The 72,089-nt window shown below is 35.5% G+C and overlaps 1 protein-coding gene across 1 annotated transcript; it reads left to right on the forward strand.

Moving 5' to 3' along the window:
- Positions 1-4,010: 4,010 nt before the first annotated feature.
- Positions 4,011-32,530, forward strand: LOC129263152 (sodium/myo-inositol cotransporter 2-like). Its single transcript, XM_064100472.1, has 14 exons — positions 4,011-4,020; positions 6,218-6,375; positions 7,999-8,058; positions 9,116-9,220; positions 10,695-10,800; positions 12,999-13,079; positions 14,559-14,776; positions 15,733-15,868; positions 19,477-19,584; positions 20,372-20,537; positions 25,942-26,110; positions 27,011-27,223; positions 28,743-28,887; positions 30,878-32,530. The coding sequence occupies exons 1-14, from the start codon at positions 4,011-4,013 to the stop codon at positions 31,120-31,122; spliced, it is 1,920 nt and encodes a 639-aa protein (XP_063956542.1). The 3' UTR covers positions 31,123-32,530.
- The last annotated feature ends 39,559 nt before the right edge of the window (positions 32,531-72,089 follow it).

Consider the following 72,089-nt stretch of genomic DNA (forward strand, 5'->3'; position numbering starts at 1 on the left):
TTTATATGTACTTTTCATTTTCATAATTTTTATCACATTATCATCATGGCCTTACACAGAATTTTTACCAGGGGGGGGGGGGGGGAGCAGCTAGGACGCGCGTAAAGTTTCTCAAAAAAATCTTGAAAGCGAGACAGCGACGCGACCAAGCTCAAATGACAAGCTTGGTCGCTTCGCTTTTTCAAGATTTTTATGAGAAAGTTTACGCGCGTCCTGCTCCCCCCCCCCGGAAAAAATTATGCGTAAGGCCATGATGATAATGAGATAAAAATAATGAAAATGAAGTACACATAAATCAATGTGCCAGGCTCTTTAGAGCATGGCCGTATACAGAATTTCTTTCGGAGGAGGGGGGGGGGGGGGAAGCAGACGCGTAAACTTTCTCAAGTTGAAAGCGACACAGCGAAGCGACCATGCAAGCTTGTCATTTGGGCACTTTTTGGAGTTTTAAAAGTGAAATACGAAGGCTTTCGTGCACACTTTTGGTGAATTTTGTGATAATTTTCAATAGAAAAATAAGTTTTTAAAAATTTAGGGGTCATCATGCCCCCGTATTGTCGTTGCGAGCATTTTGGGGCCAGGGTGAAATCGCCCCAAACGCCTCAAACAGACACTCCAAAATGTATTTGAAGTGCATTATTAGAACTGAAACTTATCTCTACACCAGGAAAAATTAACTTAACAAAAAAAGCAACAAGAAATATTTATAAAAAGTAGAAGGGCCTGTATAATGGTTATTTGTATATAAATAATGATTATTTGTATATAATGGCAAACTGTAAAAATTGTTTATAAATAATGATTATTTATAAATAATGGGATATTGAAACAAAATTATTATTTATAAATAATGAAGTAGATATTTCATTATTTAACAAATAATCTTTATTTATAAATATTGGAAAACTCGAACATTAAATAATGATTATTTATAAATAATGAGAATAATGGTGCACTCGAAAAAATTATTTATAAATAATGAAGTAGACGTTTTCATTATTTAACAAATAATCATTATTTATAAATAATGGAAAACTCAACAAATTATTTATAAATAATGGAAAACAAATAATCATTATTTATAAATAATGAAAAACAAATAATCATTATTTGTAAATAATGAAAAACAAATAATCATTATTTATAAATAATGAAAAACAAATAATCATTATTTATAAATAATGAAAAACAAATAATCATTATTTATAAATAATGAAAAACAAATAATCATTATTTGTAAATAATGAAAAACAAATAATCATTATTTATAAATAATGAAAAACAAATAATCATTATTTATAAATAATGAAAAACAAATAATCATTATTTGTAAATAATGAAAAACAAATAATCATTATTTATAAATAATGAAAAACAAAAAATCATTATTTATAAATAATGAAAAATAAATAATCATTATTTATAAATAATGGAATGTCGAACTATTATTATTTACAAATAATGAAGTATTACTTGGAATTATATATAAATAATTAGAAATGATATTTTATATAATAGTAGTTATTTACAAATAAAATGTAAATTATATATAAACAATAGTTATTATTTAATAAATAATGATTATATAACAAATAATTGTTCTATATAATATTGGTACATTCGGCGCCTCATACCTATAGGCAGATAGGTGTTATTGCAACACCTTTGGTTGTTACATGTACACTCTTTGGTGTTATATTCAATCTCTAGGGTGTAATTTTAACACCAGAGGGTGTGGTCCTCTATTAACACCCACTGGTGTCAGTTTTAACACTACAGTTTTTACAGTGTATATATATATATATATATGGATGTTATCACGCACTCAGAAAGATTACATTAGTTTATATTGTATACTATTAAGTTTTAATATAGGTATATTTTTGTTATCGGCGCGTGTATATTTACATTAATTTTGAAGATAGCATTTTTATTTGTTCCTTATCCACGATAGTTTGGGATCTGAAGATTGATAGATAAACAAAAGATAGACAAGGTGTTTTCTTTTATTTGCACACGTCTGAAGCATACCGACATATGTTTTTATACCCACCGAGAACATAAAATATATTTCCCTTGGGTATACTGGCGTATACATTACATTGGAACGTTGCAGTCTGATCCCAAAATAGAAATAACCAAGAAAATTAATGTTTAAATAATAACAACACAGGTAGGTAGAAGAGCGTTTTTTAATTTGTTCCTGAATGGTCTTTGTGATAAAAGGAGATTGGATAAATAATTTAGTATTTATAAAATAACTAATTTGCTGAAGCAGGATGGTGATTTTTTTTCATTTTGTTAGTAAGTTTAATATTCAATATAACTCTCTTGACTATTATTCTGTCAAATGGATAAATATTTGCAAGGATCCTCCTAAAAAGGGTGTTTATTACCACTGGAAAATTGTATAGCATTAACAAGGTAACGAAAGTATGTGAATTTATTCATAGATGTGTGTCGAGAAAATGTTTTAAACCCATATTTCCCCTTAAAGGGATGGTCCGGGCTGAAGATACTCATATCTAAATAAATAGAGTAAAATTCACAAAGCTAAATGTTGAAAATTACATCAAAATCTGATAACAAATAACGAGTTATTGATTTTTTTAAGAATTGCATTATTCTGGTGAAACAGTTCTAGGCATGTCTTCATGAATATTCATTAGGTGGGCCGATGATGTCACATCCCTATTTTTCTTTTTTTCTTATGTTATTACATGAAACCATAATTGTTTCAGTTTTTCATACATGTGTAAATTATGTGTCTCCATTATGATGATATAAGTTGCGGCAATAAATAATCATTTGTTAATCCAATTGTTTTAGTAAGAAAAAAAATCGGTAGATTTTTTTTGAATAAACCTAATTTATATAGAAAGATACAAAGAAACAAGTGGGGATATGACATCATCAGCCCACCTTATGAATACTCATGGAGACATGATAAGAAATGTATTAACGGAATAATGCAAATCTTTATAATTCAATAACTTCGTGATTTGTTATCCGATTTTGATAAATTTTTCAGTGTTTTGCTCTGAGGATTTTCCTGTATCTAATTGGAATATAAAAAAATTCAGCCTGGACCATCCCTTTAACAATGAAGGAGTATTATTTCAGAACCAATTTCATATGTTTTATGTGATTCCTTTTTAATGTTCCTTATCCACAAAGCTTACAGATTTGAAGAAACAGCAATTATATATCATTAATGTCGACATATATTTGAAAACTGTTGGGATATTACGATCTGAGTTGTGTTACAGTTGTTTAGAAGACAATGAAACTAAAACTTATTTATTTTTGGAATGCCTCTTGACTTGTCGATTTTTTGAAAAATACTCGTATAAAACTGCAATTTATTATCTTTAAGGGGATGGTCCGGGCTAAAAATATTTATATCTAAATAAATTGAGTAAAATTCACAAAGCAAAATGCTGAGAATTTCATCAAATTCGGAAAACAAACAACGAAGTTATTGAATTTCAAAGTTTATCAATATTTTGTGAAAACGGTTATTTGCACATCGTCATGAATATTCATTAGGTGGGGTGATGATATCATATCACCGCTTTCCTTTTTCTTATGTTATTACATGAAATCATATTATCGTTTCATGCTTTCATTGTATAAGTGATGTGTCTCCATTACGATGAAATAAGCTGCGGAAATAAATAATTAATGCACTTAATCAGTTGTCAATCCAATTGTTTTATTCAAATTCAAATTCAATTCGGTTTTATTAAACAATACTCATCAAAAGTCCGAAAACTAACAATGTGAGTTTACATTTTTTTTAATACATAACAAAGAAATAAATACATACATAACATGCAGTGACCATTAAAGAAGAAAAAATATATACATTAGGTTTAAAATGCAATAATAGTATAAAAAGAAATAGAATTAGCAGATGCATGTAATAAGACAGATTAAATGTATACATATATATTAAAAAAAAAGCAGGTGAGGAGCAAGAAAGGGGAGCAAGAATGGCAAGAGTAAGAATGTGGAAAGGTGAGAATAGAGAGGGGGATGTAGCAAAAAATAAAGGAAAGAGGGGAAAAAGGAATGAAGGAGGATATAATTTTTTTATCAAACTAATTTCATATAATAAAAGACAAAAAACAAGTGGGGGAAATTACATCATCAGCCCAAATAATGAATATTCATGAAGACATGCCTAGAACTATTTCACCGGAATAATGCAAATCTTTAAAATTCAATAACTTCGTTATTTTGTTATCCGATTTTTAACAAATTTTCAGCATTTTGCCCTGTGAATTTTACTTTATTTATTGAGATATAAATATTTCCAGCCTGGACCATTCCTTTAATGATTTTTTCATTTGGCAAATTACTATTCTTTTAATTTTTGATATTTTATATGCTAAATGTTATGTTTTCTACTCGATGTTTAAAAGGTTATTCATCGTTTTCCTTTTTCGTTTTTTAAAATTAATCAAAATATCAACACGAGTTTAAAAAAGCATTGTGAGTATTCACCTATTTATAAACATTGAATGTCGTGATGAATCCAGGCACATCGAACTTATTTTATTTTTTCAATACATTTTTAAAGTTTTCTATACATGTATGATATGATTTATGTATCACATGTCTTTTGTATTTAATTTTATGATTTATGGAGAAATATTGAATACAGTTCTTCTTTGAAAAAAAAAGGTTGCGGACATTTGCTGTCAGTAGTCAATACAAATGAACCTTTTATTGCCATTTATCAAGTTTGCTCTCGTTAATTGGAGATTCCGGCAGTTATTCAATTCGGTATAAGCGATATACTGGACGTTTAGCAAACTTATTGATAGCGGTCAACAAACATGAAGGGTCAACGAAGTGTCAACTAAAGGCCATCACGCGCCTTACGATTGGTCTGCGACCCGATTAGGAATGAAATGTAGGAACATTTGTTGAGAATGTTGAGAAATGGACCGTCCTACTTTTTTAAAGTTCCAAATCACCATACGAATAGTTATGTTCAATTGTGTGAATATGCTACCTTCCTTATTAAAATATAAGCGAATTGAATATCTAATGACGTCATAGCAATCGTACGATTTGAAACCAATTTGTCCTTTACACGAAAATAAAAATGCATCCACTCAAAATTGTTATATTAGTATTCTTTCATCTTTATTCTTTACTACTACTAATACTACTACTACTACTACTACTACTACTACTTCTAATACTACTACTTCTACTTCTGATGCTACTACTACTACTACTACTGCTGCAGCTGCTGCTGTACTACAACAACAACAACTACTACTACTACTACTACTACTACTACTACTACTACTACTACTACTACTACTACTACTACTTCTACTACTACTGCTACTACAACTACTACTGCTAGTACTACTACTACTAATGCAGCTACCACTGCTGCTACTACTACTTATAATACTACTACTACTGATAATAATACTAATAATAATAATACTAATACTACTACTACTGCTGCTACTACTACTACTACTACTACTACTACTATTACTACTACTACTCCTGCGGCGATTACTGTACAGCTGTTACTATTACTAGTGTTTATACTTTTATGCTCCTGAACTATATGATATTTAAAGGAGAATGAAACTCTTGGAACAAGTTAGCTTTTGAGAAAGCAGAAAAATCAAAGAATAAGATCAACAAAAGTTTGAGTAAAATAGGATTAGCAATAGAAGAGTTATGAGCATTTGAATGTCGAGATCACTAATGCTATGGAGATCCTCCTATTGGCAATGCGACCAAGATCTATGATGTCACAGATGAACAACTCTCCCCTTTTGGGCACTGAAAATATACCCCAAAACATCTCTTTTTGCTCATTCTAATCATATGACAAACGATTCATCAATGATATAATGTTGTGAAACCTCTGTACTTGTCCTCTCATAAAGAGAACACCTCACCTTGTGATAGACTCTATAAAAGTGAGAATATAAGTGAAATAAGTACTAAAGTAATGAGAGAGTTGTACGTGTGTGACATCACAGATCTTGGTCGCATTGCCAATGGGAGGATCTACATGGCATTAGTGATCTCAATATTCAAATGCTCATAACTTTCTTATTATTCATTCAATCTTCCTCAAACTTTCAACAATATTTTTCTTTGATTTTTCTCTTTGATATGGATTCAGCTGGTTTCAAGGGTTTCATTCTCCTTTAATATCCCTACTCTTCAGGCCTTCAGGGTATATCTGTCATTATTTTGATGATTTATCATGCTTTTATTCAGGTTGGTGCATCGATATGGGCTAGTAATATTGGGAGTGAACACTTCGTTGGGCTTGCTGGCGATGCAGCCGTGGCGGGGATTTCGCCGGCGGCTTTCGACCTCAACGTAAGTAAAATCTTTTATAGATGAAGATTAGGTTCTTAAGATCACTAAACGGGGCAGATGAATTTAATGAAAATATAACTGATCAACCAACATTTGATTGTCAAGCATGCATCAACAATACATCTCTGTGATAAGAACTTTCCTGGGATGAGGTCAATGAAGTAAAAAACGTCGATTTACCTTCTGCGCATGCGCAACGATACATGTACGTCTGACCCTCCGTCCTATGCAATTCCACGACGCTATTTTAGCCAAACTAGCCTTGCTAGCGTCGGTACTGTTCAGATAACAATCCTGGGGCATTACGACATGATAGTCTAATATACCTATAGCGTGCGAGAAAATTGTGGACTTTTAACTGTTAAGAGTTGTTCCACAGAATACAGTATTTAGCGATCCCGGGAACTTACCCATCCTGTATTAGTAGCCTAATGTTTCGCTACACGAAACACGACAGATTCTAGAACATGAACAATGTATTGTCAAATACACTTTATCATGTTTATGATAATGAACAGCCAAGATGTCATTGTCGAAAGTTCATTAATCAAATTAACATCAGTTCCATCCTGGACTCTGGACAAACGACCTATTTGCAAATATTCGTCAGCTCCGAAACACAGGAAGAAACTTCTCTTCCTGTTGACCAATTTTCAGTTTTTAATAACCTCATGTGTTCTTGTACGGTTGAATCCGTTCTCAGTCGCAGTGCGAAAATTTCCTCTTTATAGATCGCTATATTACTGAACGTCACAAATTTCTGACACAATGAGGGAGGCGTTTCACAGAGATTTCAATCTAACTTATATATATATATAAAAAAATGTCGCTCTAAATTTCCAGTCGCGGGAGGTATGGTGCGAATAATACCGTATTTTCATTTGTGATTGCTGCATGCTCTTTACAAAAAGTAAGTGGCACAATTAAAACATCTCCCCCAAAAGGGGGATTTTTTGGTTGAATCAGTGTATTTTATGTCTCGACATCATAATATCAATCAAACTTCTGTTAACAGGCTCCTGTTGGGATTATCATTTCAACGTCATTTTTTAAAAACAAAACTTAAGGAGTGTCAATATCTATCTGTATTAACGAAAAGAAATATTGATCGTTTCTAGCTTGCTTCGCTCGCTTACCGTTGTGCGCTCGTAGACTGTAAAAACGCTGTTTAAAATTCGAGGCATATTTTAAGCCCGTCATTCAAACAACTTTTGTTTAAAGTTTTGAACAAGATTTTAAAAGAAACGAGCTTTAGAACTTGCTTGAAATTCTAATTAGCGATCTTACAGTTTATCAATCGAGAACGTTATCTGCTCAAATCGTGAAGTTTATTTCGCCAGCGATGTAGATAGTAATGACATCGAATCTAAATAATAGTTTCAGATTTATATGATTTCTCAAACGTGATGAAATTGACATCAAATCGCTGACCGTTCGATTGCAATTAGCCTACCGATTGTCTAATTTTATTAAGGTATAAATACATGAACATTATGACGTTGCAGTTTGCATTGTATAAATATGTTATCATTCACTACTTTCAGCCTATTATACATAAAACAAATAATGACCCTAAATTATACCCAAGGCAGTGATTGAATCGTTTTATCTTTTCTTTTACAGGGATTGTCGCTGCTGCCATTAATGGCGTACATGTTTGTCCCTGTTTACATCGCAGCTGGGGTAAGGACCAAGTCACACCTATCAAACCGATTCCAGACCGATTAGAGCAATATACCAGGGGTCTTTTGCAGAAAGAGTTGCGTTTAAACGCAAGTAATAAAATCGATCGCAAGTCCCAAATGCGCGCTGTTGATTTGTTAGAAATCAAGTTGCAAAAGATTTTTAGAGTTGTAATTGATTGCATATCTTTATGAAACAGACCCCAGTTAGTAGTTACCTCATGAGCAATTTTGGTCAAATGACCTTTCGTTCCGTTCATTATGATAGGCAGATTTCAAAGCAAGATATTGCGTAAGCTTGCCTTACATAGCAGGATGAAGAAATTGAATAGACCAGGGGCCCGTTTCATAAAGGATTTGCAACTGTTGTAACTTTGCCATTATGGCAGCTACCATGGAAACCTTGATTCTGATTGGCTGCTGAGCCCCGTTGTCATGGTATTGCCATTATGGCAAAGTTACAACAGTTGCAAGTCCTTTATGAAACGGGCCCCTGATGACTGAAATAGCATACCAATGAACACTATGAAGGTATTTGATGCATTTGTACTTTTAAATCATTAGCGTGTACCTGGCTAGCTGTGAAATACCAGTCGCTAGTGGATGCATTTTTGTTGTTTTTTTTTTTTTTTTTTGGGGGGGGGTTATGAAAAACACAATTCAGAAGAATATATAACCCATCAAGACATCAAAGTTGGTGCTTATCTCATTAAGTCTTAAACCCTCATGCCACTTAAGTTCAAATGACCTTCTTCTGATCATGCGCAGAATGGAACTCCGAACTGGCCTATTTGTTTTGAATAACATCATTATCATCGATCGATTTCAGTCGTTATCGTCAATGTGAGCTCAGCAGTATATCAAAAAAGTAATCTTAGATAATGACACTGTCATTCTTACACAACCGATTCTATATCAATTAGAGCTATCATTCAATTTCGAATTGCTTACTAACGGTCGGTCTGATTATATTTCTTTGGTTTTATTGTGATGTCTCTCTCTCCCCCCCCCCCCCTCCCCCTCTCTATATATCTATATATCTCTACTGACGTAACTAGGTATGCACTCTACCGGAATATATGATGAAGAGATTTGGGAGTCATCGAATCCGTATTTACCTCGCCTGTATGTCTATCTTCCTTTACATCGTTTCCAGGATTTCAGTGAGTAAACCTGATGTTAAGAACAGTGTGTTTCACAGTGAAGAATGCAGTGTGTTCACAAAACATTTTCCCACAGTGAGAAATACAATAGTGGTTCCACAGTGTGTTTCCACAGTGTGGAATACAGTGTGTTTCCAAATTGTGTACCCAAAGTGAGGAACAGTGTGTTCTCACAGTGAGGAATACAGTGTGCACCTACAGTATGTTTCCACTGAGTGTTCCCACAGTGAGGAATACAGTGTGTTCTCACAGTGAGGAACACAGTGTGTACCTACAGTGTGTTTCCACAGTGAAGAATACAGTGTGTTTCCACAGTGAGGAATACAGTGTGTACCAGCAGTGAGGAATACAGTGTGTTTACACAGTGTGTTCTCAGTGGGGAACGCAATAAATATCTGGCCAAAAGTTTAACTGCGAAAAGAAAACTGTGACACAATCTGTAATAGTAACAGTATACACGATAGATTTAGAAGCTCATCTTTTACTCAGATCATTCATAATAGGCTTGGAATAATAACTGCATCAGTTTTCTTCGCCATTGTAGCATGATGAAACAACATAATGAAAATAAGAAAAATACAATGTAAAATTTTATAAATTTTGGCTTCCCATAATTCTAGCACAGAGTTAGACAATAGCCTTATATAAACTTGACTACGGAATTCTGGTAGTGGTATGCTAAATAGCGAAAATGTAACCAAAATCAAATTTTTATGTGAAATTTTACTTTGGGGGTTTGTCAATGTAGGAAACAACCCCCCTTTAAATTTGTCAAATTTAAGCCTCCCCCTTAAAAAATCGTTCTCAGGGCCCTGGGTACGTTAGCATGCTCCACCAATACAATTTACACTAGGGATACAAACCTAAACTAAGTCGCCGTGATTTGTCAAGAGGGAGTTTTCGCTTGAATAGCATAAAAAAAGTGTATTGACAATACCCTCCATGACAATGAACAGCCAAGAAGTCTTTGTCGAAAATTGGTGAATCAGGTTTCGTCCTGTGCTCTGGTCGAACGACATATTTTTTCAATTTTTCGTCAGATCTGAAACTTAGGGGGAAAAACTGCTGTTCCGGCTCCAGTGTTTCGACAATGACCTTCCAAGCTGTTCATTGTCATTTGCCCTGAAGTTTTAATTTATTTACTGTGTTCTTGAATCTGCGGTGCGTCATGAAGTGAAAACTCTCTTATAATATCACTTTCAAGTAGTATTAATATGATACAATTTTCATAATGTAATCGTATGCAGGGTTCCGCAACACAAAGGTTTGCGATGAATCGCATATATGAAAGACTCGCACCGATTGGCTCCCGGTCAGTATTTTAAACAGAGTGCACATGCAACGATGATCTTGATTGGTCATTGGTATTTTAATAGCGATTGATTGCAGACATTTGTGTAACGGAGCCCAGAACATAGTGCAAGGATTCATTTGATGCGATCCTGTTATAATTTTTTTTTTTTTTAAACTAAAGGTTGATTTGTATTCCGGGGCGCTATTCATTACGCAAGCTTTAGGATGGAACCAGTACGTTGCAATCGGGATCCTTCTCTTGTTTGTAGCGATTTTCACTGTCACAGGTAATGTCCTTCTAATCTTCATTTATTTTACTTCTGGGCCCCGTTGTACAGAAGCGGATCTAGAGGGGGGGTTGGGGGGGTTGCAACCCCCCCCAAAAAAAAAATCCGGGGACCATTTTTTTAAATCTTATCTTTTTTTTTAAACTTGTAATTTTATTTTATTCTATTTCTATGTATTTATTTCATTTATTATTATTATTAGGCTAACAGTGCTTATTCCAAGGTCCCCAATTCTTTGTATCTGTGTTGTTAACTGGCCTTACATTGCAGGAAAATGCAACTTAATTTTACAAATTTTCATGGGGGTTAATTTGGCAACGACCTCTATACCAAAAAGAGTGGTGTTTTAGATGCAAGAAAACGCCATTTTCACACACAGATTTTCAAAAATTTACTGTGGGAGGGGGGACACCCCCCTCCCACACCCTCCCCCCTCGCTCGCTCCGCTCGCTTGGACTCGGTCGCTACGCTCCCTCGCATACCACCCCAAACCCCCCTTTATAAAAAGCTGGATCCGCCCCTGTTGTATATGATATAGTTACTATCATTGTCACTCTACCATCCATTGGTAACTACCATGGTAGCAATGCCCATCAGCCAATCAAAATCAAGGATTCCATGAAAGTTGCCTTGGATGGCAAAATTACCATTATAATAGTAGCTCTTTTGTAACAGGGCCAAGGGGCCTGTTTTTTATTAAAAAAAAATTGTTGCAATAATAAATGTTCATTAAGAGTTAAAAGCTACTGAAATCCGTCTATTTGATTGGCTGATGTTGAATTTGTTATAATAACTGGTTATGATAGTAAAACCAGTCCTTATAAAACGGGACGCTGAATTTATTCTGAAAGGGCCTATATAATAATAGCCTCTTGTCGAGGCCCTGTCGGCTGCTTTCCGAGCGAACCTGGCAAAGCAAGGGAGAGAGCGAAGCAGAGCGCCGCGAGACAGGGCCTCTGGACATCTGACCCGAATTTCACCGACTTTCTTTTGTTTTTTATTGTTTTTACCAATTCACCGACCAAAAACTGGTCGGTGAAAATCATCCAATGAGAGCGCGGGCTGCTATGACGTCATATTGAATATTCATGAGCTAATCTTGAATGGCGACCTGTGGATTCTTGGCGAAGAATGACGACGAAATATCAAAGAGCATTGAATATGCCTCTAAAATGCTGAATATTGACCGATTTAAGGATTTGCAAGTCGATAAAATTAACTCTGCACTGAAAGGACGAGATGAGTTTGCAAATCACTGAAAGGACGAGATGATTTTGCAAATCTACCCACAGGATATGGAAAAAATGTTATCTTTCATGCGATTCCACCGGTCGAACCGGGGCGTCGATTATCGATCTCCGCTGTGCAGTGCAGTGAGGGAAGCTGGGGTGGAGTTGCTGGGAGTTGACTCGAGTCTGACCAGCGGCTGAGCAGTATCTCCCGGGAAGTTTCGGGGCGGTGATGGGTCTGTTACGGCCAGTAGTAGTAGTAGTAGTAGTACCACTACTTGTAGCATTTTGCAGGTTATATCCCCTTTAGTGTCCCGCAATTAAATGAATCCCCTGCAGAATAATGGACTATATAGTATTCCGAACCCAAAACGAAACAGCTCTGACATTTCATTGGTTTACTCGGTGACCAGTAATATCATGACCGGGATCATGACTCATGTATATTCATTAGGAAGACGTTCCTCATGAATATATAATTCAGTTCAGATGTCAAGAGGCCCTGGCTCGCGCCAGGCCTAATTCGCTTCGCGAATTAGGGAATCCCTCGCTTCGCTCGGGAAGCAGCCGCCAGGGCCTCGACAAGAGGCTAATATAATAATGACCCCCACTCCCCCCCCCCCCCCATATACAGGGGCTGCGTACGTGGGAGGGGTTTTTCAGTACCCACTTGTTATAGCAAAAATAAGGGTGTAAAAAAATACCGTCCGATTGTGATTTTAACATGGCCTCCCCCACGCAAGTTAGGCAAAGATCTTCCATTTCCTCACCCCCCCCCCATTTCCTTCAAAACCCTTCCGTACCTCCCGATGAAGCATGGATTGTTATAGTGATGAAATGATTTGGTAATCTCGTATTATTCAAAAGTTGTGAAGCAAAACGTTTCCCAAATTAACGTTAAGTGTTACATGTGAATAATATATGATAACAGATAAACATAATGGCTCTCTTGTCCATTTTCAATTGAAGGGGGATTGGCTGCCGTCATATACACGGATACCGTACAAATCTTCATCATAATCGTCGGTGGAATTATCCTTATGGTATTGAGTAAGTTTATGTTTTAGAAGTGTTTACTTTGTATATGTTTAAGTTTTCTTACACAGTGTTACGAAGTGACTTTTCTAATAAAGTAAGTGTTAGTCGCTTTGATATAAGGAGGCATATTTGTTATTGTATCGCCTGCATAGCAGAGCAAGACTAAAGGCGCCGTTTTTCCGTCGCGACGGCGGCACGGCGGCGTCGTCAACATGAAATCTTATCCAAGATTAAGATTTTGAAATGTCAACATTATTGGAAAGTATATGGATCTAGTTTATGAAACTTACGCATAAGAGTGATGAAGTATTACTAAATATCCTGTGCGAATTTGACATCACATGACCAAGGTCAAAGGTCAAAAAAAGAGTAAACGAATTTAGACCATGTTGGGAGTATTTATTTAATTGCTATCATAACCTTGTAAAGTTTATGGATCTAGTTCATAAACTTAGGCATAGGACTAGGAGTAATTAAAGTATCATCGAACATCCTGCGTGAGTTTCAAGTCACATGACCGAGGTCAAATGACATTTAAGGTCGATGAACTTCGGACATGTAAGGGGAATTGTTGAATTACCATCATAACTTTGAAATTGTATGGATCTAGTTAATGAAACAACGACGAACGGGTAATCAAGTATCGCTTATTGTTTTGCACGAGTCGTATGTCACATGATCAAGGTCAAAAGTCATTTAGGGTAAAAGAATATAGTGTTTTCTTTTCATATGAATGGCGACTTGCCATATTGAATCGCATAATGCAGGCGAGACTGCTAGAGGCGCTTCACTTGTTCGTATTATCAAGCAATATCACCGAAATAGTAACAATTTGTGTTCAGAGGCTTGTGCAATATTTCATTTGATATAATTATTAACAAAGTGGACCAGTGTAAGATTCGTGTTTTTTTGTTTTTTTTTAGCAGTTCATCAGTTTAAAGTGTCACACTGTGTTTCAAACGGGATACACTGAAGGGATTGTTCCTGCCATCATGTTTAGGAACTTTCACGGAATCCACACATGTTGTGAAATTCTGTTTTCTCCATACAGCCAGGGTTACACCAAAACCGAATTCTCCCGATTAAATTCGGACCGTTTCTGCCCGAATATGGCCTGATTCGGATGAATTCGATGGGTTCGGAAACTAATCGTCTCTGATTCGGGGAGCTCCCAGAATCAGAGACGAGTATCTCAGGCTGATTCGGTACCGATGTTACCCTGGCTTTAAGGCCGGGTTACACCGGAACCGAATCAGCTGCGAACCCATCCGAATACACGTATTCGGGTGGCTCCAGGAGTATTATGTTCTCCGTCCACGAAAGCGAGAAAATTCAGGAAAGGTTTGGAAACAAACATACGAATTCACCGAAACCATCCAAATTCGGCTAGATTCGTCCGAACTTATTCGGGAGAATTCGGTTTTGGTGTCACCCTGGATTTAACCAGGCTTAAGTGAAGACAGGTTATTAATCACCTCTCTTTTATCATAGGTTATGGTCAGATTGGTAGCTTCGAGGAACTGAAAATCAAATATTTCCAGGCGATTCCGAACGCCACGCTCCAAAACCCTAACTACACCTGCGGCATCCCTGCAGAAGATTCATTCCAAATGCTGAGAGATATCAGTCCTTTCACGTCTAGCTTCCCTTGGTTAGGATTCCTGATAGGACAGACTCTGTCATCCCTCACATACTTTTGCGCAGAACAGGTAGGCATTAGGGCGCCGTCATATTTCCCTACGGTCGCCGTACGGCGAGTCGAAAACAGCCGTTTTAACGTCTTTTGCACCAGCGACAGAATGGACGGTTTGAATGAAAATAGATAGAACGGCTGTTATCGATTCGCCGTATGATGGGCGTAGGGGGAATGTGACTGAGGTATTAGAGATTCCTGCGTTTCTCTGTCGGGACAATATTTTTTTTCCTACAACTCGGGCGGCTCCAGGATTGAAAAAAGGGGTGGGGGCTTTCATGCGCCAGATATTTGAAAAGCAAAAATAAAAAATAAAATAAAAATAAAAAATGTCTTCACTTGCGAATGCACCACATTTTCCTCTAGTCTAATATCATTAATGGCTCTCACAGGGGGGGGGGGGGGGGCGACGGGGCCAAATGTGCCTTTTTATGCCTTTTTATCTTTCCATACCACAGATAAACCGTATTGTAGTTGTAAAATTAGTCTTATGAATTAGCAGTATTAATATTACTCTTCGGCTGGTTTTGAAATTGTCAAGCTTTTTACTTACTTACTGCCCGTCATGCCTCCTGACATGTAGGGCAGCGAAAAATGTTCTCCACTCCCGTCTGTTTTTGGGCCATTCTCTGAAATGATCCACATGTCTGCTGGATTGCTTCACTGTCCAAGGTCCGTCGTCGGGTGTTTCTTATTCCGTCTTGGGCTCACTGCAGTGCTGTCCTCGTTACATATATTATTATCGTTTTCTTTTTTTCTTAAGGCATGCCCAATCCAATTCCACCTCCTTATGAAAGATGCGCCTTCCATACTTTCTTGTCGGCACCTTTCATGTAATTCTTCATTTATTATTTCTTCGGCCAGATTATGCGAATCATATGTTTTAAGCTTTGGGTATGAAATCCTGGCATATCTAGTTCAGAACTTTCAAACTTCCTAATCATATATTATGTCTGATATCTAATACCTTAGGTGATGGTCCAGAGAGCCTTGGCAGCGAAGAGTCTCTCACATGCCCAGGGTGGATGCCTCTTCGCTGGTTTCTGTAAGATATTACCCCTCTTCATGACAGTCATACCAGGGATGATTGCAAGGGTTCTTTACACAGGTAAGAAGGTGATGTGAAACATGTGAATTCCAGATACCAGTTCTAATTAGTAATCGTTAAAAAAAGGGCAAATTGAAAGAAAATCTCATCAAGGAAATTTGAGACAACTGAAGATCCTTCCATTAACTCCACAAGACCATCCTTATGACAACCCGAGTTTCCTTTTAACTAATGTTCGTTCAATAACTAATAAGTTTGATGAATTATCTATAATCGTTAAAAATTATGATGTCGATGTTTTAGCGATCACAGAAACTTGGTGGGACGAATCTACACCACTTGAATCTTTTCCAATTCAAGGCTGTACAGCTTTTTACAAATCTCGTGTTGGAAAACAGGGTGGTGGCATAGCAATTTATGTTTAACACAGACTTGAACCACGTGATCTGCAAATAAAAGTACCAAATGGTATCGAAACTCGGTGGATAATCATGCGACCGCCACGGCTACCACGGAATGTTTAGTGTCTCATCGTATGTGTGATTTATTTCCCTCCAAGATATTCCATGGCAAATGATTACATTGATCATTTGTCTACAACGATAGATAGTTTGTTAATTAAGTACCCAGAGGCGGCGATTTCAATTTTAGGAGATTTTAATGATTTAGATGATGGTCGATTACTTTTAAATGATTGATTTAGACAAGTAGTCAACCAACCAACTCGAGGATCAAACATCTTAGATAAAATCATTAGTAATCATCATCATTCATATTGTGATGTACAAATTCTGCCTCCGACAGGCATGAGCGATCATAATTGTGTTTTCTGGAAACCCTCGCGATTCGAACGAAGTGCAGCATCGCAAAATAAGACCAGGAAACGATATGTGCTCCCTCTACGTGAAAGTGGGATTCGAAGTCTTGGCACTTGGTTAATAAACCAGTCATGGAACGATGTCTACTTAAATGACAACCCTTCTACAAAATGTGACTTATTCTTTAGCTCTTTGAAAACTTATATTGACAAACACTTACCTGTGAAAAAAATTACTTTGCACCAGAATGATAAGCCCTGGATGAACTGCAATGTTAAATCTTTAATAATACAAAGACAGCGAGCGTGGAATGCAAATGATCAAACCCGCTGGCGTTACTTAAGGAATAAAGTCATAATTGCAATACGAAATGCTAAAAAGGATTTTACAATAAAAGAGTTCGTAAATTGAAAACTCAGAACCCGGCGAACTGGTATCGTCAGAAAAAACTGCTAACTAATGGCCCTCAAGACCAGCCAACCATCAGTATCCCAGGCCTTCCAACTGATAATGGTGATAATTTGAAAGAAGCTGCTAACTATATTAATGATAATTTTTTGCAGATAGCTTCAGATATACCTTATCTCAATAAAGATTTGTTACCTGCATATTTGCCATCTCCTTCTCAATGCCCTATTATTCAACCTTATGAATTATACAAGTTATTATCAAAAATAGAATTACAAAAAGCAAGCGTCTCTAACGATTTGCCAGTTCGAATAATTCGTGAGTTTTCTGTGGAGTTAAGCACACCGTTGGCACATATAATAAATTTTAGCTTTGAATTGGGCATTTTCCCCCAAATGTGGAAATATGCGGAAATTATACCTGTACCAAAGTCTTACCCACCTAGGATTGATGAACTAAGACCTATTGCATTGACATCGTATTTTGCAATGATTGCAGAATCATATATTGCAAAGTGGTTATGGGAGGATATTGCTGACAAAATAGATCAAAATCAATTTGGTAATAGAAAAAATTTGTCAACATGTCATTACCTTATCGGATTACTACATGCTTTATACGGTAACGCTGAAAAGCCTCTCTCTGTATCTACAATACTTTTGACTGATTTCTCAAAAGCTTTTGATAGAATTAATCACAATTTGCTCGTTAATAAATTATTAAATCTTCATGTTCGACCATGTGAAATCTCTTTGGTAATATATTTCCTCGATAGTCGTCAGCAGGTTGTAAACTATAAAGGCAAATTATCTGATCTTAAACATAATGGTGTAGGTGTGCCACAAGGGACTAAACTTGGCCCGATTCTATTTCTAGTTATGATAAACGATGCCTGTAGAGATTCTAGTATGTCATATTTCAAATATGTTAACGATTTGACACTAGTAGAATGTAGATTAAGATCACAAACTCCACAGTTGCAAGTTCAGTTACAATGTCTTTATTCGTGGACCTTGGCAAATAGTATGAAATTGAACCCACTGAAATGTTGTTCAATATCATTTTCTTTCTCTAAGCAACCTTTACAACCACATGTTTTTCATATTGAAGGCATCCCATTACTTTATGTTAATGTAGTCAAGATACTTGGCGTCATGATCCAAGCAGACCTAAAATGGAATGCTCATGTTAAAGAAATTATCAAAAAATGTAACAAAAATTATTCATGCTACGTAGATTAAAAACCTACAATATTCCTGTTTGTGATCTAGTCACCGTTTATACTGGCTACGTAAGACCCATTTTGGAGTACTTTGTACCTCTTTTTTACGTCGGGTCTTACTAACAGACAGATTAATGATTTGGAATCTATACAAAAAAGAGCTTGTCGAATTATTCTTGGATCATCTAAATACAGTTCATATGATGATGCATTGGGTGAGCTAAGATTACCAACTCTATTGTCCCGAAGAGAAAAACTTACTCAAGATTTTGCTATTTGTTTTGAAAAAAATAACTTATGTCAGTCTTGGTTACCTCCTCAAAGAGATAATAATTTTCTTCGAAATGCAAACAAATATACAGAATTCAAATACAAGACAAACAGATTTAAAAACAGTGCCCTCCCTATCTTGTACGTGTGCTAAACAAATATTACAAATCATAACTGAAATAATTTGAAAATTCTTTAAACGTTTGATATACATACATGCTTAGAAATTGTGAAATCTCTTTAATCACCATTGACTTATTGTCCTTTTAACAGTTTTATTATGAATGATTTTATCTATCTATCATATGCATTCTCCTTTTATTCATTCATCTTTATCAATAACTTACTGTGCAAATATATGTGAATAATTTTAATTGTCTCTGTATTTTTTACCATATATTTTTAATTGATACCCTGTAAAGCATATGTAATTCAGTTTTTACTGCGATACATGTCTACTGAATAAACCATTAATGAATGAATGAATGAATGAATGATGATAATGAGGATGGTGATGACGGAGATGTTGATGATGTTGGTGACGAAGATGATGATGATGGTGGTGATGATTGTGGTCGCGGTGGTAATGATGATGGTGGTGATGATGAGGAGGATGATGGTGATGGTGATAAGGATTGTGGTATTGGTAGTGGTGGTGATGATTTTGATGATGATAATGATGATGAGGTTGAGGATGATAATGATGGTGATAATGGTGGTGGTGATGCTGATGATTATGGTGGTGACGGTTGTGGCGATGATAATGAGTTTGATGATCGTGATGGTGGTCGATGATGGTGATAATTTATGCTAATGGTGATGATGATGACGCTGATAAGAGATGATGATGGTGATGATGGCCATGGTGGTGGTGGTTGCGGTGTTGTTGGTGATACTTTTGTCCACATCGGTCGAATTTTAATGTCGTTGTCAAATTAACTTGCTTACAGATATTGTAGCCTGTGCCTCACCGGAGACGTGCATGGAAGCCTGCGGGAACCCTAAGGGGTGTAGTAACACTGCCTACCCTACCCTCGTCCTCGGCATTATGCCTGCTGGTAAACTCAATATTCAAGACACATAGGCTTCAGCTTTCATGGAGAGCGGAATGTTATTTGCTGACCCCAGACGCTCTTAAAAAACATGGGGGAAACCCTGTATGCGAGACAAAAGTGGAGGAGGGGGGAGAACTTGGAGTACTATATCCTTCGGCTATAAGCGACCTTAGCCTTTAAGCAACGGTCATGCCAGGAAAAATTTAGATGATAACTATTATAATGGAATTTTAGTGGTATTATTTTATGTCTTCTGGTCTTGTACTCTGGGTGATATCCAAATGGTATCGAATTCCCATGAACAGATTCAGGCCATTACCTTGTGATGAAAGATACATATAAACAAGTGGTAATGGGGAAAATTGCACTGGGGGATAAGGGGATCGGTCGGGGGAGGAAAATTAGGTGAAATGAGAAAAAAAATATCTATATGAAAGAAACTTTCAATGACGTAATATGTTTGATATCTCGGCGCTCCTTTTATAAATACGTCACTACAACGGCGGAAGCTCCGCGTCAACTCACCAAGATTATCATAATAATTGATAATGATGATTATAATGATAATAATAATGATATAATAAAATTACTGATAACAACAACAATAATACTAATGATAATAATAATAATAATAATAAAGTAATAATAATAATGATGATAATAAAAGTAATGATTAGTATTGGCTCACTTAACACACATGACGTACTGGAGAATTCTACTACTCATAATCATGATAATTCGTATTACATATCGCTGAATTCCTTGCTTTATCTACTTCTTTTTTTGTCAGGTCTTCGAGGGGTTATGCTTGCCGTAATGCTTTCCGCCATAGTCAGTAGTATGACATCACTACTGAATAGCATCAGTACTCTCTTCACAGTGGATATATGGATGTTTATCAGAGAGAAATATTACAACACCAAGCCAAGCAATAGAGAGATGATGATAGTCGGAAGGTGAGATAAAACTTTGATTTGTTTCTTCTGTTTCTGTTGTTTATCCGTGCATGGTACTTTCTTGGTGCGCAATAATGGCGCAGATACGTTTCTGTTACGGCTGTCGTACGGCGAGTCGAAAACAGCCGTTTTAAAATTGTGTTGAACCAGCTACATAGGTCGTTTTGAATGAAAATGAATAAAACTGTTATTTTCGACTCGCCGTACGGCCGCCGTATGGGAAACGTAACTGCGCTGTAAGCAGCAATGTACTATGTGTGTTAAAGTACAGGGGCGGTATTCTGAAAACGTTCTTATCTTAATTTTGTTCTTATCTACGTCACGTTCTCAAATTGGTATTCTGAAAACGTTCTTATCTCTTTCTTATCTTTTGTTCTTATCTTTTTCTTATCTTGCTTTCCATCGATGCTGAGCGCGTAAATTTATAATTCGCGCATATGATACAAAAGCGCGCTAAAAGATAAGGGGGGGTATTCTGAAAAGTCTCGTAAGTTTCCACTTAAGTTTCCTCATAAGTTACCCATTTAATGGAGCGCTAATGTACCTCCAAATTCGTATTCTGAAAACTCTATTAGCGCTCAATTAACTCCCTTTAGGCCACGCCCCTACTGAGCCGAATTAGCCAATCAAATGCGCTCTTACAACGTAAAATTTTCTCCCAGCGCGTAGTGTCTCTTCATTTTGCTGGCTTGCAGCGCAGCGCCCGGCTGCTGCAGGTGGACTGCACCACGATATTGATACAAAAAAAATTTTGCTGAAAAATAATGCTAAAAGCATTTGCATCGGAGATTAACAGGAGGGTCATTATGTTGTTGAAGCTAACTGTTGTCTTTTCCCTTTCTCTCATTTATTGTACCATTGTGATTTTCTCTTTTTTTTTCGAACGCGTTCTGATTTCACATCCACCTATTGTAGCTTTCTTTGTTTTGTTTTTTTTACAATATTTTATTTGCCTCTGTCTCGGGGTCATGATGGGGGGGGGGGGGTTCTTCTTTAACTTAATTCCTACTTATTTTAAAAATAACATACTTTTCATTTTTATGAGAAATCTTCTTCAACAAAATGCTGATTTGAATAAAATGATTTTAAAAATCAAACTAGCATAATCGTTAAAAAAGCCAAAATTTTATTGAAATTGGATGTACAAATGTTATGATATTTAAGATTTTATAGGTGGGGAAAACGATGGCATCCCTCACTATTTTTTATCTTTTGTACCAAAGGGGTCAATGCTTATTTTTTCATTGTCGGAAACAAGGTTTGATTCCCCCCTGAACATTGCTGCATCTATTGTTACTTGGCAATCTCATTATTGTCAAAATAATGTGCAAAAATACTTTATGATGCTTATAATAAAAAAAAATATAGAAAAATAATAGTCATATTTCCCCTATAAGTACACAATTTCTGTTTTCTTTTTCCTTCTTTTCTAATTTCTTTATTACCAAATATAGCCCCCATTCCTTATTTCACTTGTATAAATTGTGAATATTTTTTTAACAAATTTAAGCCTGAAACATATTGTTTAAAAGTCCGCCAAGTTTGGACACCCATACCACCTTCTTTCCCTTTATTCCCTTTTTATACCTTTCTCCTTTATTCTCTTGCTTCCTCCTAAATTTGGTCGCAGTATTAAACCGATTTGATGATATTTATACGAAATGAAAGCCACATTTAGCAAGAGAAAATGAGACTTAATGGACCTCTTATCACCATTATCTTTCCCCACTGGAAAGTCCGCTAATTGAGCGCTAAGAGACTTTTCAGAATACCAAAAGTCTCGTAACTACTAAGTCTTCGCGCGGTCATAACGCGTACTGTTGCAAGTGCGCGCAACGCAACCCTGCCAAATAAGGAAAGGGGCACTTAAGTGACTTTTCAGAATACCAAAATGCTAATTGAGCGCTAATTGACCGCTAATTGAGCTTTCAGAATACCGCCCCTAAACAAAATAAAGATAAGTGGTATTCTGAAAACGTTCTTATCTTTTTTCTTTCTTATCTTTCACGATATTTAAGATAATATTTAAGATAGCTAGAGGGTTATCACATCTCACGATGTCCGCGTTTTTTCTTGCTCAAAATCGATGGCCACTAGTAGTAACAAGTACCCACAAGTATTCCTCCCACCCTTTCTTTAATTCACCCTTTATTTTGCCCGTCTCTTCTTTTCTATCCCTTCTTTCTTTCTTTCTTTCTTTTCTTTTATTTATTTTCTCTTTTTCTTCCTTTCTATCTGTCTGTCTTTCTTCTTTTCTTTCATTCTTCAATTATATCTTTTGTTTTATTCTGTTTGAATCTTTTTTTTGCTTTGTTTCATTTATACTTCATCTTTCTTCCTTTTTATTTTCCCTTTTCGTTTAATCTCTTTCTTTTTTCTTTACTGAGTCTTTATTACTGCTTTCCCCCTTTTCTCTTCCTTTCCTTTCCTTTTCTTTCTTTTTCATTTTCTTTCTTCCTCCATTTATTTGTAATCTTTTTATTTTTCTTCCTTATTTTTTCTTTAATTCGGCTTTCGTTTTATATATGCCTTACCTTTTTTTATCAATGATTTTCTTTTTCTCCCTTTTTCTTTTTCTTCCTTCCCTTAATTCTTAATTTTTCTTTCTTATTTTTTTTTATTTCTGCTTTCTGACACTTTTGTGTCTTTTTTTCTTTATTTCGCTCATTTTTTTGGTCGTTCTTCATTTACTATTTGTCTTTACTTTCTTTCTTCTCTCTGTCTTTCTTTTATCAAATTTTTCTTTATTCTTTCCATTTATGTTTTTTTTTCTTTCTTTTCCTAACTTTTTATTTCCCCTTTTCGTTTTTTGTTCTTTCTTTCTTTGAATTTAGCTTTCTTTCCTTTATCTTTTTGCAGTCTTCATGTTTGCGTTAATTTTCCTTTCATTTTTTCTCTCTCATCTTTATTTCTTTGTTTCATTTTCCTTTTTTTTTCTTTCTTCACTTTTTACATTTTTATTCCCTTTTTTCTCTCTTTCTTTTTTTTTAATCTTTCTAACTTTCTTTCATTTGTTTTTTCAAACGTTTTTCCTTTTCGGTTCCTTGTTACTTTTTTTTATTTTCAGTCTGACCTCTTTCTTTTTTCTGTTCCTTTTAGATTCTTTCTTTTCTTTCTTTTTTCTCTATTTTTTTCCTTCACTTTATCATTGATAATTGTTCTTTCTTCTTTTTCGTTCTTTTATTCATTCTTTTTTCTTTTTAAGTTATTTCGCTTGCTTTTTTTTCATTTTTCTGCTTTGTTCCTTTCATCTTTTTTCTGCTTCATTCTGACCCTTTTCTGTCTTCTTACTTCAATACCTACCTACTTTCTTTCTTCATATTTTATTCTTTATTCGTACCTGCTTTATTTGCTTTTCTTTCTTTATTTTGTGCACGTGGACGTCTCGAAATAATAAAATCAGTCATTGCGTACAAAATGCCTATTTCGCGCAATGCGCCAGAAACAGTGTACGCGCAGCGCCCATGATATTCTCTTCACATAAGGAACGCTTCTATTGGTTAAACTGCCAATATAAAGCGCATTTTGATTGGTAATATCCTTAAAATGGGCGTGTTGAAGATAAGAAGGAGGCAGTCCTTACAGAGATAAGAAAGCGTTAAGAAGATTTTCAGAATACCGATTTGCAATGATTTTAGCGTCTTCTTATCTCAGTGAGATAAGATAAAAGATAAGAACAAAGATAAGAACGTTTTCAGAATACCACCCCAGGGCTATATTTCATTACAAATACAGTGCGTATAAAAAAAAAATACACTTTTAAAAAAGTCCTACAAAAGATAAATTTGTAATATTCTTGGGCTCTTTCCACATGATATAATGGTACATATCTCTTTAAGCTAATGACGATAATTATGACTGTTGGCAAATATTTCCGCTTGATTCGGCACATGTCTCTTTTAAGTAGAAAATTGATTTGCAAAAAAATGGAAATAGCTATCATGGCTATTAGGGGTAAAAGACGTTAATCATGAAAAGCGCATAGACTCTATAGCTAAGAAGATTGATTTGAAGATATCTTTTTCCTTGCCAACTTGTTTCCTTGGCCAACTTGTTTCCTTGGCCAAAATACCCCCTTTGAGCACCAACGACCCCTCTCCCACTCCCATGCACGCACCAACGACCCCTCTCCCACTCCCATGCACGCACCAACGACCCCTCTCCCACTCCCATGCACGCACCAACGACCCCTCTCCCACTCCCATGCACGCACCAACGACCCCTCTCCCACTCCCATGCACGCACCAACGACCCCTCTCCCACTCCCATGCACGCACCAACGACCCCTCTCCCACTCCCATGCACGCACCAACGACCCCTCTCCCACTCCCATGCACGCACCAACGACCCCTCCCCCACTCCCATGCACGCACCAACGACCCCTCCCCCACTCCCATGCACGCACCAACGACCCCTCCCCCACTCCCATGCACGCACCAACGACCCCTCCCCCACTCCCATGCACGCACCACTGACCCTCTCCCACTCCCATGCACGCACCAACGACCCCTCTCCCACTCCCATGCACGCACCAACGGCCATCGCCTTGGTATCTAATAGCCAAAGATTGATCTTTCATTTTTCATTTTATTATTCCTCATGCGAAAGGAAAGTGTGGAGAAACGTGTATGACCATGATGACCGAACTATATAAATGATATACTGGAAAAGTCTGGAATTGTCTGAAATGAACGTTTGTTTACATTGATTTGCGTCATTTCGTGTCCTCATATCTAGCTTGTACAAACAACCTAAACGTTATTTTACCTCGGGTAAATATTTTCATTTGGGTTAATAAAGTTGGTTTATTAGTTACAATGTATCTTTTAAGTTCATTGACCCAAATACCAAATACATATGATAGATCTGCAGCAAGGTCAGCTCAGTTTTTGTTTACCTCTGTTCATCGGCACAGCGTGAAAATCAAAGTACCCAGACTTCTGCGAGCTTACCAAAATGGACAGTGCTCCCTAAAGTGTATAGAGCGAACCAGTACGGTGAAACGACATTTGCTCCTGCGACAATTTCCCCGGGCTTAATTTCGTCTTAGATATGGGGTTAGGGTTGCAATAGGGTTTATGTTAGGTTTTGGATAGGGTATGGTTTTAAATCCAGGGTTTAATGAAGTTGGTCATTCCATTAATGTGTGGAATTTGCAGCGGAGCAATGGTCGCCGGGGCAAATGCCATGGAACCGTCGAAGATATACTCTTAATATTTTTTTTTCAGACAAGATATACTCTTATATCATAGATGAGATCGAGACCTAATAATACATGTAACCAAAAAAAAGCATCCAAATGTCGTATTCTTTTCAATTTACAAGACTTTTTCAAAGTGCAAACTTTTTTTTAATACGTAAATACGGTATACATTTTTTTTTATTTCATGATGTATTTCAAAAGGGTGATTGTACTTCTGATGACTGCTCTGAGCGTTCTGTGGATCCCGGTCATTGATCTATTACAAGGAGACAACCTACTCAAGTATTTTACTCGTATCCAGGGCCGAGTCACGCCCACCATAGCAGCCGTCTACATCCTCGCTGTCCTCTGGCCGAGAGCCAATGAAAAGGTTTGTAATAAACACTCTGCGCCCCGTCCGCCAGTTAGATTCGCGCTCTCATATCGCTTGATTCCCTGGAAACTGAGGTGCAGGAGAGCCAATCAAAATGGATCGTGACATATTTTATGCACCCCGTCAACCAATCACAATATTCCTGTCAAAACCCTATGAGCTATGAATCCCGTAGTGTAGGATGGTCATGCAATAACGAATACGGAATAATTCTGATTCCTTGCGGATGAAAGGATGACCCATTGCAACTGTAGCAATATAATTATGTAGCGTATACATGTATACGAAGTCTCGCGCGATGGGGGATTCATTGTTTATCTTTTCCGAAGTTAGGTTTACTTCCACCAAGTCGACAAAAAGATCGACGTTTCACGAACGCTGATAAGTGTTAACTCCAAAACTGGTTTTTAATTTTTCTTATGGGGGGGGGGGGGGTATTTCCTTCAATATCCAATGATCTAATTGAGGGGATGGGGGGGGGGGGTCGCCACTCCCCGCAAAGTCTAAATGGTATACGATCCTTCCAAATATATACGTTTTTTATTTCGAAGAGGTAGAAAAGTATACTTGCACCACCTTCCCTTTTAATTTTCTTTTTCATTTTGTTTACAGAAAAGTATGATATAGCGTGTTATTTTACAATATGGGAAATTAACGGAATTATTTTAAGAAATCCATCGAGGTATGCTCTTTAGAAGAACTTCATTGGTAACAGTACATTAATTTCGGCAATCAATGTATTTTATCATTTTGTTTTCGTAACATGGCAAGCAGGAACAAAACCCTGTAAAATGATAATGTTTATGATATCAAATTTAGAAGTTTATAAGGTATAAGAGACAAATGGTTGACTAATGCTGTTATCTTTTTTTAATGTTCTGTTTCTTCTCATCGCAGGGAACATTTTGGGGATTGATGATAGGAGCATTAGTCGGTTTCATCCGGTTAGTCCTAGACTTCACCTATCCGGATCCGTCTTGCTGGGACGAGGATACTCGGCCAATGGTGGTCAAAGTGCACTATTTCTACTTCAACATGATTCTCTTCACTATCGTGTTCGTCTCTGTAATCGTCATCAGTCTGCTGACCGAACCGCTGCCCAAGTATCGGGTAAGGGTATTTTACGATACCGGACGGGACGACTCCGGATCCGGATCTGAGTGCAATGGCAAATATTATGCACTGACCACTTTTCTGAGTATTATCAGATCAGTGGTACTGACCCAGATCGCGCAGCTATAATAGAGGTCGGTGACATTTATTCGCGTGTTGGTGATCTGCAGCTGCGATTACGCGTACAGCTTATATTCTGAGGGAGGGTGCTAGGAGATTATTACCGTGTTAACATGTGATCGGCTTTTGGTTCAGAACCGCGAGCCGATGCAGAATCGGCTTTTGGGTTTATCTTACACCGCGTTTACACGCTGTTACAGCTCGCGGTGCAGAATCGGCTCGCGTGGCAAAAACCTGAAATGATACGAGCACCAACGATATACGTCATAATAAAGACAACGCTGGATCCGTGCGCTTTGAAGTACGTCTCAAATGTAAGTAAATGAAATGCGCGCCAATTGCCGATGCAGAATCGGCTTTCTGTTTACACGTAGTAAAAAAAGACGATTCTGCATCGGCTCGCGGTTCTAAACCTACTACTTTGGTGGTGTAAAATTGCCGATTCTGAACCGAGAGCCGATGCAGAAGCCGATCACATGTAAACACGGTATATGACGTCACATGCATAAGGTCTTGTAAGCGTGCGCGCTTACGCCAATAGTCGCATTAAAAGACGTTTTGATATATTTATATCATGGAAATTGTCCATAGGCAAACAAAAGGTTTAGAAGGGATAAAATCTATTTCCTAAAAGAAACACTTGTTATTTTGCTAATGTCATGAAAAATCTAGTTTCAATGTTCATCACTGCACGCGTTGTGTTGGATTGTTTTATGCCTTTCCCCCATTGTTCTGCGAGCTGCAGTCAAGAACAAGATCCCGTACAATTTGGTAAAATCATTATTGGTTAGTGTAGTCCTTCATAAGCCCAGTAATTCGAATACGGGGAAAAAACTTTAAAAAAATTTGTTTACCCCCACCTCACCCTCCTTTCAATTATTACCGATCCTTGGTATAATTATGTATCAACGGAAATGGGGGGGGGGGGGGGCGTAACTCATTTTGTGAAGAATAAAAAAAAAAGTCATTACTAGTATCAATATTTGCATCTCTTGTCCCGTCTGACCATTCATGCCCCGAGTGCTTATAATTTTATGTTTGGGGTTGGTGCATTAGCATAATTGAAAAAAAAATTAGAGATTGCCAGACATGGCGTATTGTCCAAAGCTCCTAAAAAGCTGCGAGCGAGTAAATTTTTTTACTTTTTTTTATGATACAAAAGTCTTATACATTAGGATTTGATATTCAGAAAATGGTATCACATTTACCCATTCCCTTCCCATTTCCGTCTTTCCCTCCCCCTTTTTTGTATTGGTCGTGAAAATATTTGCGGTCCTGTGCGCCAATGGAGGGGAAGGGGGGGGGGCTACAATTTTGCAATTGCTTATTAACATTAATTAAGGTTGATTTACAGTTTGATTGTTTGTCTTTCATTTCTTATTGTCGGCTCTTGTAGGTGATCAGGACGACTTTCTTCACTCGATACCAAAAGCAGAAGCGACCGGATGAGAAGGAGCTCGACGGGGATACAAATGAAGAGAGACGCCTGGAAGACAAAGACTACAAGATGTTACCAGCAGAGGAGGTCAAGAATGGACATGGTGAGTGTTCTCATTAGCGTTCTTAAACTAGTGGAAACTATTTTAACGTGTTTGAAAACGGTCGAAGCGGTCTTGAAGTGATGTTCCAAAGCGGTTCGCGATGTAATTTTCACGATCGCTTTGCCTCGTTAAACTGGTTTTAGCGTACGTGAGGACATTCTTCAGAAAGCGATCTTCGAACATTTTGCACGCGCTACTTGACACACTGTTACCGTGTTTAGACACTGCCCCGGCTCGCGGCGCAGACTCGGTTCGCAGATTATCCTGCGTCGCGTTTACACGCTGCCCCACCTCGGGGATCAGACTCGGCTCGCGGAGCAGAATCACAAATCAGTGGAGACATTTAAAGTCATGAAACGCGCGTTAATTGCCGGGGCAGACTTGACTTCGTGTTTACACGGATAAAAGAAATCTCGGGACTGATCCTACTATTTTGGCGGAGCAAAATTGCCTTGTCGGCCCCTCGAGCCGGCGAATTAATAATTATTGATCCCCCCGACAAAAATGAACCTTGAATACTGGGAAATACGAAATATTGATTGTTTTCACAAGTTTTTAAAGAATAAAGGAAAATGGAAATGTTTTTAAAAAATAAAGGAAAAATGGAAATGTTTTTTTGAACACAACTTGGACGCCTTTGGAGGAGAATTGTTTTGGACATGTAATTTAAAATACGATGATCCAAAAATATTACAAACAAAAAATCAATTCATTCGAGAAATTTTAATTGCTTGGAGTCGTTTAACATTATTTCCTGATTTATATGATTTGAGTATAAAGAATCAAGTGTTATGGAATAACTCATTTATCAAAGTAGATGGGAAAGTTATATATAAACAACTTTGGCTTAAAAATGGGATCATCAATATTAAACATTTAATGGATGAACAAACCAATTTTCTCTCACATACAACTGTTTTACATAAATACAACATTAATTGTAATTTTCTTGAATATTACTCATTGATTTCTGCAATACCCAATGAATGGAAACATTTTCGTCAACATCTTGTTGAGAGTAGAACAACTCAAGAAGTTTTGTTGTATAATTTAAATAATGTTTTTAAGGTATGCAAGTTTATCCATATAATTTCTGTTGATAAAATCTTGAAGTCCCCGACTTTGCAAACAAAATGGGCATCCATTATAAATGAACCGGTTAATAATTGGAATAGATTGTATATGATTTCCTTTAATGTAAGCCATTATATTCTTTACGCTAAATATTTTATTTTTTCGACACGTTGTAAGGGTGATTGGTTGTGTTCTAGCTCTTTGAAGAACGTATTGAAACGCTATTGTGAAATTGAAAGGGTTCTCGGTCAAAAACATCATAATTTTGTTTTATCATTAGATAATAGTACGCATGTACAGTTGTTGTAAACATGTTCGCTTCATGATTTTTCTGTAAATTGAATTGCTTTCGTGTTTGATTTTGAATAAAATCTTTCTATGAAAGAAAAAAAAAGTAAAAAAAAATACATTATATGAACGCAGCAATGATGATCCTACACAAACCAAATTGTCTGTGATTAATGTTCGTCGCTGTTTTAAATCAAATTTGTGGTGTTCATTCAGCATAAAGAATAATAAGCGCTTAGAGACATTCTTTGTGATAAGCGCTATATAAATTATGTTAATTATTATTAATAGTTTCGTTCACACATGGAATACTAGTCGGAGTAAAACTATATTATGAACGGATTAAGATTCAAAAGATATTAATGTTATCAGGTCCCAGATGAAGGCTATTTCGGTAAAAGGAAGGGTCGAGGGAGCCTAGTCGGTGGAAAGGTCGGAGTAACTCTGTCCAGACGGGTACGTTTCCTCCGACTATGCTTCCTCCGACCAAATTAGCATACGTCTGGGTCGTAATGAAATAAATATCTTTCAAATTATAATCCGTTCAAAGTAGAAATTTCCTCCGCCTGTAGATCCCACGCCTATACACGATAAATGAATTAATCTCCGTGATTCGCTTTTGTTGCAGTCTTCAACGAAGAGCCACCACCACCACCACCGGAGCTCCGGAAGCGAATACTAGCCTGGTTCTGCGGTTACGGCGAAGACACGGAAGAGGGCCGGCGGTTGGCCCGAGAACAAGAGTTCCACAACCGCAAAGTCGGAACCCTTGAACAGGACCCGAGGGCAAAGAAGTTCCTGTATTTCTGCATGGTACTCCTATTGGCTATCGTCACATTCATGTACACATTCTTCTCTTTCGATTGGATCTGATACCCGTCGCTCTGTATAATCATTAAAAAATTGACAAGCAAAAAACAAAAAAATAAACGGTCTTCACTTTCAAGGGGGGGGGGGGGGGGGCACGGGCCTGCTGTGCCCCTGTCTATTCATTGAGACATAATTGATTATGCAAATCCTTTACCGTAATTTTTTTGTTATGGGATTTGATGGGGGGGGGGGTGGGCTTCAATATAAGTAGGCGAATTTTTACAGCAATTCTTGAATATCTTTCTCTCTTTTTGAAGACTCGGGTGCATCTTCATATGACACAGTCATTTTAGTCCACACCGCTTGGAATGTTTGAGGTATTTCATTGAAATGTTCTGGACAAAATGATGTTGTACTATGCTGCATTTTTGCTTTGCTGCATTTCGTTTTCATTTAAAATATATATGTATAATGTTGTGGATATGCATGGGCTTTAATGTGGTTTTTCTAGGGGTAGCCATATGTCATTATAACTAATAAATACACACTTGTACCTACCATGATGACCCATACGTTTACAAAGAGCGTGGTCGAATCTCTGTGATAGTCTTTCCTTCTTTCTTTTTTTCTTTCTTTCTTTCTTTCTTTTTTTTTCTTTATTTCTTTCTTTCTTTCTTTCCTTTTAATTCAAGAAAAAAAAATCGTCATTTTTTTATAAAATGAACAAACAAATAACGAATCAAATTATGTTATAAAACTCTTTGCAAATATTCTTTTTATATGTTTTCTACATAACATACAATATTTTATATAAAATGGAAGAAAACTAGTGCTGCTTACTTCATCTCTGTGATAGTAAATGTTTTTGACCGAATATTAAAAAAATATATATGTATTATGCTTACAATATAAGCATAATACAAACATTTCTTTAAAGCATATTATCCTTTTTCATATCTTCCCCACCCCTCTCTTTTATTCACCCGCTTGCTTTCCCCCTTTCTCTCTCATCTTTTGCAATACCTTTTTTCAATACTTTTTTTGGCAAACAAACAAAAAAATAAAAAAAAGGCTAATTTTGTTGTTTGTTCTGTGTGCTCTATTAGTATGGATTAATTTACAATAAAAATTATTGTCCCATCTTTGTCTGCTGGACTGATTTCTATATTTCATCTAAAACAACGGTCTATATTGTGCAGTGATGTAATCATGCCGCTATCTTAGATGCTCAATCCGTTGCCTATAGTGGTGGTCTGTTGCAGCTGGCGCATCTCTGGCAACTCACTTTATGCGTATTCCTACGTCCTCTGAGGGAGGGCGCTATGGAATTATGACGTCATAATGCATAAGGTCTATTTGGGTTTGATTTACATTTGAAAGCAAAGAATCCAAAAAGATTTTGGTGAAGAGCCACGTTAACACAGTACTCTGAATATACTTCCTATTAAAGTGAACTGTTTTGATTTTGAAATGTGCAGTTGTAGGCCTACTTTTTTCCCTTTTCTTACTGAACCAAGGAATGTTTGATGATGTAAGTTATTGGGTTTGTGTGTAACTGTGTGTGTGTATATAAACCCCTCAAAAAGTTTGGATTTTGATCGATAATCTTTCCTCGGTTTTGGTGAATATTAATGTGTCATTGATACCAATGAATATATTATTTAATTTTCTTTAAAATGATACCGTACATGATATGATTATGGTTCACATGGAGGTGCAGTGCCTTGAAATGTGGGGCAATGTCAAAATTCAAAAGTTGCAAAATGACAGAATATTAAAAGTAATTGTTCTTTTTTCCATGGTGATGAGTGAGTTTCTGAGCGATTTATTTTGTTTTCATGCACCTTAACATCAACATTAATATGGAATCAAACACACCTCTGCACAAGCAAACACATAACAAACAAACATGCTTGGGTAATTCAAACCACGACTCTAACCATGTTATTTCACAGAACCATCGCGACATAAACCACAGCAAAACATGAAAAATGAAGAAGCAGGGCCTTGATTTGAATGGATTTTCATCTCTATTGACACAGACAAAAGAATCATGTTCTGTATTGACCCTTCATGACTATTTCTGCTCGTTTTGCAGCTTTTTCAATTCAGACATCATCCAACACTTTTGTATCCTGCTATTTTCGTGATGGCATGATCATAACAAGCATGGTATCATTTAAAGAAAATTAAATGATCTTTTGAATGATATCATATATGCATTGTGTAAAATTGGGAGTTGGGAGAAATTAATGGCTAAACTCAGATTTCCAAACTTTTTTTGAGGGGCTTATATATTTATTTAATGTATGTATTTTATTTTAATTCATTTTTTTATTATATTTATTTATATATTTGTATATGCATTGTGTAAAATTGGGAGTTGGGGGGAAATTACTGGCTAAACTCAGATTTCCAAACTTTTTTTGAGGGGCTTATATATTTATTTATTTAAAGTATGTATTTTATTATAATTCTTTTTGTTTATTATATTTATTTATCCATTTTTATTTTTTTTTTTTTTTTAGGGGGGGGGGGGGAATTTCCAAAATTCAAAATTTCGTTAAAATATCCCCCTTATGACAGGTGAGGAGAAGGGGAGGTGTTTAAAAAAAATCCGGAAGTAGTTTCGGGCTCTGAGAAAATGGCTATTTGTTTTGTTTCTTTTAGCTGTTCTCAAACTTTCTCTGGGCTTCTTTGATTTTAATTAATTTTTACACAAGGTAACGTGTTCCAAGGGATCCACTTTCCTTCAATCAATTATTAAAAGGGCTAGATCGATTATATTTCACTTAAAAATGATTTTAAAGGTTTAACTCTTCACCGAAACTTTTATTCTACGGTCTACTTAAATTGTATCTTTAATCATTGAATAAAACAAAACAAAATAAAAAATGGTGGGAAATTAACTGTTCAATAAACAGAATGTAAGAATATTACGGCCCCTACAAAATATAATATAGTAATATGAAAATCAAAAGCCATCATGCACAATCTCTCTTGATATTTTTTTTTGCTTTTGGATCAAAAGACCTTAATTCGGTAGTGAAAACTTTTTTTCTGAGGGGGGGGGGGGTGTTAAAATTTTCCTGTACAAAGTGCCTCTCCCCCTTTAGAAAATCCTGAATCCGCCCCTGATGCAACACTGGCTAGATACTGTAACTGCTTCCAAATATTGAAATAAGTTACCTCTTTTACTCAGACATTCATCATCTCTCTTTTAATCCTCAAATGTGATTTTTTTTCTCCATTTTTTCCTATTTTTAGGCCTATAAACGTTCTACTTTTCTATAAAATTTTGGAAAAAACAAAACCATTGTTCGGTAGGGCAAACATTGTAGGACCCCCATTCCACAGAGAGCAAGCTCATTTTTTAAAAGTCTTCCCAAGATATTTTGACAGTCTCCCCCCTCCAAAAAAAAAAAAAATTAAAATAATACTAAATAAATAAAATAAAAATAAAAATAAATAAATGAATAAATAATAAAATAAAGAATTTCAGACATCTTTCGGGGATTTTCGGAACAATTCCGCGGGGCGACAAATGTTTGTGGCAAGGGAGACTGCTGAAAATTATTTGACAATATACGAATACACGGGTTTTGAGTGCTCTTACAAGGGTATCTCTCATTATTGTTAACATAGTAGCAAGTGGGATATAATGATTAATAATGGGAGGATCACATTAGAAAATGTAATATTAGTCATTGAGTGTCGCAATCTCAACAAGGCATTTGGTGCTATTATTCACCTAATCAGGGCAGAAATTCACCTGAAAACAAAGACTATCATGTGAAGAGCGCCAGTGGATAGTACAAGCAATCATAAAATAAACAAACATTACTTTTCTCTATTTTCAAACCCTACTCATATTTCATTTTCATTCCATATACACATTTATGTTCTTCCATTTCTGTTTTGTAAACATGATTTCATACAAAATCAGCATGTCTAAAGAATATGATTAATATAAAAAGTTATGTTTATAGAAGGCGCAATTCCCCCAAAGCAATTGCTTGTGGTACAGAAACATCTATACAATACAAAGATATAATGGCTACAAAAGAGTAGAGAGAAGGAGGGAGAAAAACGAGAGAGGGAGACCAGGGGGCCGTTTCATGAAGCTGTTCGTAAGTTAAGAGCGACTTTAATAACGACTGGTGATCCTTTCTTACGCGCTAAACCATCGCCGATTTAATATACCACTTACCGCAAGAAGGGATCACCAGTCGTTCTTAAAGTCGCTCTTAACTTACGAACAGCTTTATGAAACACCCACCTGAACGGGAAGGTGGACATGAATCACTGAGCAAAATGAAGTGTACTGTACAACATAATTACGTATTATGAGGTACTAGCGCTACGAGTACTTGCCCAAAGGCTTTAGAATTCGTAATTCGTAATCTCAAAAGTCAAATACCAATTACTTTCTTATTGTTTGTCGAATCGTTCTTAAACTTTCACTACTTTTATGTTTTTTCACACAAGCTAACCTATTCCAAGTGATCCGCTATCCTTTAAGACCACCGAGGTTGAAATCAATTGAAAGAATACTAATATAACCATTTTGAAAGATTGCAAGCTTTTAGTTTTGAGTAAAGGCCAGATTAGTTTCAAATCGTGGTCAATCGTACGACTGCTATGACGTCATTACGACTAGATATTGAATTCGCTTTTATTCTAAGGAGGATGATAGCATAGTCACAGATTTGAACATAGGTATTCGTACGATGATTTAGAACATTACACAGTAAGATATTCCAAGTCTCAATATTAGCATCAAATTCTACTACATTTTATTCTAAAATCGAGTCGCCGACCAGTCGTAAGGTGTGCGGTCGCCTTTAGAGACTATTTATACAGTATGATGCGTCTCTAAGGACTGTTTATTATTCTGTTATTATTATTAATCGAATAACCGGATAAAGTGAATCGATTAGAATTTAGAGACAAATACGTATTGTAATGATTTTCTTTTCTTTCTTTCTTTCCTAACCTCTCTTTACCAGACTTTTTGTTTTCTGTTCGATATAAACTTGATTCATAAATTACGATTATAATGAGTGAAATATAAAAATTAGAAAAAGCAGTGTAAACACAAACTATCATGAATCCAAATGAAAGGGAAAAAATGTTACAACCACTACAGAAAATGAATATATATGTAACAATTCTTACATACGACAATACGTGTCAACCGGAGAGCATCCGGAATCACAAAAATAAATATTTTGGCAGTGAACCTCTTTTGTTGAGTTCACCAAAGTCCCCTCAGGAAAAACAAGTCCACCCCAACAAGAAGTTGATAAAGAGAAAAATCCAAGAAGCATAACGCTGAGAATTTCATCAAAATCAGATGTAAAATAAGAAACTTATGACACTTTTAAATTTCGCTTAATTTCACAAAACAGTTATATGCACATCCTGGTCGGTATGCAAATGAAGGAAACTGATGACATCACACACTCGCTATTTCTTTTGTAATGTATTATATGGAATATGAAATATGCTACTTTTCTCCCCATTGTCCTGTGGAACAAAGTTTCATCTCTCCCTGAACATGAGGAATTGCCTTTGTTTAACATTTTACGGCCCAGTCAAGTTGGTCCTTATTGTCAAATCTGTAAAAATGAAATTTTGTGTAATTCAAACAACAAAAAACAAAGGAATTAGTGAGTGAGGGACATCATCAACAGATCGATTCTCTCAGTTGCATGTGACTAAATTGTGCATATAACTCATTTAAGAAGAATAAGCGAAATTTAAAGTGTCATAACTTTCTTATTTTACATCCAATTGTGATAAAATTTTCAGCATTATACTTGTCTGATTTATCTCTATTGATTCAAATCAACATTTTTTTCCTGAGGTGGACTTGACCGTTGCGATAGGTTGCAACATAATTATATTGGGATCAAATGATCGTAAGCGTTAACGCTCGCACGAGCAATTGTGTAAGCCACTTTATCCAGGCATATAATTCATTGAGACACTGCTATACATCACAACATATCAACGAAAAGTAAACTAATTCATAAAGCTTCAAATTTTTAATGAAAACAAATAATGCACAGGTGCACGGTAGCATATGGTGGCGCCCTGTGATTCCCTCAGTTTCTTGGGAAAATGAAAAGTGATTCGCGTTAAAAAAATAGATAATTGCGAATATTTCCAATCTTATTTGATCACAAAATATTAAATACATGACGAAATATATTTCGAGCCGTGGTGTAGTGGTTCTAACGCCCGCCTTGTAGTCAGAGGGTCGTGTGTTCGAATCCACACTTTGCCACTCTCGACCCAGGTGCTAAATGGGTACCCGGCAGGATGCAAAAAATATTGTATGTTTGAATTGGCTAGCGTCATTATGAGGATGCAATGAATGCAAGGAATGCTCCCCAGGGAGTGGAGATCGTGCACTTTTCGCGCGGGATTGAAATGAATCCAGTGACCGGAGTAATTTATGATAATAATGATAAGAATAAATAATAATAATAGTAATAATTATTATTATTACTATAATGATGATAATAACAATAGTAATGATAATTAAAAAAATGATAATAATAACAATAATAATAATGAGAATAATAATAATAATAATGATAATAATAATAATGATAATAATAATAATCATAATAATAATACAATGATATTGATAATAATAATGATTAGTAAGGGGTATTAATAGAGCACACAAATCCACATTGTTAGATGCTCAAGGCGCTCCTATATTACCCCGGTTAAGCTATAGTCTACTGACTCCGGTGTTCAAAGCCATTTAAGAAAAGGTACTTTCTATCGTGATACCCATTTACCCCTCCTCAAGACAAGATAGAACGGGTTCAGCGTAGGGCACACTGCAAAAATTCTGGTGTTGATTTAACACCAGCCCGGAATCTATATATATCCACACCAGAGAAGCGTTAAACAACACGAGTTTCCTTTTGATGTAACACCAGATAGTTATTTATACAACACCTATAAGTATCAAAACAGCATCGGTTTGATTCCAAACTGGTGTTGTTTCAATACTTCTCTGGTGTGGACATATATAGGTTTTGGGCTGGTGTTAAATCAACACCAGAGTTTTTCCAACTAGCTCGATTCACAATGAGGGATTACAGCATATTCTATCGTCACCAAGATGCTACAAGCACTATAGCGTGATATACACTAAAAGTCCGCAGAAGTAAGGCTATAGACTGACAACCTTGTATAAAGAGAGACATGGATTGTTACCCTTCGACATATCAGCCCACCTTCAATCTCAAAACCCAACCAGTTGTAGATATCAAACCAGACAAAAGGGAACACTCAAATACAACGCAATAAGATCAAATAAAGACTGCTACCGACACTCCCTGTATCCCAAGACCATCCCAGAATGGAACTTTCTAAGTGAGGATGTTAGAAACTCCAAATACATAGGCGCACTCAACATGAAGCTAGAAAGTATAGATGTCACCATCTCTAAAGTACATTATCAATAGCGCTTGACCCTTGAACCCTAACGTACGCGACAACCAGATGAAGGCGATTGTCCGTCTTGGTCAAAATACAGATACAGATTGAGGTGAGTCGGACCATGGAGCTACTAGGTCCATGGTCGGAGGTGGGCATGAATTGCTGAGCAAAAATGAAGTGTTCAACATAATTATGTATGCTGATTTAGCGAAAGAGGACTTGCCAAAGGCTTTAGAATTCGTGATTTCGACATTCAAATGCTAATACATTTAATTGTTTGTCGATCGATCTCAAAGTTTCTCCTTTAATCGATTATTTTAATGGAATGAATCGATTGTGTGCGATTACAATTTTCTTAACAATTTTTGGGGTTGTTCCTAAAATATCTCTCCATTTTTTCTTTAGTGAAAGATTAATACTTTAAATATATCAAATAATAAAAACAAACTTTGTTAAAAAATTGAAATACCACGAAAAGACTAAAATGTTTCTCTCACTATAGAAATAATTTAATAATAATATAATATATTTTAAAAATATAGGTTGCTGACGTAACAACAATCGAAATGACGAATTTTTCGTCTAAATTTTGTCCATGAATTCATTATGCTGAATTCATCAAATCAGTTGCAGGTTGTCCTTCCATTTCCTTTAACTTAGTTGCTTTAAAGGACAAGTCCACCCCAACAAAAAGTTGATTTGAATAAAAAGAGAAAAATCCTACAAGCATAACACTGAAAATTTCATCAAAATCGGATCTAAAATAAGAAAGTTATGACATCTTAAAGTTTCGTTTTATTTCACAAAACAGTTATATGCACATCCTGGCTGGTATGCAAATGAATAGACTATGATGTCATCCACTCACTATTTCTTTTGTATTTTATTATATGAAATATGAAATATTCTAATTTTCTCCTCATTGTTAAGTAATACAACAATTAATTCCTCCCTGAACATGTGGAATTAGCATTGTTTAATACTATATGGTTAAGTCAAGTTGGTCCTTATTGTCAAATCTATAAAAAAATGAAATATTGTATAATTCAAACAATAAAAAAACAAAAGAAATAGTGATGGACATCATCGACTCACTCACCTAGTTGTGCATATCACTGTTTTGTGAAAAATCAGCGAAACTTTAAGATGTCATAACTTTCTTATTTTACATCCGATTTTGATGAAATTTTCAGCATTATGCTAGTTTGATTTTTCTCTATTTATTCAAATCAGCATTTTCCTAGGGTGGTCTTGACCTTTAACAATTCCCATCTACATCAAACAGCTGAGAGGGGGTATAAGCATTTAAAAGTACTAATTTGAAAGTCGTGAGAAATATATGCTCAGAAAACATTTTGGCAGCGAATGTGGGTGTGTGCGCGCGTATTTTTTTCATATTTGTCCCGATCGGGGGGGGGGGGGGTGGGTGGGGCCATGGGGGAGTCAGTGAATCAAATTCACAGATGCTATTATAACAATAATTACAATAATGAAATGATATGAGAGTGATGATTATTATAAATACGATGACATTTACTAACAACAGCAAGAATACTGATTATAATGATATAATAATGATGATAATAATGATAGTAATGATGATAATAATAATAATCATTATTAGGATGATAATGATAATGAAAATAATAATGATGGCGATAATAATTATAATAATAATAATAATTATAACGATATTCTTAATGGTAATAATAATAGCAATAATAAAAATAGATATGATGCGATTTATAATTTCACTTACACTTAGAACTCCTTAATTAGATCCGCCATAATGAAAATCTTTATGTAATTTAATCTACTATGTATCGAATGATTTTTTTTATGTACTCTTTGTAAAATATCTTTGTATGTTCTCATATTTTGTAAACATGTATATTTCAGCCACTGGCTGCCAAACATGTATATATTGCCAATAAAACATTACTATACTATACTACACTATATACTATAATGATAGTAGTAATTAAAATGACAACACCAATAACCATAACAATAATTAATATAGGGTATTAATAGAGCGCACAAATAGGATAAAACAAACATTTCAAAATTTATGCTCTCAGCTCTGTCACCATTGGGGCGTTGTGGCCCATTTAGTTGATTGGTCTTCGGACTTTAAAAACATATGAGTCGTATAGGTTCGAATCCAAGCAGTGACTTAAAGGGATTGTCCAGATGAAAATCTGATCAAAATCGGATAACAAATAACGAGTTATTGAATTTTTAAAAATCGCATTATTCTGGTGAAACAGTTCTAGGCATGTCCTCATGAATATTCATTAGGTGGGCTGATGATGTCACATCCATAATTTCCTTTGTCCTATGTTATTACATGAAATCATAATTGTTTAAATTTGTTCATACATTTGTAAATGATATGTCTCTATTATGATGAAATAGGTTGCAGCAATAAATAACTAATTCACTTAATTACTTGTCAATCCAATTATGTTAGTTCTTGGTAGAAAAAAATAATAAACGTAAGCCCATAGAATAAAATGCATAAGAACAAGTTGGGATATGACATCATCAGCTCACCTAATGAATAGTCATGGTGACATGCCCAGAACTGTTTCACCGAAAAAGTGCGAATCTTTAAAATTTAATAACTTCGTTATTTGTTATCCGATTTTGATCAAATTTTCAGCATTTTGCTCTATGAATTTTACTCTATGTAATGCGATATAGATATCTTCAGTCCGGATTATCCCTTTAATTCCATTCAGCAAGTAATTGATCCAGAAACAAGGGAAGTTGTCAGATCTTGCATCTTGTCGGACTAAATTTTTGATGAAATGCCCCCCCCCCCCCCCACTGAATGGGAGAAGCTTCATATTCTTTTCATTGCTAAAACACCGACGAACATGATAAGAGCCTCGTCAGAATTATGTAGCCACAGATTGTTGCGGCAATGCACACCTGCTTGTAAGTAGGGAATATCACAGTTTTGCATGTATATATATATCACACTAACGACCATAGATTGGTAGTTGTTTAGTTTTTTCAATCGCACAACGAAAAAAAAATATTTATCATTGCATGTTGTGCTTATTTTTCTATATTTGAACAAATTAAACAAAAGCATGTATACACATGTCGGTGAGTTTGATATCATTTATATAGGATTTTATAATAGATTCACCCCCCCCCTCCCAAACCGTAAATGATATTAGATTGATACACATATGGTTTATGTAGTATTACACAAACACGCACACTTTCTGTTATATTTTGTTGTATATTAACACAACATTCATTGAACGACATGTTATGGTGGGTTTTTTTAGTGTAGCCTCTTTTACTACCGTACAAGTAAAATAGGCCTACACGTAAAATAATAAAAATAATAATACATGTACAGTGTAATTCACTGCACAATTTAGAGGCATGAGGAACTGGGAATGGGTTTAAATAATTGTCAGGGAATTTTTAAACTTCTTCAGAGAAAAATCAGGGATTTTTGTTTTCTTGAAAAGCTGGGAACTCTGATTGGGTTAAGCCAGCCATTAACTATCTACAGTAGATCATATACATAGAGGTGGATAAATAAACATCATATTTTTCCACTTCAATGATCGTATAACAGCGTTATTTTACAGAAAAAATATCAAAATTTATTGTTTTTCCCCAAATCAAAACCTTAAAAAATCCCCAAAGTTTGTTTAATCTCCACAGGCTTTTGAAAATCCCCATATTTTTCCAAATTTGGGAATGGAAATATAGTCACTCTAACTGTACTCCAATATCGAGGGGCGCGCGTGTGCGCGGAAAGTTACTTTAAAAATTTCACCAGAAAATTGAAAATAAGTCACCATGCAAACTTTACAAATTAGACCAAGTGGCATGTAGACGAAATGAATGTTAGACTATCTGGAAATTAGTCCAAATGAAAATTAGACCAAGTGACGATTAGCCCAACTGGGCATTAGACCAGGTGGCTATTAGACCATGTGGTCATTAGACCAATTGGCTATTAGACCAAGTGGTCATTATACCAAATGAATGATGGACCAAGTGAGGATTAGACCAACTGGTATTAGACCAACTAGCATTAGACCAACCGACTATTAGACGAACTGGTATTAGACCAAATGCAATTAGACCAAGTGACAATGAAATACCTTAGACGAAATCGCATTTAGACCAAATGAAAATTAGACCAAGTGACGATTAGCCCAACTGGGCATTAGACCAGGTGGCTATTAGACCAAGTGGTCATTAGACCAATTGGCTATTAGACCAAGTGGTCATTAGACCAATTGGCTATTAGACCAAGAGGTCATAAGACTAATTGGCTATTAGACCAAGTGGTCATTAGACCAAAAGAGAATTGCACTAAGTGGGTTTAGGCCGAATGTTGTTAGCCCATCTGATGATTAGACCAAGTGATATTAGACCATCCGTCAGTAAACCCATTATACTAATTCACTCTATAATCTTGCAATTCTTATATTTGTGCTTTTTTTTAATTGAAATCGATTAAAATAGTATTAAAAAAAAAAGGAAGATGTCTGAGGCGCCTGGCTGTACCAGGATAGTCCGGGGTTCGATCCCGCATCTATGCCCGTGAGCAAGGCATTTAATCGGCAAGGCTATTTTATCTTGCTATCAAATAATTGAAAATGCTATACGCATTCTTCGTAACTAGGTATGCACTTGGTTTTTTAAGCGTTTACAATAATTATAATCGATTAGTTTTCATAGGCTAAAATAAAAACTTTGCAGATTGTTCTTTTTTATCTACCATCCTCGGTAATTCTTGAGCGTTCTTTAATCATTAATAATATCATGTCAAAATTAAAATAAAAAAAAGGAATATTAATTATTGTATATGTATTGTGATCAATGTGTAATAAAGATTGACGTCTTACTAACGAGACTATATTAAACAAATAAAAAATTATGATAATTTTTTAAACCATTAAATATATTATTTTTAATTTAAAAAGCACACAAGAAAAAGTTAATTTTGTTTGCATGCCAGATTATTTAATGGCGTGCATTTTCCGTGAGCAAGATGGGATTGCTACGGAGCCCGGGAGGGGACATGCATGACAATTTTTTTTTAATAAGTCGTTCCCACCACTTATAAGTCGTTCCCACCACTTATAAGTCGTTCCCACCACTTATAAGTCGTTACCACCACTTATAAGTCGTTCCCACCACTTATAAGTCGTTCCCACCACTTATAAGTCGTTCCCACCACTTATAAGTCGTTCCCACCACTTATAAGTCGTTCCCACCACTTATTTATAACTACCACGTGATGGCATATAATTATGAAGAAGGGAGCAGTACGCCGCTCCCGCTAACTCCAGGAAGCTCCGACGCCGACGCCGAAGCTCTCAAACCAAGCCTGGCGAAAATCATCGAAATCGATGGATATAGCGCCAACGTCAAGAGACCCGGGTACCCAACCAGGGGCGGATACAGCTTTTTATAAAGGGGGGGGGGGTTGGGGTGGTATGCGAGGGAGCGTAGCGACCGAGTCCAAGCGAGCGGAGCGAGCGAGGGGGGAGGGTGTGGGAGGGGGGTGTCCCCCCTCCCACAGTAGGGAAAATTTTTGAAAATCTGTGTGTGAAAATAAAATTACAAGTTTAAAAAAAAAAATAAGATTTAAAAAAATGGTCCCCGGATTTTTTTTTTGGGGGGGTTGCAACCCCCCAACCCCCCCTCTAGATCCGCTTCTGCAAACATTATAACAACAACAAGAAGAAGACCGGCAGGAAGTTGGTTGGATATTCGATATTCGATATTCAAACTGTGAAGTTGGTTTGATATTCAGGTTCGATATTCAAACGCGTGTGAAGTTGGACCAATATTCGATATTCGATATTAAAAAATTAGGGGTCTTGAAAGCTAACTAGGGGGTTAAACAGGTGCAGCACGTCTCGGGCATCCATAACAACACTGTCACTGGCCTGCCCTAGTAAGAGGACATTCAGGGGACAAACGTCAGTGAATAAAAGGGCAGAAAATTGTTATTTTTTTTATTTTTCTTTTCGAGGGGCCCCCACATCCCGACGGCCTTCCCAGGGCAACCATGTATCCTATCTTGTAGAAATCGACTCGAGCAATAAGATAAGCACTAGCTTGACCCGGCGCATGCACATTTAGGGGGCTCAAATTAACAAAATTAAAGGAATAAAGGGCAATTTATTGCATTTTTTCAATTTAAAAAGTATTTTTTGCAAGGGGCCCCCAGGGATATCCCGACGGCCTAGCAAGGGTAACCACGTATCCTATCTTGTAGAATTGAGCTCGGGCAACAAGATAAGCACTAGCTTGACCCAGCGCATGCACATTTGGGGGGGGGGTAAATTAACAAGGAATACGGGCTATTTCAAGCATGGGGAACCACGGTCCCCCCCCATCCGTTAGGGTTGCCGCCAATGGGTAGAGTAAAAAACAACAAAGAAAGAGAGAAGACAAAAATAAAAGAGAGAGAAGCGAAAGGGAGAGATAGGAAAGAAAAGGAGGGGAAAAGGGAGAGAAAGAGAATGGAGGGGTCATATTATTGTATGACCAGGATATTTTATGATTATGCCCTGAACATTAGGGCGAAGCTCAATGCGAGATTAGAACAAAAAAGAGGGGGCACACCATGGCGCACGCAGCAAATATTTGCTTAATAATAAGTCTCGAGCGAGCGAAGTGAGCGAAAAAAAATCACCTGTAATTTTGAGATTGATTTTGACATGGAATGCAGAAAATGACATCATATCTTTCATCTTCCTTTTCTTTCTTTCCTTTTATTATTTCTTTTTTGTTCTCGGTTGTAGAACTTTTTTTTTTTGGGGGGGCAGTGCTATGCGGTTCGGGGCCGGGGCAATGACGGCACCATGGTTTTTAACCTAGGATGAGGCAAACAAACATTTTGGGGCCGGGGGGATGACACACATTTTTTAAAAAAATCGAGCGAGAGTTGCGAGTTAATTTTATTTTATATGCAGTCCCTACTGAATGAAAAAGGGACCTGTTAAGGATCAGCTGTTTCCATTAATTGGGTTATGAAGATGATATCTCACCAAATAAATAGTGCGAGCGCGAAGCGCGAGCCGAAAATTTTTGATATCCGGGATGATACCTGGCCGTTCTAAGCTTTTTTTAAAATTATGAACTGAATGGCTATCTAATTCGCTGAAAATATATCATTTGTGAAAATTATGAATTCGCAGGATAATGTATCTTGCTAAAACGAATAATGAAAAATCTAATAATATTGGATTTTTAAGCCCCATGTGAAAAGATAATCATTTAAAAACTGCGAGCGCGTAGCGCGAGCTACATTTTGAATTTTATATAATGGCCTGAAAGATTTATGTTAGTGACTAAAATTGTTGGGAGCTAAATGCTGTGACGGTGAATGGATGATAAAATTGTTAAAATTTAAAGAACTAAAAACATTTTTGGAGAATTATAAACATTTTTTTCCCTTCAAATTTCGGGGGTGGGGGGCTCAATGGGGCCTCCCCATTCGGTGGCGCCATGCACTGGTCTGGGGCGGAGCCCCCGGAACCTCGTGATATTTTTAAACATTGCAGATGGCCATTTTTTATCAAATCGCGAGTACATACACCACATATTATATTAAGTTCAACGCAGTTGAGGATAATAAACAAAATATGTTGAGGCAGCACACCAAAGCAAATGTGGAATAATTAATTTTGAAAAAGTAGCCAGCGAGCGAAGCAAGCCAGAAAATTTTGGCCTTTAAAATTATTTTGAAATTAAATTCTAATTATGTGATAGTAGCTTTGGAAATTTAGTCGATCAATCAATCAATAGATTTGGAATTAGTCACGCGATATCATCTAAAAGAGACATTTTAGTTCATTAAAATTTATTGGAGGGGTATAACTCCTTGCTAACTAAATAAATTGAAGGCTAAACATGCAAAATAAAATGTCTCATGACAATCATTCGAAGATCATAGGAGCTTTATACTCATATTTTATATCATGACAATACGTTTTGTATCGATATACGCCCCCATCTTTTCTCCAAGAGATGACGATCTACAACAGAAAGCTAAAGATATTCATTCGACCCAACCCATTCTCATTTTTTTTTTGGTAAGTTGATTACAAAAAAGAGTATGTATAATGATTAGACTGATTATATAAACAAAGAATGAGCAACCACTGAACAAATTTTGTGCAAATGAAAGAAAAATACAGGTGTCACTAAGATTTCGGAACTATTTTATTGGCGGATACTAGTAGATGAATAAGATCTGCTCATGAGATGCTTTAACGAGTTGCCCCCTAAATGTGCATGCGCCGGGTCAAGCTAGTGTTTATCTGGTTGCCCGAGTCCAGTTCTACAAGATAGGATACGTGGTTACCCTTGCTAGGCCGTCGGGATATCCCTGGTGGCCCCTTGAAAAAATACTTTTTTAATTAAAAAAATGCAATAAATAGCCCTTTATTCCTTTAATTTTGTTAATTTGAGCCCCCTAAATGTGCATGCGCCGGGTCAAGCTAGTGTTTATCTGGTTGCCCGAGTCCAGTTCTACAAGATAGGATACATGGTTGCCCTGGGTAGGCCGTCGGGATGTGGGGGCCCCTCGAAAAGAAAAATAAAAAAATAACAATTTTCTGCCCTTTTATTCACTGACGTTTGTCCCCTGAATGTCCTCTTACTAGGGCAGGCCAGTGACAGTGTTGTTATGGTTGCCCGAGACGTGCTGCACCTGTTTAACCCCCTAGTTAGCTTTCAAGACCCCTAATTTTTTAATATCGAATATCGAATATTGGTCCAACTTCACACGCGTTTGAATATCGAACCTGAATATCAAACCAACTTCACAGTTTGAATATCGAATATCCAATATCCAACCAACTTCCTGCCGGTCTTCTTCTTGTTGTTGTTATAATGTTGGGTACCCGGGTCTGTTGACGTTGGCGCTATATCCATCGATTTCGATGATTTTCGCCAGGCTTGGTTTGAGAGCTTCGGCGTCGGCGTCGGAGCTTCCTGGAGTTAGCGGGCGCGGCGTACTGCTCCCTTCTTCATAATTATATGCCATCACGTGGTAGTTATAAATAAGTGGTGGGAACGACTTATAAGTGGTGGGAACGACTTATAAGTGGTGGGAACGACTTATAAGTGGTGGGAACGACTTATAAGTGGTGGGAACGACTTATAAGTGGTGGGAACGACTTATAAGTGGTGGGAACGACTTATAAGTGGTGGGAACGACTTATAAGTGGTGGTAACGACTTATAAGTGGTGGGAACGACTTATAAGTGGTGGTAACGACTTATAAGTGGTGGGAACGACTTATAAGTGGTGGGAACGACTTATAAGTGGTGGGAACGACTTATAAGTGGTGGGAACGACTTATAAGTGGTGGGAACGACTTATTAAAAAAAAATGTTCATGCATGTCCCCTCTCGGGCTCCGTAGATTGCAGTGTGAAATCTTGTTGAAAATTTTGATTTTTCAGATTGCCTCCCTCGTTTCTGACACGTTTTTCTTAATTCTCTAAGCTGAAAGTTAACAAAATCCGGGGATTTCCCGAATTTGGGGAGGGAGAAATGGAAACAGTGTAATTGTTCGAAGACAATCACACGTTAGTTCCGTAGCTTTTCCAGGAAAAATAAGGTTAACCTCAAACAAATTGCAATGCATATATTTTTCACTGCAATGCGTTTCTATCAAATGATAAATAATAACAACAGTCATGATGATTTCTAAGTAATATGAGTGAGAGAGAGAAAGAGAGAGTGAAGAGAAGAAAGGGGGAGGGGGGAGAAGAGAGAGAGAGGGGGTGCAAGGACGGATCCTTATTCGTAAGAGTGTTTTAGGTGTATTGAAACACTGATGGTGATCTAAAGCAAATTTCTAATTTCCAGGAACGGTATAGCATTTTTTTTTCATGGGTCTTTTTTTATTTTTACATCAAAGCTATGAGGCGAATGGTAATATTGTGGTATAAATAATGTTATCATTAGTTCATGGTTTACAACTATAGAAATAAATAAAATCCTATCCTCACATTTCCTGAAATCTTACAAGTTCTATTTTCAACAAAAGTGGAAAATAACAAAGCGAGCCTAAACTTGGTCCAAGTGACCAAAATCAAGAAATCTATCCCCTTTTTTGTTGAATGTACTTTTAAAAAATATAAACAAAATTACAAAAGGCGAGCGCGGACCGCGAGCAGAAAATTTTTAGCTACGTATGAGCCAAATAATTTTTTTAATATTACATTAACAATGAAAGTTGCTATACGTATCATTGTAATTATCTTATTTCTCGGAATCGCCCGTATTTTTTCATTTCCCGAAAATTACCTTGAAATTATCCGGATTTCCAGGAAGTCGGGGAATTTCCTTCTAAGCACGCGGAAATACTGATTCTAAGCAGCTTCGATTTTAGCAAATAGCAGCAAAAATTTGGTTTAAATCTTTTAACAAAATGATGCATTATGAACATATCACAATTCACAAAATAATTTTAACTTTTAAATCCCTAGTAATATTAGTTAGTAATAACAAAATAACAAAATAACTCATAATACATTACTTAAAAGACTTGTTTTTTATGATGAATTAATATATATTTTTTTAATTACTTCAAATAAATATGAAATTGTCATATCATAAACAAGATGGCGTTATGAAAATAACAATGCATTGTTTAAGCTTGTACCTTATTTTGCCGCGTTTCGTCAACTTGAATTGATTACAATAATCGAAAGCATTCGTCATCAAAATAAAATTTAAAAAATCCAAATTACTTTTAGCTCTATGATCATTAGCATAATATTGATTGAATCTTATGACATTAAATCATCTTTGTCAGAAATTCATATACTATCCTTCCAGAATAATTAAAAGATGAAAAATAAGGAGCAATCAAGGGGGACGTTTCATTAACCTTTTTTGTCCGACAAGTTTTCAGATCTGCCAACTTTCCTTGATTCTGATTGGCTGAGAGGCACTGTTGCTATGGTAACTGTAGATGAAACATCCGTTAGGTTCTTTCATGAAACGATCCCGTCATTGACTCAACGTGACCTTCTCATATTTGCTTCGGGGATCTGTTAACATAATGTAATATTTTTATATTTAGAAAATTAATTATTAACGAAAAACGTTTTCGTTCGCAAGCATGTTTAAATATTCTACGTTTGTTTGAAAAAGGATTCAAAATTTTCTAAAAAATGAGTTAATAGAAAAATGAAAATCGATAGCTGCATTTTAGTCTTGTGTGGTAAAGAAATGCTTATAAAGTTACTTCTGATGCAATATCATTTATTGATACAAGATTTTACCTACTAAAAAAGGTTTTTTACGGTTCATCAGGAGTAGTATCTCTATCTTCTCTCATATTAATCGTATACAAGGCACTAAGTGGGCCACACCCCCCCCCCCCGCTATATTTCTGAGATTTTACAAAGAAAAGTTCAGACACACTCATAACCTGCGCAGTTCTCATGATAATTTGCTCCTTCACATCCCCACTCATAATACAAAGATAATTTTGGGAGATCGTGCTTTTGCCTGTGCAGCCCCAAAATTATGGAATATTTTGTTATAATAATAATAATAATAATATAGGGTATTTATATTGCGCACATATCCACCTTCTAAGGTGCTCAAGGCGCTCCTATATATATATGTAATAAGATCCTGTCCATCGGTAGAAACGTTTAAACTAAGACTAAAAACCTATCTGTTCAAATAATTCCCATACATGTACATTTCGTTTCTCGTTTTTTTTCTGGATTTGTTCTCAAGCATTTCACAAGCTCTTAATTGAAGCGCAGTTGAATATAAACACATAGTTTCTGCGCTATATAAATCAGTATATATTATTATTATTATTATTATTACTATTATAATATTATTATTATTATTATTACTATTATAATATTATTATTATTATTATTACTATTATTATTATTATTAGTAGTATTATTACTATTATTATTATTATTATTATCAATTTCTTTTCCAGCGGACTGGAAGTGCATCATAAATCTTACAAATCAATTCATAGTCGTTGAAAGCGTTAATAGGATCTCAAGTTTCCATCACTAGCCATGATGGTTTAATCTAATTATCTTTTAGTCAAATGGCTTTCTCTCAAATGTCCACTTTCCATTAATTCGTATGAATTCGTTATTTAACAATGTTTTATTCCCTTAGTAAGGCTCATATTTCTGCTGTGAATTTCTCGTTTCAATCCACACTTCCTGAAGATTTGTATAGAATGTGGGCAGTGGTAAATCTAAAAAGCCGAGTAAATAGTCACAAAAATTACACTTCTTCCTACATGTTGTGTAGCGTAACTAAATCACAGCTTCCATTTTCATTTCTTTTTTTTCCATAAGCATTTTGGCCCACATAACTCCCTGTGCTTTTATCAACAATTCGAAATTCATCATTTTGAGATCTCCCAAATCGTAAAACATCGTGTTTTTTTCATTAATTTCATTTCATCCACCCCATAGAAATGTGAAAGCTACTTTTGTAACGCATCATAAACCCATGTTGGAACCGGCATGAGCAATGTTGTGTAAATTGATTTCTCAACATACCTACAACTTTAGTAATTTTCTTCATATTTCAAATTTTCTCTAACTTCAATGCTTAAGGAGGGGAAACCACCGCTTATATCTTAAAAAAAAAAACACTTTCCGACCGCTTGGTGTTCCACAAGATTTTCCTTCTAAAAAAGAAATCAAATGAACTTTTTTTTTATTCGCACCGAATCCGGAATTTCCGAAAGTCTGTAATATACCTATGATTTTAGAATGAAAGGTGTAAGACGACCTCTCGTGATCCAAACTCTTCGGATTAATATTCATGTCCTGTAAAGGAATTCCATAATGTACCCCCAATCCCCCAACCCCGTATACATGTAACTAGCGAAATACCATGATATGGATACCCGCTGCCAAAATTTAATTCAGATTATCTATATTTTGTTACTCTTTGAGTGCGTTAGAAAATATATATAATATTAAAATCTCTAATAATTATAGTTAAAAAAAAAAAAATCTGAACAAAAGAAATAGACAATTTTTTTTTTACATTGTCCTTAAAAATTGTTTTAAAATCATAGATAACATCAATATGAAATTGTCATGTCATAACTAAGATAGAGTTATGAAGAAAACATTTATAAACTGTAAAGCATGCGCTTTTTAAACAAGAATCGATTACAATAAAGGAAGGCATACGTCATAACATAATAATTAAGAAATGAAATGAAAAATAGTTTTAGCTCCATGATCATAAGCATAATATTGATTGAAATTTCATGACATGATCCTTCCAGACTAATCGGTGTGTTGGCTCAGTTGGTAGAGCGTCCGTCTCACAACCGGGAGGTCGGGGGTTCAAACCCCGGCCGAGTCAGACCAAAAGACGTTAAAAGATGTGAGTTGCTGCTACCCTGTTTGGCGTTCAACGATTAAAGGGAAAGAGCCTCGTCGATCTGGCGCTGCACAGCGGCTGTCTGCCCCACGATCACTTGGGCAAAGCAACATTTCGGAGTATTTTATTTCATGTCTAGTTCGAACAATAAAATATGGATTTTCATTTTTTGTTTCATATAGGATGAAACAAAAAGGAGCAATCCAGGGGAGTCTTTCATTAATCTGCCAACTTTCCCTGATTCTGATTGGCTGAGAGGCTCTGTTACTATGGTAACTATAGATGAAACGTGCGACAAGTTCTTTCATGAAACCATTCCCTGATTTCAGGTCATGAATCACTGACTCAACGTAACGTTTCTATCACCACATTTGCTTCGGGGAACTACAATAAACATATTTGTTTTGTCATGTTAATATGTGTAAAACACCCGCTCCCACGCCATTTCTCACGAACAGGTCTACAACCAACCCGGCCTAACTATTCGACGCGCCATCTGACAATAGCGCGTTTTCGCCCAGCGTCGTACGACGCTATCTACGACGTAGAACGATCTCTTGGTTCGTGCGTCCGTCGCGCTCAACTCTCGCTTGTAAGCAGTTTCGCAAATCGCTGAACGCGGCCGGATCGACCGCCAACATATGCATTGTATATGTTCCTACTATGTGCACACAACTGGCAGTGCCATGTGTCTTGCAGTCGCGTCGTCGACCGAGCCATGCAACGGCTTTTCAATCATATTTCAATAATCATACTCGTTTAAACTTCTACTGTAACATTTTGAAATTATACTTAGCTTGATTTTAGTATAATTGAAATGGTACTCACCGAAAAACTCGCATTCGAGTCCATGTTTTGAAGCTTTCAGCTATCAGTGTAGTCAGAGTAGAGTACAACATGTGCATGCACGCGATGGGCGAATGTGTTTACATCGGCTCAGCTTGCTCGCTCTACAAGCGATCTGATTGGCTGTTGACGGCTGTTGACAAATCCTACGTTCTAATGCGGACGCCCGCTAATTTGCGGAAGAACCGTCCGTGATTTGAGCTCAAGAACGCTCGGGCCTCTGTTTCCATGGAAGTTGGCGATTTTTGCACACGACCCTTACGTTCTACGTCGTACGACGCTGGGCGAAAACGCGCTAATGATAGGCGTTTCCCCACAACTTTGTTTATGAAACTACACTGTAATTTGGGCAAAATTTTAGCCAGCATGAGGGTAATTATGTCTTTTTTTTTTTTTACCCAAGTACAAACCATAAACAGAACACAGTGCGCTTAGAAACACCAGTAGTAAGCGCCTTATACATGTTCTGTATTATTATTATTATTATTATGTATCCAACCAATTTTGGGCAGCATTTTACCCAATGCGGGAAGCATATAGTCCAGTGAGGTAAAATAAGAAAAAGTAGCAATTGCTTTAGAATGGGCAAAATTTTTATCACACTGGATAAATAAAAATGCCCAAAAGAAATGTCCAATGTTGGTTGGACACATAATTACCCTCGCAAAGCATTTTACCCAATAATTTTTTAGTGTGTAGCGGATTACCCAATCTAGGTAAGTTGCTGTCAAAACATATTTATTATCTTATTTACCTTGGAGCGTTGTGGCCCAGTGGATTAGTCTTCTGACTTTGAAACAGAGGGTCGTGGGTTCGAATCCCAGCCATGGCGTAATTTCCTTCAGCAAGAAATCTATCCACATTGTGCTGCACTCAACCCAGGTGAGGTGAATGGGTAACCGGTAGGATTAATTTCTTGAATGCATGAGCGCTGGGAGGCAGCTCGAGCTAAAGCCGGGGTAATAATGATAATAATAACATCGCGCCTCGGAATAGAACATTTCTAGATAGATGGCGCTTATATATATTATTATTATCATTACCTTATGTCACATTTCGAAAGTAAAAAACAAAACAAAAACTTTTGTTACCCCTTATTTACAACAAATCCGGAAAGACTTCCGAAGGTCTCACATAAACCTAATAAGAAAAGAGCATGCAGGACAATATTAAGAACCAGGTATGTATCATATAACGTGGCTCTAAATACCTTAAAATTTGCATCACTCGAAAGTCGAAGAGAAAAACTTACCACCGATTTTGCCTTAAATTAGAAATTAATTCCACTGAAAACAAACTCTTTTATTTTTACGACGTACAAATGAATATAAGGAGAAAACATGTAAAGCAAGCGAAAAAAGTCAGAATAGTACTCTACCAAGTCTGACAAGATTATTAAACAAATACCATGGTAATTAATTTTGTAATTTGTAAGATAACTGCACAATATTGTGCTACCTATAGTTCTATCCCTTTGAACTCTATTTTAACTACACATACATGTTTGTACTTTTAATTGTATATTTATTATTAATCTTAATAATTTTAATTATTTTCATATATTGGTATTGTGTAAACATGTACAATTCAGTCTATGACTGCCAATTGTTTTGTTTTTTTGTTGCAATAAGCCTGAATTGAATTGAATTGAAACCCATGACTTTGTAAAGGAAACTTTAACTACAGAAGTACAGCCACCGGCCTAACAATGAAACGCTATTCCACGCACTTTAAAATTAAACGATTACAATAAGCCAGTTCACGGTTAGCTCATGATCAACTTTTCTCCAATGACCTTTGTGATTTTTCATTAGGATAAGCACTATAATTTTCAAATGTAGATGTTGCGTAAGCTTTACCGGTAGAGTATTCAAATTCTAAGAACAAAAGGCATTGTATAGACCAGGTGACTAGAATAGTACATCAGTGATAAAGTTTGGAAATCTGTTTTATTGTCTGCCTTTGGCACATTTCACTATTGTTTAGGCTACTGTCAAATACCAGTGATTATGAAGGCTCTATTTATTACTCTTCAGCTTGGACGTGATAAATATTTTGAAAGGAATACATGAATAATCATCGAATCACAAATGCCTATGTCAGTGAATTTGAAAGCCACCTTCATGGTTGTCTCCAATGACCTTTTTCTGCTCGTGCGCAGTTTACCACCGTGAACAGGCTTATACTCTTTGGCTGTGGCCGTAGAGGAGCCGTGGCCGAGTGGTCTATGGGGCTTGATTGGACATCCGGGGATCGCGGGTCCGATTCTCGGCAGCGTAATTATTTTTCACACCGCAGTCCCGGACACGATATGAATATTCATGACTTGCGTCTTCGGAATAAGAGTACGCATGCGCGTGGATTTATTGTGGTCGATCGCGCATGCGTACTTTTATTCTGAAGACGAAAGTTACCTTTTCTAAACTACTCATAAACCCGTTTTGGAAACGGTATAATGGAGGTTTTGAACTTAAATTCTGAATATACAAACAACTTCAGTAACTGCATTTTACCCATCATTGTCAAATCCCCGTGCTTACTCCTTACCATTTTTTTACTGTGTTTAAAGAGAAATTCCAGTAGTTGCAGTAAACACTGATTTCATGAGAAAGTCTGTAAAACCAGGCTTAATTGTCAGTATATCATCGAGGATCTAGATCTGGTACAGTTACATAAACTGAACTTTGTGAAATCTTGAAATCTACGCTGAATAATGTTCAGACTGAACTTCCCCAACACAGATAAGCGCACGTGGGACAGTGTATAATTATTGCTTAGAGCGTCGGGCCCGACGCTCTACCCGAATCCTGTGCTTATTTGCTGATTTCTCAGCAATTACACAATTTCTTCCAGAATCCTTTGGCACATGCGTATTATTTATACAAACAGACATTTGGTGGTAATTTCATTGGATTATGAGACTTAAACTTTAAATAAAACTTTAAATTAAACTTTAAAACTTTAACTTAAAGTTTAACTTAAACTTTAATTTAAACTTTAAAACTTTAACTTTTTTTTAATTTTTATATTGGTACATTGATTTTGAACAAGGTTCATATTATCTCTCTATCGATTGACAACCCACGGCCTAATAAATACGATATGCTGTTCAAGATGTCTATGGCTGAACGCAGTCTTGCAATTAAGCAGAAAATTAGCGAGTATCCGAAATAAGATTACTCGCTGTCAAAATATCCTTTATTTTTTACATTTTTTAGAACATTAGTCTGGCGAGACGAAATATGTATGTATATATTTTTACTCTTATTTTTGTTAGTTAGTAAAGAAAAAATCCCATCAAAAGTATTTTAAAGTATTTTTTCTGCCAACTGTTCACAATGAAATCATAATTTTACCCAAAAAATGTTGTTTTTAAACTGCAATAATCCACTCTATAGTTTTGCCATTCTTACATTTGCGCTTTTTTTTATGGAAATCGATTACAATAGTAAAAAAAAAAAAAAAGGATGTCTAAGGCGCCTTGCTGTACCAGGCTAGTCCGGGGTTCGATTCCCGGCCGCGGCACCTATGCCCGTGAGCAAGGCATTATTTAATGGGCAATGCTCTTTTATCTTGCTATCAAATAAGTGAAAATGCTATACGCATTCTTCGTAACTAGGTATGCACTTTTTTTTTTAACGTTTACAATAGTTGATTACAATCATAAAAAAGGCATTCAAAGGCGTAATCAGTTTTTAAAATAACCAAAATATTGACTGACAATATCTAAGTAAGAAATCAATTTACAATCTTTTTAAGAATAATCGTGTGATGACGCCTGCTGTGAATAAAATTATGTTTCAGGTCATATTATATCATTAAATTCACCATTTCATGCCTCCTTAACTTATTTTTCTTGGTTATTACCCGCGCGTTGAAGTCCTGCTCTATTATCTTTCTTTATCTCTTTTCCCTCTTTATTTTCATTTCCCTTGTGTGTGCTTCCATGTTTTCTTGTTTCTTGTTCTTAGTTTTTTTGTTTTGCTGTTCCCTGTTTTGTCATCTTCGTGTCTGTCTTCGTAGGCAATTCTAAAATAATTATTAAGAGGGGTCCACACAATACAAGCACTTTGCTTATATATAATACTCTGTTTTGTTTTGCTTTTACTTATAGATAAATATCATATACTGTACATGCCTGAATTCATTTTGTCTGTATAAGTTCACTGTAACTATTTGGACCACATAACTTTGTTCTGTTGAAAATGAAATAAAATATATTGAATTGAATTGAATTGAATACTCATTGAGCCATTGTAACATTTTCTTTTTAGATAATGTTATATTTCTATTCGCAAAACTAATTATTAACGTGAAAAAAATGATCACCATCTAAATATTTGACCATATGATTTAGACGGGCCGCTGGATACATCCATGATACCAGAGCAGAAATTAAAGAAGAATTAATCCTCCGCCTGAAAAAATTTAGTTTTTCAATAAATGAAACAAAGTTTGTTTGTTTTTCTCCTTATTTTTTCAGTAGCAAGAATGAAAAATACTGCATGTTTTGATAGGAAAGAGATGGTGCATGCTGGTCCTCATGAAGTCGTTTCATAACGCCGTTTATAAATGTACTCATCAATTTACACAAGACTGGAACATATTCTTAGGTGCTAAGTCAATTACGTAGGCATGCCAGGGATGTATCATTTAGCGCAATTAAAGGGTTACCATCAGTCGTGTGCAAGATCGTTAGTTGTCTCGGGATCTGTTTCATAGATCTTATTCAAGTAACGAATTGGAATCATTCTTTCTAATTGGCTTATGGTAATATTTTAATAGAAATTCTGCAATTTTTGAAACGGAACCTTGTTAGAGCAACGTCAAACAAAATATATACAATAGTAAGTATGTAAGCTTCACATCGTTATTAGAAAATTAATTATATTCAGCCTTCAGTTGAATATGCATTTTGTGACCAATGTCTAATTTGTGTTTCATTGTACTGAGGGCATAAATTTAAAGAAGCAAAATAAAACCCCTTAAATCAGATAATTCACCGTTAAAATTTTGGAGATGGTTAGTCTCTCACAATCGATTATAGTTTGATTATAATCGATTTACTTTCAATTCCTAAATTAATGTGCAGATTGTTCTTTTTGTATCCACCATTCTCCGTAGTTCTAGAGCGTTTCTTTTATCATTAACAATATTTTGTCTTACTTTATATTCCACAAATATGAATATTAAATATTGCATACCTGTTGTGTTAAATTCGTAATAAAAATCGACATTGTACTAATAACGCAATTATATTTTACAAAATGGGTAAATATATTAATTTTTCTGTTACATATGTGAAGATAAAAATCACGTAAATTTGTTAATTTTGTCTACACGCCAGATTCTTTCAATTCAAGGCGTGCATATTCAGTGAGCAAGATGGGCCTGCAGTGTGAAATCCTGTTGTTGAGATCTTGATTTTTCAGATTTCCCCCCTGGCCTTGTTTCCGACACGTTAAAAAAAAAATCCGGGGATTTCCCGAATTTGGGGAGGGAGAATTGGAAACCGTTTAACCATTGTTCGAAGACAGTCACACGTTGATTACGTAACTTTAAAGGTTAGCGAATAATCACTCAATGAAACGGCCTATCGATGATACCGTTGCATACGCATCCTATTTATTTGATACATTTATTCCTTTCAGTTTTGTGTTCTCAGGGTAGCCCTTTCAGTTTCGTAAATTGATTTACGACAGTGCTCACTCAAGAGTAACATTCTGTCAAAACTTTTACTTTCATTGGATAGATGAGACCCAAATCCAAGATTATATGCGAAAAATTACCTACATGTTGTATATTTTTTAATTCCCAGGGCTTTTTCAAAGTGTAAACTTTTTTAGATACGCACTGTATAGCGCTTTATCAATCTACGACTGCTTTAAGCGCTTCACAATTATTATTACCCGGTCACTGGATTCATAGCATTTCAAGCAGCCTGTTAGGAGGCGCACACTTGCTAAACAAACCACAATGACGGTTTTTCCTACCGGTACCCAACTAGCACCTGGGTGAGAGTGGCAAAATGTGGATTGAGGCCTTGCCAAGGGACGCTAGGCCATGGTGGGATTCGAACACACGACCCTCTGATTACAATGCGAGAGTCAGAACCGCTACACCACGACGCTTCCATTTGTTGTTTTTGTTGTTGTAAGCACTGTGGACTATTTAGGGAAAAGCGCAATATATTAATAATAATGATAATAATAAAGATTTAGTTGGGGATAGGTTTTCACTTTCATATACAATCGATTCACTTTGCTGAGAATATAATCGACTATAATTAATCAAAACATTTTTAATAATAAAAGTGATAAAATATTATAATTCATTCAACACAACAACAAATTTTGAACAAAAAAATTGAAATAGATACATACGCTCATCTTTGAGCTACATTAGAAATATTGAATGGTTTTTTTGGTCCACGTAGAACCAAACTATTTCTTCAAATATATTTGTTTTTATATTTAGTCTCCGAAGGAATTACTAGGAAGGAAATGATTTAAATCAATCTCAAAATGTTGTCAAGGACTCGATTAACTTCTTCAGTCCTACAATGAAGAAGGAGGAAGGTACTCATTGTTACATATTTGTTTTTCTGATTTCGAAACAGAAAAAGCAAACGCGAAGTATCAAGTGACAACTAATTCTATTTTCGGGATTTACAAAAAAGAAAAACGGCATTTTTCAATATATTTATTCAAGAATGAAATGTGTAAAACGGGAAAACGGTTAATTTTTCCGTTTAACTGTTAACTTATATTTTGATTTGTAGTTTTTCCTTTGAAAAACACAATTGAATTGAAATTTAGGTTTCTTTTTCTGTTTTGCGTTCACGAAACAGAAATTAGAATTGAAATCTCGTTTCCTTTTCCTGTTTCGCCTTCACGAAAAAAATTTGAGCGCGACTTTTCGTTTCCCTTTTCCGTTTCGAAATCAGAAACACGTATTTTCTGATCGTGCCGCCGTCAAGGTTCGTTTAGATATTTTTTTTTCTTTTGGCCAAACGGAATATTGAAGACTGCTGAAGCTTTTGCAAAACGGACGTACTCATAATGTATACAGGGTCATTTACGCTCGAAATTTAGTAAATGTTATTTAATAAATTATTTAATAAATGTACATAAAAGCCAATGTTTTTTTAAATATATTTCCAATGTAAATCTTCTCCGGGTTTTTAACAATAAACATTGATTACTTCTTAATTCCCCCAATTTTGTCAAGGACTCGACTTGCGCCGTTTATTCCTTGATATATATCTCTATAAAGGCGCTAGGCAGGATTACACTTGGGCAATAATTTGAAAGGCTGTATTTTGTCCCAAGGCCCTCCATCGTTTCTCCCACATGAATACACGAGGTATCACAGGCGTAAAACATTTCCCGTAGACTCGGGTGTTTAAATGGCACTTTAAAAAAAATCATTAAAAATAATCATGAAATTCGGGGGTCGAGGTTTACTACCAGTGGATAGGATATATATTTGATAATCCATAATTGATCAGAAAAAGGTCGCTCGACCGGCTCATTTTGAAAATAAATCGGCATTTACGAAGGAATCCTTGAGAGATCAAACCTGAAACATTCAAATAGCCCTTATTCTTCCGCCAGTCAAAATATAGTTCCAAAGTTGGTGATATATCTTCCCAATTTGGGAAAAGGAAGTTTAGTAATTGCCAAAAAAAGAATCAGTGCTAGATGGACAGTCATATTCTTCACACACTCCAACAAACTTGCATACAGTGTACTGGACATATAAAGACATAGCAGACGACGTCAGTGCAAACCTCGCGATCAATGTAGGACTCATAGCGTGCATAGTGCAGAATGTTCCATAGCGGCTTTATGGAGGAAATCACATTACAGAAGGATAAAATGAATACACTAATAATGTTCAGCGTTGATTCGCAAAATTTTGTGTCAATATCATGAATTGTAGTTCCTTTTAACATTGAAAACAACATTTTCAAGTGAAAGGTGCAAACAAAATTTAGTTTTCAGACTTACCTATGCCATGTATGCAGTGGTAAAGCTTGGATGCACCCCTCGTATGATGGGCCTGTCGCAATATTCAGAGACATACACATTAAAAACGCTGTTTAAGATTTTAAACAACGCTGTTTACTATATGAACCTTACAGTATTTGCTTAACCTTTCAAACAATCATGTTTGATTTATTGAAGATTAGATATTGAAAATTAAACTTTGTTGCTTAAGATTTAAACACTTGTTTAAAATGTTTAAACAATTAGTGTAAGGTTCATATAGTAAACAGCGTTGTATATTTTTGTTTTACTGTGTATCCCGGAGGAGACATATCCAACTTTCAGATCATAACGGACTACTTGGAGTGTCAATACTGATCCTCTAAGGAAATTGATGGTGGACCACTTCAAGAAAACCCAAGAAAGATTAGATGAAATTGAAGACAATGAAAAGTCAAGGAAACTATATCACTTGTTATGCAAGTCGGATTAAAGTTGACTGAAGCAATGGAATCGGCAAATTTCAATTCAAAAGAGACTGATAAAATTCAGACAAAAATTATACCTATGACTGATTATACATGAAGAAGAAGTTTGACCACAGAAACAAGGATTCTTGGTCCGCCAAAATTTGTTATTTTGAAAATAATTTTGTACCTATATATGCTGTTTAGGGTTATCAATATATTCTATTTGTATTGTATATTCTAGTTAAATTGTATCAGTTAATCATTCTGTGTTTTTCTCGATTTTGTAAGGCAAAGTTTATTTTTAAAAGAACTGAATAAATTTATATAATATGTAGGAAAAAGGAGAAAGTGTAACCAACTTTCCATAAATTAGTGTCTGGGTATTACCCTATAGAAATAGTTTTTCAAATAGTATGATCGATTACATCCTTATTTGCTGTCTTTATGGTGTCTAGTCTATCCTCAAGACAACAAGGTTTTACCTCAAACAAAATATGTTTTATTTACTGCAATAAATATCTATTAGATGTTCTTAATCAAACTGATAATAATGATATTAATAATAGTACTAATTCTGATAATAATAATGATGATGAAATGATGATAATAACAACGATATTAATAATAATGATAATAATAGTGATGATGATGATGATAATGATGATAACAACAATAAGATTAATAATAATAATAATAATAGCATTAATAATAACGATAATGATAATGATTTTGGTCCCCAACAAAATAAATGACAAATAAACATAACAAATAGATAAATGTCGTCGGTACAAAGATTTTGAAAGTGAATACAAATTAAGCTGATGAATTGTCATTGCTAGGGAAATGTAACTATGTTTTTAAACTAATATGAGAGAGGGGAAGGGGGGAGATGAGTAAAGGGGGTGCAAATAAGGATCATTATTCGTAAACTGAATGGCCCCTATTCTGAACTCCGGTGGAAATTAATCCCTGGTTTTATATATCTAAAGTTGTTGTTCAACTACGGAGAGTCAATAGTGGCACAAATCCCTTACAGTACACATTCAATTTATTAACTCATTTGACACCCAAATTGTTCATAATTGTCTGGGAGTGATTTTTTTTTTCACTATGAAAGCTGAGGGAAACAAAAAAGTAAACATAAGGAACATACAACGTAAACTTTTTTTTATTTTTGGCTCCCCATAATTTTAGTACAAAGTTAGACCATGGTCTAAGCATGGAGCTATCAATAGCTCTATGGTCTAAGTTAAACCTGACATCAGAATACCGGCCAATGTGTTTCGGTGACGTTACAACAGCGTGGTGATTTATACAACTTTCAGGTTTCCTGGATTTCAATTTTTCACATCTGCAATTTGACTTCATATCAGAACGCAGCCACGAAATGATTGGCAGCACTTGGCATAATGGACCATGGTAACCGTATCTCCTGGTCCGCTAAATATTGTATCGTAATAATTAATCTCAAGAATGACCAATAACTAATTAGATAAATATATATAATCTATTTTGTAAACTTTATTCTAGTTTGCGAAACGTCGGCCTGTAAAGATTATTCAACTATATTTTGCAGTGCAATGTTTCATTTTTCAATCGGTGAATATAATGGATGAAAACCATTTACCAAAATTTTGTGTATGGATATAATTGAAAAGAAATTGAAAAGCGTATTGAATGGAATATCATATAATCGATTATATAATTATTTGCTGTCTATAATTACTTCGCGTTGCTTTGTCCAATCATGAAGCATACCGAAGTGTGACGTCATGATGTCATGACAACGAATCGACTGGTTCTAAACTCAGTCTCAGCTCCACGATCGTCTATACACATTTGTATTTCCACAAAATGGTGATGGGATTTATCTCTAATTGTTATCATCATTCTGAGAGTCATAACAAGGCGCAGTTTCATTAAACTGTTAATAAGTTAAGAGCGACTTTAAGAACGACTGGTGATCCTTTCTTATGGTAATGGTATAATAAATTGGCGATGGCATAGCGAGTAATAAAGGATCACCAGTCGTTCTAAAATTTGCTCCTAACTTACGAACAGCTTTATGAAACGGCATGAGGGTTCATTTGTTTAGAACTAGGCCGCCATGACACCATGGCAACTGACGTCATCGCTATGGTACTACAGGCAAATTTAAAGGAGAATGAAACTCTTTGAGCAAGTTAGCTTTTGTGAAAGCAGAAAAATCAAAGAATAAGACCAACAAAAGTTTGAGTGAAATAGGACTAGTAATAAAAGAGTTATGAGCATTTGAATGTCGAGATCACTAATGCTATGGAGATCCTCCCATTGGCAATGCGACCAAGATCTATGATGTCACAGATGAACAACTCTCCCCTTTTGGACACTGAAAATATACCCCAAAACATCTCTTTTTGCTCATTCTAATCATATGACAAACCATTCATCAATGATATAATGTTGTGAAACCTCTTTACTTGTCCTCTCATAAAGAGAACACCTCACCTTGTGATAGACTCTATAAAAGTGAGAATATAAGTGAAATAAGTACTAAAGTAATGAGGGAGTTGTACGTATGTGACATCACAGATCTTGGTCGCATTGCCAATGGGAGGATCTACATGGCATTAGTGATCTCAATATTCAAATGCTCATAACTTTCTTATTATTCATTCAATCTTCCTCAAACTTTCAACAATATGTTTCTTTGATTTTTCTCTTTGATATGGATTCAGCTGGTTTCAAGGGTTTCATTCTCCTTTAAGGTTTTTACCTTGAACAAAATGATTGACATGCACATATTTTTCACTGCAATGCATTTATATTAGATAATAATGATAATGAATAATAGCAATGGTAATAATAATATCCAGCGCTTAGAAACATTCGTATTAAGCACTTTATACATGTTGCACATTATTATCATTATTACTAATAAGCTGGAAATTAAACTTCTGTTCAGCAGCAAAATGTGCGATTTGAGTGGTGAAATGTTTTGTCTGCCAAAGTGGAAATGAAGATGTCATTGATGTTAGATCACAACTCACTAATAATATTCGTTTGAGCGCAACTATTTTCGAAACGGCAGATTTTGTATTGATTAATAACAATTTGAATCCGTCTCGTACAGATACGGGCAAAACACATGAATAACCAATAAGATACCGTGAATATTATGTGTGCGATCCGAATGAATACGCTTTGCATGACACCACCCCCCCCCCCCCCCACCGAACCAATCACCGGAAGTTTTCATCACGTGGTCGGCGAGATATGAGACTTGAATTCTTTTACACAAAGTAACCAAGTTACATGAATGGAGTTTTAAATAATGTCTTAAATTAATATTTTCATGAAGTTGAGAGAAATGAGATCATTTTCCATCCATTTCATGCTAGTGATTATAATAACGACGTATTTCTGAGTAGATAATCTTCAAATGTCGTTTTAATACCAATAGCGATTACCACTATAATCGATTCTAATCTCCTAAAAAATTCAATCTTTTTGTCGGCGAACGACCTAGCTTGCGTGGTTCGCTGTATACATAATGATTAAAGGAGAAGTTCACCTTGAAGAATAAATTGTTGTCAAAGTTGCAGAAAAATATAACAATACCTGTGAATATTTGAGGAAAATACATCAAAAGATCAAGAAAGTTAGATTATTTTATTCGTGACGTTAGAAACGATCAGCGTATGTGGAGCTGTGTGTGTCATAATCTGCCTGTTAATGTATGCAGGGTACATTTTTTTTCTTTTTTAGAAAATAGCATTTCAGTGATTTGATTTTTATTATCATTACACGATATTAAATGGGAAGGTGCTCGTATGTTAAAGGACAAATGAGCAAAATAGGCACGGAATTCCATAAAATGTCAGGTATTTAATACTAATACAGTGTCCCACATATGCTTTTCTGTGTACGCGATCTTCATAATTATCGATTTGGAGCCAAGATTTCATGATATTACAAAGATATGTTTACATCAATGTACCAGATCTGGATGTATGATATTTTGACAATCACCCTTGATTTAAAAGACTTTCTCATGAATAATATTTTGCTGTAACTCCTGTCTTTTACCTTTAAAAACACTGACAAATCAGGATTGGGTACTGCGGTTATAATTAAAAACGATGTAATGCGTAATAGAAAGGAGGTCCAACACGACAGCGTTGAGTTATACAGTGTGCATTAAAAACACTGAAAAATGAGTGGATTATGATGAAAGTCAAAATTTGTAAACTGGCTTTCATAAACTCCAATAAATCATAAGAAAGAGAAAAGTATAGTCGGTCACATTGCATAAGATGTGTACGCATGAAGGATAGCGGATGAACAAATTTCCACGCAGTGCTGTGGATAAATTGTAGCTACATCAAGGCCCCATGGCCAAATCCATTGTGGAAGGTTTCATTTTGAAGCTAGAACTATAGGATAAATATATTACTATAAATTAGATCAATACAATATCAGCAACAAAAACTACCTACAGCACATTATGTTTGCAGTTACAGGGGTGGTGGAGCCGGCGGATGCGGAAAATGATAAAAATGATCATATTTACAACAATAAATATGCGTATAAAATGAACATATTTACAATAATGAATAAGCATATAAACATGAATTTATTTGTAGTAATAACATGTGTAAAATTAAGAATGAGCACATTTAAAATCAAGGTGAGTAAAGATTTAGAACCCTTTCCGGTACTTGCATGACACCACCCCCCCCCCCCCGAACCAATCACCGGAACTTTTCATCACGTGGTCGGCGAGATATGAGACTTGAATTCTTTTACACAAAGTAACCAAGTTACATGAATGGAGTTTTAAATAATGCCTTAAATGAATATTTCATGAAGTTGAGAGAAATGAGATCATTTTCCATCCATTTTATGCTAGTGATTATATTAAAAAATATGTGCCAAATATCTCTGGAAGAAAGTGCGTAATTGCTGAGAAATGAGCAAAATAGGCACGGAATTCCATACAATGTCGGGTATTTTTCATTACTAATACACTGTGCCAAGTATGCTTTTCTGTGTAATTGATCATCAGAATTATCGATTTTGAGCTAAGATTTCATGATTTTACAAAGATAAGTTTACATTGATATACCAGATCTAGATATATGATAATATTTCGACAATTAACCTTGATTTAAAAGACTTTCTCATGAATAATTGTTTGCCGCAACTACTACAAATTCACGTATGAATGATTACAAATCATCAAGTGTGATAATGCATATTTTCATATTTTTTGTGATCATTGAAGCGTAATTCGTAATGCTTCAAGGATCATGACTTATTTCTTATTTTTCTGAGAGATTAGACGACATGCTTTCATTTCATATAAAATTCAGATCCTTTTCACCTGTTTTATCTATTTTGACAAGAAATGAAATATTAAAAATGAATCTAATTACACCCCTGTACAAAAATCAATAGGGCAACAGCTGTCAGGCATCAATTCGTTTAAAATTGTTTATGAAATCTAAAATACCGACTGAAATATTAAGAAATGTATATCAATTGAAAGCATAACATCTCTCGAGAAAAAAGGAGAAATAAGTCGTGATCAATGAAGCATAGCGCGCTACGCTCTATAATCACAGCAAGGCTTAAAAATATGCATTACTGCATTTCATAATCCATAACCGTTCATCCGTGACCGATCACAATTTCCAACTAGGTGCAAAAAATTGCTATACTTCCCTCTTTCATATGGTAGGCCTATATAATTTATTGTATTTTATGATGGCTAAATAAGGATTTTTTTTTTATTTTTTGTGGAAAAGATAAGGAAGATTAAAAAAGGAATTGACGCTTTGAATGTTGTCCCTGACACTAGGTGTGTTGATTCAGTTGATGAAACTTATTCCTCTCTTTGAAAGCTTGCAATCATAATACTCAATCTGACGTGTCCAAGCTTATTATACATTTCACTAACACATCCTGTATGTTAGATCCCATCCCGACATGGCTTCTAAGAGATAATCTTGTGCAGCTATTGCCATTAATCACTGACATTATTAATATCTCTTTATCTACAGGTAGTTTCCCTTTAGGAGCACATTCATCAATTGTTAGACCCCTGTTGAAAAAACCGAATCTGGATCAAAATTAACTTTCAAACTACAGACCAGTTTCTAATCTCTCTTTCCTTGCTAAACTCATTAAAAAAGCAGCTTGTTCACAACTAGTTCAACACATCTAAAGCAATAATATGTTTGATTATGTTCAATCTGCTTACAGGTCGTATCATAGCACAGAGTCGGCACTGGTTAAAGTTAAAAACGATATCATGTTTTCCCTTGACTGTAACAGAGTTGTTTTTATCACACTTTTAGATTTATCTGCTGCCTTCGACACGATCCACAAAATTCTTTTATCTCGTCTTTACAGCAGAATAGGTGTGAGATCTACAGCTCTGTCATGGTTTGAGTCATACCTCACAGGATGGTCCTCCAGAGTTAACATTACTGGTGAACTATCTAAACCCACTAACCTTGATTTTGGTCTTCCTCAAGGTTCGGTAGTAGGCCCCATCGGGTATTCTATATACACCCTACCAGTTGGTAACATCATTTGATTGATTTTATTTGATTTTATTTACCAATATAAAAACAATACATATAAAATCACAACATAATATAATACATGATAAAATAACATTGGATGGATCGCCCTACTCAGCTGAGCCATTACAGCACAACTGTTCATTGAATCAACTACCATCTTTATGCCGATGACACCCAATTGTATATTTCATTCTATCCGAAAATCCCAGGAGATTTAGTTGTTGCTATGTTTCGACTTCAGAACTCTATTTCAGATATTAGAAACTGGATGACAGTTAATGAATTAAAGTTAAATGACTCAAAAATAGAATTCTTCATAACGGCCTCTCCACACAGCCTGCGCAATCTGCCAGATCTAAAGTTAATAGTTGGCGATATATCCATAAGCCCTTCAGTTACTGTTAAAATATTGGTGTAATTTTTTTATATAGAAATGTCAATGGTGAACCGTGTTTCTCAAATATGCACTACTGTAACTTTCATTTAAGGAATATTTCTCGAATTAGAAGTTATATTACTCAATCGGCCTGTAACAATGCAATTCGTTCTCTAGTTCTGTCCCGTTTAGATTACTGCAATGGTCTTCTCTCTAACATCCCCATTACTCAAGTAGATCGCATTCAAATGCTTCAAAATTGGGCAGCTTGAATTATTTATCAAGTAACAAGATTTCGCTTCTCTAAACCATGCACTCCTTGAATCGTTACACTGGCTCCCATACGACATCATATAGTTTTTAAGTTACTTTTGTTAGTTTTTAAGTCTCTTGATAAGCAGGCACCTTTATATCTGCGTGATTGTTTGACCCTATACACCCCTCGCAGGAATGTACGAGCCTCCAGTGACCCATTCCGTCTCACAAATAAAATTACTAAGAAATTCGCTGGAGATAGTTCTTTTACCATAACCGCTTCAAAATATTGGAATCGCTTACCTTTTACTCTTAGACAATCACCATCTGTTGCTTCATTTAAAAAGGGACTTAAAACCTTTATTTTTTCCAATCCAGATTTTTGGGATTGTAAGTTTTCATTAGTATAGTTGTAACAATTTCTTTTTCTTGTTGTAAGCGCTTTGGGCCATTCTGGGAAAAGCGCAGTACATAAATAAAAAAATAAGAATAAATATTCCATCGTAGTTCATCTTCTTATTTCGCATTGTTGTATGTAGTTTACAAATAATTCTTGTAGATAATGTATAGGGACGCGATCTTTTAATTACAAGTACGTTATAATAGTTAAGTGCAGAGCCTGGTCCCTGATATAAGCATGACACAGCAGACACATATTCTTGAAAAAAAATATCTCAATTTTCATGATTTTGCTCTAGATGTCTGATTTGGATGAAAAAAAAAATTGACTGGCACTCCTTTCGGGGAAAAATCAAATTAAATATATTGCCCTCGTCTAAAGACTCTGGCCAATATGATTCTTTTGTGGGCAATATATTTGATGTTCTCCTCAAGGTCAGTCGAATAACTATGAGTCTCAACAATAACATATTTACAATAATGAATTTGTGTATGACGATGAATATATTTACAATAATGAATGTACGTATAAAAATGAACATTAAATTGACATTAATGCATATGCGTATAAAAATGAACACATTTACAATCAAGATAAAGACCCCGTTCCGGTACCCAGGTGAAAGGTTATATGAACAGACGTACGTTGGACCAAAGAAATACAATTTCTGGTCTGGCAAAATATCTTGTTTAATAATAAAATCGATAGCATATCTAAAGAACGAGGTTGAGTACTAAATATTTTATATGTAAAATGTAATCTAGTTTGATTGTATCGGGCAATCATTCTTTTTTTTTCTATTTTGAAAGGCAAAGTTTAGTTTTGATAAATTTCTATTCATTCAATATGAAGATATTGGAAGAAAAAGACATTGTTACCAACTTTCCATAACTTATTTTCTGGGTAGTTCCCTATAGAAATAGTTTTTCCAATAGTATAATCGATTACAAAATTATTTGCCGTCTTTCTTTTGTTTGGTGTGTCATGTTACCATAAGTAATCACAAAGTAGGTAACTAATCTATAGTCTAGACAACAAGGTTTTACCTCAAACAAAATATGTATTTGTTACTGCAACAAATTTCTATTATATATTCGTAATGATACTGATAATAATAATATTAATAATAATACTAATTCTGATAACAATAATGATGATGATAATGATGATAATAATAATGATAATAATAGTGATGATGATGATGATGATGCTAACAATAATAATAATAATATCATTAATAATAACAATAATGATAATAATAATAATAGCAATGCTAATAACGATTTTGGTCCCCAACAAAATAAAAGACAAATAAATAAATGACATCGGCACAAAGATTTTGAAAGTGCATACAAATTAAGCTGATGAATTGTCATTGCTATTGAAATGTAACTATGTTTTTAAACTAATATGAGAGAGGGGAAGGGGGGAGATGAGTAAAGGAGTGTACAAATAAGGATCATTATTCGTAAACTGAATGGCCCCTATTGTGAACTCCGGTGTAAATTAATCCCTGGTTTTATATATCTAAAGTTGTTGTTCAACTACGGAGAGTCAATAGTGGCACAAATCCCTTACAGTACACATTCAATTTATTAACTCATTTGACACCCAAATTGTTCATAATTGTCTCGGAGTGATTTTTTTTCTTCACTATGAAAGCTGAGGGAAACAAAATAGTATACATAAGGAATATACAATATAAACTTAATTTTTTGAATTTTTGGCTCCCCATAATTTTAGTACAAAGTTAGATCATGGTCTAAGTGAAGCCTGACATAAGAATACGTGCCAGTGTGTTTCGATGACGTTGCAACAGTGTGGATGATTTACACAACTTTCAGGTTTCCTGGATATCAATTCTCCACATCTTCTCCACTTTGACTTCACATCATATAACAGCCATGAAATGATTGGTAACACTTAGTATACAAGGGACCAAAGAAAACATATGTCTCGGCCCGCCAAAATTTATATTTTATGACTAAATTTAACAATTAATTATTAGAAGTATCAGATTACTATAAAATTTATTTTGTAAACTTTATTCTAGTTTACGAAATGTTGGCCTGTAAAGATTTTTAACTATATTTTTTAGTGCAATGTTTCATTGTCTGTTTTTTCTTTTTAGGTTATTAAAAAAAAATAATACATTGCATCAAAACTATTTACCAAAAAATGGTGTGTGGATATAATTGAAAAGAAATTTAAAAGCATAATAGTTACTATATAATCGATTACATATTTATTTGCTGTCTATAATTACTTCGCGTTGTTGTATCCTGCCATATCTTAAATAGAGTACCGAAGTGTGACGTCATGATGTCATGACAACGGACCGACTGGGTCTAAACTTAGTCTCAACTCCACGATCGTCCATACACATTTGTATGACCATCATTCTGAGAGTCATAACAAGGCGCCGGTTCATTGAGCTGATAGTAAGTTCACGACTTTAAGAACGACTGGTGATCCATAAAGTTAATGGTATAATCGGCGATGGTTTAGCCAGTAAAAAGAATCACCAGTCGTTCTTAAGGTCGCTCCTAACTTATAAACAGCTTCTTGAAACGGCATAAGGGTTCATCTGTTTAGAACCAAGCCGCCATGACACCATGGCAACAGACGTCATCGCTTCGGTACTCCACAACCAATAGGAACCAACCTGCGTTTGTACTACAGGAAAAATGAGGTTTTACCCCGAACAAAATGATTGGCATGCACATATTTTTCACTGCAATGCATTTCTATTAGATAATAATTATAATAAAAAATAGCAATGGTGATAATAATCACGATGATTTTTTCAACTAATTTTATAGAGATAAAGGGGAAAGAGAGATAGCATGAGAGAGTAACAATATGAATCATTATTTGTGAAAGAGTTTTTAGGTGAAGTTGAAACACAGTGGGAGATCTGAAGGAACTAGCAGATTTCTTGGAACGGTATACAACCAGACTGTAGAGCCTGATGCTGATGAGCAGATAAGCAAGATTTATTTTAGCCCTCTCGTTGGTGAATTCACCTCCCTGCCAGGTCTCGTGTTGCATCATTGGAAAGAGTCAATGTGACTCTCTGAGAATGGTCATTTATTTCGAATAATAGATGAAAAAATAATAATAATAGAGTAATAATAATAATAATAATTACAATAGTAATGATTATAATGATTATGGTCCGCACCAAAATAAGTGACAAATAAATAAATGACATTGGCCCAGAGAATTTGAAAGGAAATGA

This window comes from Lytechinus pictus, chromosome 6 (assembly GCF_037042905.1).
Source record: "Lytechinus pictus isolate F3 Inbred chromosome 6, Lp3.0, whole genome shotgun sequence".
NCBI classification, from domain to species: domain Eukaryota; kingdom Metazoa; phylum Echinodermata; class Echinoidea; order Temnopleuroida; family Toxopneustidae; genus Lytechinus; species Lytechinus pictus.

Bases quoted from the DNA above. Each gene is read 5' to 3' on its own strand.
- LOC129263152 (XM_064100472.1), top strand. The intron at 19,585-20,371 runs GTAAACTCAATA...TTTTTTTGTCAG, and splicing joins CCTCGGCATTATGCCTGCTG to GTCTTCGAGGGGTTATGCTT. The intron at 20,538-25,941 runs GTGAGATAAAAC...GTATTTCAAAAG, and splicing joins GAGATGATGATAGTCGGAAG to GGTGATTGTACTTCTGATGA.